Source organism: Ursus arctos, unplaced genomic scaffold (genome assembly GCF_023065955.2).
Source record: "Ursus arctos isolate Adak ecotype North America unplaced genomic scaffold, UrsArc2.0 scaffold_36, whole genome shotgun sequence".
In the NCBI taxonomy this organism is placed as follows: Eukaryota; Metazoa; Chordata; class Mammalia; order Carnivora; family Ursidae; genus Ursus; species Ursus arctos.
Genome location: NW_026623050.1, coordinates 10389894 through 10461982, shown reverse-complemented (window position 1 = coordinate 10461982; position 72089 = coordinate 10389894).

The window sequence follows — 72089 nt, the reverse complement described above, 5'->3', positions numbered from 1 at the left end:
GATTGCTGGAGGAGAAGTTGGGGCGGGGGTAACTGGATGAGTGGCATTAAGGAGGCCACACGATACAATGAGCACTGGGTGTTACACACGACTGATAATTTATTGTAGACTACATCTGAAACTAATGGTGTACTGTAAGTTGGCTAATTGAATTTAAATTAAAGAATAAAAGACCTCGAATAAACAATCCTAAACATTTGTATGGAACCACTAAAGATACTGAAGAGCCAGTGCAATGTGGAAAAGAAAAACAAAGCTGGAGGACTCACAATTTCAGATTTCAGGTTATACTACAAAGCTGCAGTCATCCTAACAAGAGAGTACGGCACAAAAATAGACACAGCGACCAAAGGAACAGGATACAAGTTCAGACAGAAACCCACAATTATGTGGTCCATGAATCTTCCACAAAGCAAGCAACGATATCAAAAGGGAAAAGGACAGTCTCTACAACAAATGGTGTTGGGAAAACTAGACAGCTATGCACAAAAGAATGAAATTAGACTGCTTTCTTACACAATACAGACAAACACAAAACAGTTTCAAGACCTCAATATGAGACCTGAATCCACAAAAATCCTACAGGAGGGAAGACAGTAACTTCTTGACATGGACCATACCAACGTTTTTCTAGACTGTCTCCTGAGGCAAAGGAAATGAAAGCAAAAATAAACTATTGGGAATAGAGCGAAATAAAAAGTTTCCACACGGCAGAAGAACAATGAAAACGTAAAAATAGTAAGACAACCTACTCAAAGGGAGAAGATATTGCAAAGATCATATACAATAAAGGGATAGTGTCCAAAACATATAAAACTGATACTACTCGACCCCCCAAAAACAAATAATCCAGTTAAAAAATAGGCAGAAGACATGGACAGACATTACTCCAAAGAAGAAATACAAATGGCCAACAGTCCCGTGAAAAGATGTTCACCATCACCCATCATCAAGAAAATGTAAATCCAAAGGACAATGAGGTATTACCTCACACCTGTCAGAATGGCTAACATCAAAAGCACAAGAAAGAGCAGGCGTTGGGAGGATGTGGATAAAGGGGAATCCTCGCGAACTGTGGGTGGGAATGCAAACTGTGGTGGCCACCGTGGAAAAGAGTATGAAGATTCCTCAAAAAATTAAATATAGAACTACCCTACGATCCAACAATCACACTACTGGTATTTGCCCAAAGAATAGGAGAACAGCAACTTAAAAGGATACGTGCACCCCTATGTTTCTTGCACCATTATTTACAATATCACAATATGGAAGCAACACAAGTGTCTGTAGAAAAATTTACAAATGAGATGATAGATGTGTGTGTACTAACACACACACACACACACACACACACACACACTGGAGTATTACTCAGCTTGAAAACGAATGAAACCTTGCCATTTGCAGCCACATGGATGGAGCTAGAGAGTATTATCCTAACTGAAATCAGTCAGTCAGAGAAAGACAAATCCCATATGATGTCACTCTCATGGGGAATTTAAGAAACAAACACAAATAAATAAATAAAAGAGAAAAAGGAGACACACCAAAATACAAACTCTTAACAATAGAGAACAAACGGATGGTTACCAGAGAGGAGGTGGATAGAGGGATGAGTGAAATAGATGAAGCGGATTAAGAGGACACTTTTCTTGATGACCACTGAGTAATATGTAGAATTACTGAATCACTCTCTTGTACACCTGAAACGAATGTAACACTGTATGTTAGCTCTACTGGAATTAAAATAAATTTTTTAAAAAGATTTTTCTTTCAGGAACCTCTTTGAAAAAGCTTTTCCTCTGCAATGTGCATAAGCCCTACTTGGGAGGATTCACTCTACAATAATTATTCACTCTATGCCTCGAATTCAGATTTCACTGAGTTCTTACTGTGGATCCCAGCCCACGGGAGCCATGGTCCTTTTCTGTCCAGGCTCAGCACCTATGCATTCAAGATTGGAAGTAGAGACACATGTCACTTCACAGTCCAGAAAGCTATTATTGTTTCTGTTTCAGTGTGAGAGAGTCACAGACTTTGGGACAGGTTTCAGAGCAGGTTTATTATGGATCCTGGATCTCTACTTCAATGTTCATTACCTGGATCCATTTGGCTAATAGGTTCCCTGTGGATGGGCTTGCTTCCAAGCACATACATGGAAGATGCAAAGGTGAGTGGGCTTGGTGCGGGACAGGAAGAAGACCAAAATCAGACAAGGGTCCGACCCCTCCCCTGATCCAGGAACTGCTACAGGAGAGGGTATGGGAGGTAGAATCCATGCGAAACTCCAAGGTCACCAGCTGAACACAGGAGGCATAGGTCAAGGGATCTGGAGATGCAGGGGTTGAAGGCTGCTCTGAGCTACCTCTGGGAGGAAGGGAGGGAAGGAATGGGGAGACACTGCCTGCCCCTGGCCTATGCCAGCTGCCCACCGCTCCGACACGCATCAGTCTACACAGCTGACACACAGCCTGGGCTCAGGATGGGCTGGCTCGGGTCCCTCAATCCTCAGTGGGACAGCTGGCCCCAGGGCTCAGAGACAGGCTGAGGGAGATGAGAGGGAAAGCTGCCCCACCCAGGTCATCCCCTCCTTGAGCAGACAGCCCTTCAGAACTGCTAAAAAAAAAAAAAAAAACAAAAACAAAAACAAAAAAAAACCCACTAACGGCGTTGAAAGACATGCCATGGATGAACTAAGGCATAGAGATATGTAAAATAACATTCACTTTTAAGTTCAGAGCTGTCATCTCAGGAAGTGGGGAGAGCTTCCCTGAAGAAGACTGAGGGGAGGGCAGGCCATGCTGAAAAGGGAGACATGGCTCTCCTGATTGGGGACCTGCAGCCCCCTTCCAGGGCAGGACATCATCCTCGCATCACACGAGATCCATGCAAGTGTTCCATCAGGGCCAGATGTTTGTCTCGAGAAGGCTACCCTGGCATCGGACTGCACAGGGCACCAGGGACGAGGGCCAGATGGAGGACGGACAATACCCCGGAGGCCATGGGGCAAGAGCAGAGGCACACGACCTTGAAGATGATGATGAAAAGCAGGAGGTGGCAGCATGGAGCCGGCCCGAAAGTGCCATGGGAGCAGTGCCCACAGCTACACTGACTGGGGGCCTCCTGTGCCAGGTGTGGCTGACTTCAGTGGGCTCCAGACTAGTCCTGACCACAGGTCTAGGAAGTGTGCACCACCCCCGGCCTCCTCTCCCCTTGCAGCTGCTAGGAATCACGGTCACAGACGCTGGTCAGCTTTCGTGGAAACCAAGCAGTGGCTCCCCCGCACGCTGCACCTCTGGTGGTGGTCCAGTGCGACCCTCGTGCCTGGCCAGACACTGATTTCTACCTGTCTCCACACAAACCCACAGACAGGAGGGTGTCCCTGAATTCCACAGCACCTGATGAAACAGATCCACGGAACCCAACACCCAGTGGGTCACTCGGGACCTCACCTATGGTCATGGAGCTCACCATACCCTATTTCCGTCACTTCCCACAGAAAGCCTGGTTCTGATCCCCCACAATACCATACATCCTGGTTGCTGACCTGGGGTCATGCCATGAACCCACATGGCACCTTTCTTTTAGAGAAGCCTATGCCTACACCTCCTAGAAAATATTTCTAATGAAGTACAGCATCAACAAAACAAAAAGGCCACCTATGGAATCGAAGAAGATATCTGCAAATGATATTACAGATAAAGGGCTGGTATCCAAGATCTATAAAGAACTCCTCAAACTCGACACCCAAAAACTGGGCAGAAGACACAAAGAGATACTTGTCCAGAGAAGACATACAAATGGCCAACAGGCACATAAAAAAATGCTCCACATCACTTGCCATCAGGCAAATACAAATCAAAACTACAATGAGATACCACCTTACACCAGTTAGAATGGTTAAAATTAACAAGGCAGGGGGCACCTGGGTGGCACAGCGGTTAAGCGTCTGCCTTCGGCTCAGGGCGTGATCCCGGCATTATGGGATGGAGCCCCACATCAGGCTCCTCCGCTATGAGCCTGCTTCTTCCTCTCCCACTCCCCCTGCTTGGGTTCCCTCTCTCGCTGGCTGTCTCTATCTCTGTGGAATAAATAAATAAAATCTTGAAAAAAAATTAACAAGACAGGAAATTAAAAAAAGAGAGGATGTGGAGAAAGGGGAGCCCTCTTACACTACTCGTGAGAATTCAAGCTGGTACAGCCACTTTTGAAAACAGTATGGAGGTTCCTCAAGACGTTGAACACAGAGCTATCCTACGACCCACCAATTGCACTACTGGGTATTTACCCCATAGACACAGAGTGATGAAAAGAAGGGGCACCTGTATCCCAATGTTCATAGCAGCAATGTCCCTAATAGCCAAACTGTGGAAGGAGCCAAGATGTCCTTCAGCAGATGAATGGACAAAGAAGATGTGGTTCATCTATACAATGGAATATTACTCAGTCATCAGAAAGGATGAATACCCACCATTTGCACCAACGTGGATGGACCAGGAGGGGATTATGCTAAGTGAAATTAAGTCAAGCAGAGAAAGACAATTATCATATGGTTTCACTCCTATGTGGAATGGAAGGAATAGCATGGAGGACATTAGGAGAAGGAAGGGAAAAGTGAAGGTGGGGAATGAGAGGGGGAGATGAACCATGAGAGACTATTGACACTGGGAAACAAACTGAAGGTTGCAGAAAGGGAGGGGTAGGGGAATGGGTTATCCTGGTGATGGGTATTAAGGAGGGCACGTGTCATAATGAGCACTAGGTGTTATATGCAAACAATGAATCATGGAACACTACATCAAAAACAAATGAAGTACTCTAGGGTGACTAACATAATTTAAAAAAAAGAGAAAGATATGAAATCCATACAGGAAAACTGTCACTATTTGCAAATGACATGAAATCCCAAAAGATTCCACAAAAAAAGAAACCTGTTAGAATAAACAAATTCAAGAAAGCTGCAGGATATGAAGTCAATATACAGAGACCTGTTGTCTTTATTTTTTTTTTCAGATTGTATTTATTTATTTGACAGGAAGAGAAGAAGCACGAGCCGGGGGAGTGTCAGAAAGACGGAGAAGCAGACCCTCGCTAAGCGGGGAGCCCAACACGGGGCTCGATCCCAGAACTCTGGGATCATGACCTGAGCTGAAGGCAGACGCTTCACCTATGGAGCCACCCAGATGACCCAACTTCTTGCATTTCTGTATACTGATGACACACTTTCGCAAAGAGAAATTAAAAAAGCAATGCCATTTACAATTGCATCAAGAAAAAAGATCTAGGAATAAAAGTAACCAAGAATGAGAAAGACCTAGTACACTCAACACATGGCAGAAAAGAAATGAAAAACATGTGTGTCGAGGGGGGCAGAATGTATGGGTCAAAGATTTGGAAGGCAACACAAACAAATGGAAGCATCCGCCATGCTCCTTAACTGGAAGAGTTAATTATGTGAACATGTCCATCGTACCCAAAGCAATCGACAGAGGTGATGAAATCCCTATCTGAATTCCAGTGGCATTATTCGAGGAAATAGAAAACAGTCCTCAAACTTGTATGGAATCACAAAAGACCCCAAATACCCAAAGCAACCTGGAGAAAGAAAGGTGCAGTCAACACACTCCTGGATTTCAAGCTAGATTACAAAGCTGTTGTCATCAAAACAGGATGGTACTGGCATAAACACAGACACCAGGTCAGTGGAACAGACCAGAAAGCTCAGAAACTTACCCACACGTAGATGATCCTAACTTACGACACAGCAGCAGAAGATATGCCATGAGGGAAGGACTGTCTCTTCAGTGAGCAGTAACAGGCAAACTGGACACTAAATGCAGAAGAATATAACTGGGTCACTTTCTTACACCACACACAAAATTTTTAACGGATGAATGATTTGAACATAAGACCTGAATCCGTAAACCTCCAAGAAGACACGGGTACTAAGTCTCTCGACATTGCTTTTGGCAAAGAGTCTTCAGATCGGACACCAAATGCAAAGGCAACAAAAGCAAAAATAAATAAGTGGAACAACATCAAACTGAAATCTTCCACACGGCAAAAGAAACCATCAAAAACTTAAAAGAGGCCTTCTCTTTCTGGGACCTGTAAGGAAGCTGGAAATGTTCTTTGACCCCTTCCTGATTGGTGCTCTGCATATCTGACCCAGATGACCTCACTGGAAACTCTCACTGATAACATCATTACTATTCCCATTTAATGGAAGAATACCAGCATTCAATCCCAGGAATCTGGAGTCAGCATCCTGCTTTCTCAGCAAACCTCCCGTGGCATTGGGAACACCTGGGTCACATGCCTACCTCCACTAATCAATGGGATGATGATTAGTTTTGGTCACACGGATGTGCCAGATCCCAGAGCAGACGAGTCTGGGCATACCTTGAAAATTGGAAAAGAAAAGACACCGAATAACAAAGGACCATTAAGTTGGAAGGAAATGAACCTCCAAGAAGGCTTCTAGGATTTATTAAAAATCTGAACCTATATTGTCATCCACTCTGAGGAATTGCAGAACAAAAGTGGCAGTTCTAATTTATACCTAGAAAGACCGAACACACAAAAGGGAACAGCTCATCCAAACTCAGGTTTTAGAAGTTCTAACTGAGAGGTCAAAGATGGCGGAGGAGTAGAAGACACCTTTTTCAGCCGGTCCCCTGAGTCGAGCTGGATAGGTACCAGACCAGCCTAAACAACCACGGAACCAGCCTGAGACGCAGGAAGATGCATCTGGATCTCTACAAATGAACATCTCCGGCGCTGAGTATTGAGGTACGAAGCGGGGAGCCATGAAACCGTGCACGGATATCGGAAGATAAACGGAAGGGGGAGGGAGCCGCCGCGTTCGGGCGCCGGGCGGACGGCACCCGCAAAACAGCAGACTGAGACCGTGAGCCAGGTGCGCGCGCCACCAGGCATCTCACGGAACACCGGAATCCCCATGCGCTCGCTGGAACCAGACTGAGACCAGGAGCTTCCGGAGCGCGCGCGGAGCGGCTGGCGGCTTGCGGCGTAAGAAACACAAAGGACAGAGACACGCCGGCCCTGGAAGTGACGGCTGGGACGACGGGTGTGGGGCGCACATCCCGGGACACTGCAGGGTTGAGCAGCACCAACAGTAAGAGAGTTAAAGTGGCCAGTACATTAGTAGAGAACGGGCCGCAATCCCTCTGATCTGTGACAGAGGCTGAAATTTGGCCGCTGCTGCTCTGACTCTCAGAAGAGGCACAGCAAACCGCCAGGGAAAGCCGCCAGAGAACAAAAGCCTGGAAATACCGGCTCACAGCGTGCCCATCCCCATCCCCCCTCGCAGAGGACACAGAGACTCTACCCAAACAGGGTTGCCTGAGTCTCGGCATGTCAGGCCCCTCCCCCAGAACACAGAAGGCAGGCTGAAAAATCAAGAAGCCCACAACCCGGGCGCCTGGGTGGCGCAATCATTCAGCACCTGTCTTTGGCTTAGGGCGTGATCCCAGCGTTGCGGAAAGGAGTCCCTCATCGGGCTCCTCCGCTGGGAGCCTGCTTCTTCCTCTCCCACTCCCCTGCTTCTGTTCCCTCTCTTGCTGGTTGGCTGCCACATAAATAAATAAATAAAATCTTTAAAGAAGAAGCCCACATCCCTAAGATCCCTATAAAACAAGGGGCACGGCCTGGGACCCAGTCAATAATTTGGGCTCTGGAAAACCCCGCGACCTCCCCTCATCAGAATGACAAGAAGGAGAAGCCCCCCCCAGCAAAGAAAAGACAGTGAGTCTGTGGCCTCTGCCACAGAAATAATGGATATGGATGTAACCAAAGTATCAGAAATGGAATACAGAGTAACGATGGTCAAAATGATGATAGAATTGAAAAAACTATTAACGAAAAGGTTACTGAGAATATAGAATCCCTAAGGACAGAAATGATAGCAAATCTGGCAGAAATTAAAAATTCCATGAGCCAAATGCAGGCAAAACTAGAGGCTCTGACGGCCAGGGTCACAGAAGCAGAGGAACGGGTTAGTGAATTGGAGGATGGGTTAATAGAGGAAAAAAAAAAAAATAGAAGCTGCTCTTAAAAAAATCTAAGCCCACGAATGTAGGTTATGGGAGATTACTGACTCAATGAAACGATCCAATGTTAGAATCATCGGCATCCCCGAGAGGGTGGAGAAAAACAGAGGTCTAGAAGAGATATTTGAACAAATTGTAGCTGAAAACTTCCCTAATCTAGCGAGGGAAACAAACATTCGTGTCCAAGAGGCAGAGAGGACCCATCCCAAGCTCAACCACGACAAACCTACGCCACGTCACGTCATAGTGCATTTCGCAAATATTAGATCCAAGGATACAGTATTGAAAGCGGCCAGGGCAAAGAAATTTCTCACATACCAAGGCAAAGGCATCAGAATTATGTCAGACCTGTCTACACAGACCTGGAATGAGAGAAAGGGTTGGGGGAGCATTTTTAAAGCTCTTTCAGAGAAAAACATGCAGCCAAGGATCCTTTATCCAGCAAGGCTGTCATTCAGAATTGATGGAGAAATAAAGACATTTCAGAATTGACAGTCACTAACCAATTTCGTAACCACGAAACCAGCCCTACAGGAGATATTATGGGGGGTTCTATAAAAGTAAAAAGGCCCCAAGAGTGATACAGAACAGAAAGTCACAGCCAATACAAACAAAGACTTTACTGACAACATGGCATCATTAAAAGCATATCTCTCAGTACTCAGTCTTAATGTTAATGGCTTAAATTCTCCCATAAACGCCACAGGGTTGCAGATTGGATAAAAAGAAATGACCCATCCATTTGCTGTCTACAAGAGACTCATTTCGAACCCAAAGATGCATTCAGACTGAGAGTAAGGGGATGGAGTACCATCTTTCACGCAAATGGACCTCGAAAGAAAGCTGGGGTAGCAATTCTCATATCAGATAAACTGGATTTTAAACTACAGACTATAGTTAGAGACGGAGAAGGGCACTATATTATTCTTAAAGGAAGTATTCAACAAGTGGATATGACTATTATAAATATATATGCCCCCAACAGGGGAGCAGCAAGATACAGAAGCAACTCTTAACCAGAATAAAGTGACATATAAATAAAAATACATTAATAGTAGGGGACCTCAACACTCCACTCTCAGAAATAGACAGAACACCCTGGCAAAAACTAAGCAAAGAATCAAAGGCTTTGAATGCCATACTCGACGAGTTGGACCTCATAGATATATAGAGAACACTACACCCCAGAACCAAAGAATACTCATTCTATTCTAATGCCCATGGAACATTCTCAAGAATAGACCATGTTCTGGGACACAAAACAGGCCTCAACTGATACCAAAAGATTGAAATTATCCCCTGCATATTCTCAGACCACAACGCTCTGAAATTGGAACTCAACCACAAGGAAAAATTTGGAAGAAACTCAAACACTTGGAGACTAAGAACCATCCTGCTCAGGAATGACTCGATAAACCAGGAAATCAAAAATCAAACAATTTATGGAGACCAATGAGAATGAAAATACAACAGTCCAAAACCTATGGGATACTGCAAAGGCAGTCCTAATGGGGAAATACATAGCCATCCAAGCCTCACTCAAAAGAAGAGAAAAATCTAAAATGCAGTTTTTATATTCTCACCTCAAGAAGCTGGAACAGCAACAGAGGGACAGGCCTAATCCACGCACGAGGAAGCAGTTGACCAAAATTAGAGCTGAAATCAATCAAGCAGAAACCAGAAGTACAGTAGAGCAGATCAACAGGACTAGAAGCTGGTTCTTGGAGAGAATCAATAAAATTGACAGACCACTGGCAAGACTTATCCAAAACAAAAGAGAAAGGACCCAGATTATTAAAATTATGAATGAAAAAGGAGAGGTCACGATGAACACCATTGAAATTGGAAGGATTATTAGAAATTTTTATCAACAGCTATATGCCAATAAACTAAGCAATCTGGAAGAGATGGAATCCTTCCTGGAAACCTATAAACTACCAAGATTGAAACAGGAAGAAATTGATTTCTTAAACAGGCCAATTAATGATGAAGAAATTGAGTCAGTGATAAACAACCTTCCAAATAACAAAACTCCAGGCCCGGACGGTTTTCCTGGGGAATTCTACCAAACTTTCAAAGAAGAAATAATACCTATTCTCCTAAAGCTATTTCAAAAAATAGAAACAGAAGGAGAGCTACCAAACTCATTCTATGAGGCCAATATTACCTTGATCCGCAAACCAGGCAAAGACCCCCTCAAAAAGGAGAATTACAGACCGATTTCCCTAATGAATATGGACGCCAAAATCCTCAACAAGATACTTGCTAATAGAATCCAACAGTTCATTCAAAGGATTATCCATCACGATCAAGTGGGATTCATACCTGGGATGCAAGCGTTGTTCAATATTCGCAAATCCATCGGCGTGATACATCATATCAACAAGAAAAGACTCAGGAACCATATGATCCTCTCAATCGATGCCGAAAAAGCATTTGACAAAATACAGCATCCTTTCCTGATTAAAACCCTTCAGAGTGTAGGAATAGAGGTACATTTCTCAATCTCATAAAAGCCATCTATGAAAAGCCTACTGCAAATATTATTCTCAATGGGGAAAAGCTGAAAGCCTTCCCCTTAAGATCAGGAACTCTACAAGGATGGCCACTCTCGCCACTATTATTCAACATAGTGCTAGAAGTCCTTGCAACAGCAATCAGACGACAAAAAGGGCTCAAAGGTATTCAAATCGTCAAAGAAGAAGTCAAAATGTCTCTCTTCACAGATGACATATTACTCTATGTGGAAAACCCCAAAGAAGATGCTCCCAAACCATTAAAAGTTATAGAGTAATTCAGAAACGTGGCGGGATACAAAATCAATGCTCAGAAATCAGTTGCATTTCTGTACACGAATAGCGAGACCAAAGAAAGAGAAATTAGGGAATCCATCCCATTTACAATAGCACCAAAAACCATACGTTACCTTGGAATTAACCAGAGACGTAAAGGACCTATATTCTAGAAACTATAAATCACTCTTGAAAGACATTGAGGAAGACATAAAAAGATGGAAAGATATTCCATGCTCATGGATTGGAAGAATTAACATAGTTAAAATGTCCATGCTGCCCAGAGCAATCTACTCTTTCAATGCTATCCCGATCAAAATACCAATGACATTTTTCAAAGAGCTGGAACAAATAGCCCTTAAATTTGTATGGAACCAGAAAAGGCCCCGAATCGCCAAGGAACTGTTGAAAAGGAAAAACAAAGCGGGGGGCATCACAATGCCGGATTTCGAGCTGTACTACAAAGCTGTGATCACAAAGATAGCATGGTACTGGCACAAAAACAGACACATAGACCAATGGAACAGAATAGAGAGCCCAGAAATGGACCCTCGGCTCTTTGGGCAACTAATATTTGATAAAGCAGGAAAAAACATCCGGTGGGAAAAAGACAGTCTCTTCAATAAATGGTGCTGGGAAAATTGGACAGCTACATGCAAAAGAATGAAACTTGACCACTCTCTCACACCATACACAAAAATAAACTCCAAATGGATGAAAGACCTCGATGTGAGACAGGAATCCATCAAAATTCTAGAGAAGAACATAGGCAGCAACCTCTACGACATAGGCCAAAGCAACCTTTTTCATGATACATCCCCAAAGGCAAGAGAAACAAAGGATAAAATGAATTTATGGGACTTCATCAAGATTAAAAGTTTCTGCACAGCCAAGGAAACAGTCAGAAAAACTAAGAGGCAGCCCATGGAATGGGAGAAGATATTTGCAAATGACACTACAGATAAAGGACTGGTATCCAAGATCTACAAAGAACTTCTCAAACTCAATACACGAGAAACAAATAAATCAAAAAATGGGCAGAAGACACTTTTTCAATGAAGACATACAAATGGCTAACAGACACATGAAAAAATGTTCAAAATCATTAGCCATCAAGGAAATTCAAATCAAAACCACACTGAGATACCACCTTACGCCAGTTAGAATGGCAAAAATAGAAAAGGCAAGAAACAACAATTGTTGGAGAGGATGTGGAGAAAGGGGATCCCTCCTACATTGTTGGTGGGAATGCAAGTTGGTACAGCCACTCTGGAAAACAGTGTGGAGGTCCCTTAAAATGTTAAAAATTGAGCTTCCCTATGATCCAGCCATTGCACTACTGGGTGTTTACCCCAAAGATACAGACGTGGTGAAGAGAAGGGCCATATGCACCCCAATGTTCATAGCAGCAATGTCCACAATAGCTAAATCGTGGAAGGAGCCGAGATGCCCTTCAACAGATGACTGGATTAAGAAGTTGTGGTCCATATATACAATGGAATATTACTCAGCTATCAGAAAGAACGAGTTCTCAACATTTGCTACAACATGGATGGCACTGGAGGAGATAATGCTAAGTGAAATAAGTCAAGCAGAGAAAGACAACTATCATATGATTTCTCTCATCTATGGAACATAAAAACTAGGAAGATCGGTAGGAGAAGAAAGGGATAAAGAAAGGGGGGGTAACCAGAAGGGGGAATGAAACATGAGAGACTATGGACTACGAGAAAGAAACTGTGGGCCTCAGAGGGGAGGGGGGTGAGGGAATGTGATAGACTGGTGATGGGTAGTAAGGAGGGCACGTATTGCATGGTGCACTGGGTGTTATACGCAACTAATGAATCATCGAGCCTTACATCGGAAACCGGGGATGTACTGTATGGTGACTAACATAATATAATAAAAAATCATTAAAAAAAATTCTCTGATAGCTTTTCAACATTTTTCAACAGTCATTTTAAAATTTTGAACAAATCTGCCTCTTGTTATTACTCTTGGAAGAGATGATCCTATAGGACTTTTCTTCCTTTGATATGAAGAATATTTCATAATATTATAAACTATTATCAAATCTAAAAATTAAATTTTTTATAAGTACATGTATACTTGTGTTTAAGATGGAAATAGGAAAGTATAGCCATCATTAGTTATGTAAATAACTCCTGTCTATACATATAGATGTATGGATATAAAGATATCTTTGGAAATAGGAAAGTATAGCCATCATTAGTTATGTAAATAACTCCTGTCTATACATATAGATGTATGGATATAAAGATGTCTTACAATTTTTAAAATAAGGTATCATGGACTTGCTTTGTTATTTTTATGATTGTTGAATACATGCCTCACTGTATCCTCACAAGTCAGTTATTTATATGCGCACACTGAAACTGACTCACCCAAGATCACACAGCTAGATTACTTACTAAACTGGGTTGCAATAAAGCAACATTTAGGCCATGTGATAGATCATTTTTTTGTATGTAAATTTACTCCTTAGGCATGATCTTTTGTTTTGTGATTAAATTTCCAAAGGGCATTTTTGACATTCACATTACCTTATTTCAAGTGGAAATTAATTTCCCCTTGACAAGTGTTGTGAGTTTCAAAATATCCCTGTGCACATGTTTGCTGAGAAGGTTATTTATATTACAAATGTTTGCGTTAAAGATATCTAAGCTTTTATTATGCACACGTATCTTTATATACATAGTACTCATTATAAGTTTATGAGATTAGTGTTCTGTAGTGATTTTTGGAAACTAGTCTACCGCTTTATGATTATGCTGTGTGTTTCACATCCTATTTAAATGTTATTTTGGCCTTTAATTTTTAACCTTGTAAGTTTCATTACCGTGTTATACAATTTCATCTGAATAACCACGCCAAAAAAAAAAAAAAAATTAGAGCTCTTCAGCTCTAAATTCATGTGACTGAAAGTAGCTCTCCTCGTCTTTGTTATTATGATCAGCACATTGAAACTCGAGGCAAAGTTGTTGATGGGCAGAGATCCTGAGGGCGGGAACTGCAGGCAGTTCCGTGGCTGGAGGAAAGCATCTGAATGCAGGCCCTGGCACTTCTGCAGAGCAAGTTTTTTCATTCCAAATCTGTGGAATAGACCAAAAACCCGAAGCATCTGGCAGGATATGTGGCAGCTGGAAAATCCCCTAACCACATATTTTAAAGCCCATAAGATGTTGTGGTTTAACACGTATATGTCGTTATTCTAACATTCACTAAAATAAAATGCAATTACACATTACTGAATACTATTGATTTTCTCTTATATCAGGATAATTTCGGCTGTCTTAATTCCCTCAGATAATATCTTAGAACTCACTTGTGTGCTAAATGGTAACCCAGAGATTAATTTACATTTTTCTTTTTAGTGAAGATATAAATGAATTAAAACTTTAGAAAAAATAACCCAAGGCCCTCAAGAACTGATTATCCCCCTTGCTTTAACCTGAATTCTCCTTTTATTAAGAAAGATTCACGGGGGCGCCTGGGTAGCGCAGTCGTTAAAGCGTCTGCCTTTGGCTCAGGGCGTGATCCCGGCGTTCCGGGATCGAGTCCCACATCGGGCTCCTCGGCTGGGAGCCTGCTTCTTCCTCTCCCACTCCCCTTGCTGTGTTCCCTCTCTCACTGGCTGTCTCTCTGTCACATAAATAAAATAAAATCTTTAAAAAAAAAAAAGAAAGATTCACTATTCAAGGAATATTTTATCTTCATTCATAAAATGGAGTCTTTCATTTCTGGGGACTCATGACAAATGAACAAATGAAGGGACAGATGAAGACTCATTAAGGGACTTGTTTGAATTTAAATGGGGAAAAGATTTCCAATAGGTAAATTAAATATGCAGATATATGTGCATATATGTATATGCATATACATATACTTGCCTGTGGTTTTCTTCAGTAAGTTAATTTATCGCCTTTTTTTTTTTTTTACTTTACTGAATAGGAAATGGGTGTTTATATGAATGGGGCTTAATCTTTGCAGCAGTTCCACGATGTCTCCATTGCTTTTCACTTAAGAAAACATATCCAGCCTTTGCCCGCCTAAATCAGGATATTTCCATCAGAAGAAGGAGGAGGAGGGGAAGAAGAAGGAGGAGAACCACCTCGCCAGGTCCAGTGTGATGCCTTGTTTTACATTAAGTGTTATAGAAATCTTTACAAATGTGTGCAGCTGTTTCCCTTCAGTCAATGATAGTATTTATTCAGAGACCTCCTGCAATTTCATGGCCGATGACTCCTGTTGCCATAAACCATTCAGAGGGAAAGGAAAACGCAATGAGTAATCACTGTGCACTGAAAATGTCATTGTAAAAGTAAGGTGGCAGAGACAAGGCCTCTTGAGTTGAACTCTGAAGACCCAAACCAACTCTAATCAATCTGTTAGATTTTGTTACTCAAACTTGGGAGCATTTTTATGCCACTTGAGCCATTTAATATTATTTTAAATTGAATGCCTTTACTTTAACATGAAATACTAATTAACCATTGTTAACTCCATAAGTTATTTTTTTTATCCCCTTTCCCTTCCATTGGCTATATAACAGTGATTATAGTCAGTTCTGTAAAATGCCTTGTTTTCTTCATTTTTATTAGAAAAACTAAATTAATAAACTTGAAACTTTTCATTAAAAGAAGTTCTTAAAAATTTAGTATCTTAATGTTCAAAATAAGTAACTAAAGGGTAGCATAAGAAAATTTTTAAAAAAGGGATAATCCTTGATATATAATGTGTGTGCATACATACACAAAGATGATAGATAGATAGATGATAGATAGTCATAACATTATTAAAGCAACATTTTCTACCCTGGGATATATTTTCAAAAGAAAATAGAAACATATGCACCTAATTTTATTTATATGGTAATTTTTCACTTTTTTATATTAGGTGAAAAGGTAATAGGGTTTTTTTTTTGTAGAGTTTTTTCAAAAGAAATAGTTAAGGGGCACCTGGGTGGCTCAGTTGGTTAAGCATCTGCTTTAAGCTCAGGTCATGATCCTGGAGTCCCAGGATCAGGGAGTCTGCTTCACCCTCTCCCACTCCCGCTGCTCATGTTCTCTCTTTCTCTCTCTCTCACTCTCTCTCAAATAAATAAAATCTTTAAAAAAATAAAAATAAAGTAAAAAAAATAGTTAAAACCCATGTTAAGAAATCCCCTTTCTTTTAATATGAAAGTGACTTTTTATTTTATTCTATTTTAATTCAATATAGTTAACATACAGTGTTATATTAGTTTCAGGTGTACAATATAGTCATTCAACAATTCCATACATTACTCAGTGCTCATTGTGATAAATGTACTCTTAATCCTTGTCACCTATTTCACCCATCCCCCCACCCAACTCCCTTCTGATAACCATGTTTGTTCCCTGTAGTTAAGAGTCTGTTTTTGGTTAGTTACTTTTTTCCTTTGTTTTGTTTCTTAAATTCCACATATGGGTGAAATCATATGGTATTTGTCTTTCTCTGTCTGACTTATTGCACTTAGCATTATACTCTCTAGATCCATTCATATTGCAAATGGCAAGATTTCATTCTTTTCTATGGCTGAGTAATATTCCATTGTATATATATCCCACTTCTTTATCTATTCATCTAGTGTTGGACACTTTACGATATTTGGCTATTGTAAATAATGCTGCAATAAACATAGGGGTACATATATCTAGCTGAATTGGTGGTTTTGTATTACTGCATCATATGGTAGTTCTATTTTTAATTTTTTGAGTAACCTCCCATGTCTTCTGCCCATTTTTAATTGGATTATTTGTTTTTTTGGTGTTGAGTTGTATCAGTTCTTTATATATTTTGGATACTAGCCCTTTGTTGATTATGTCATTTGTAAATATCTTCTCCCAGTCATTAGATTGTCTTTTAGTTTTGTTGGTCATTTCCTTTGCATTTCATTTTGATGTAGTTCCAATAGTTTATTTTTGCTTTTATTTCCCTTGCCTTAGGAGAAATATCTAGAAAATGTTGCTATGGCCAGTGTTAGAGAAATCACTGCTTGTGCTTTCTTCTAGAATTTTTATGTTTCAGGTTTCACATTTAGGTCTTTAACCCATTTTGAGTTTATTTTTGTGTACCAAGTAAAAAAGTGGTCCAGTTTCATTCTTTTGCATAGAGATTTCCCAACATCATTTGATGAAGAGACTCTCTTTTACCCTTTGCATATTCTTGCCTCCTTTGTCAAAGATTAATTGACCATATAATTACAGGTTTATTTCTGGGCTCTCTATTCTGTTCCATTGATCTATGTGTTTATTTTTATGCTGATACCATACTGTTTTGACTACTACAATTTTGTAGTATAACTTGAAATCTGGGATTGTGATATTTCCTCTTTGTTTTTCTTTTTCATGATTGCTTTGGCTATTCAGGGTCTTTTGTGGTTCCATACAAATTTTAGGTTGGTTTGTTCTACTTCTGTAAAAAATGCTGTTGGTATTTTTATAGGGTTTGCATTTAATGTGTAGATTTCTTTGGGTAGTATGGACATTTAAACAATATTTGTCCTTCCAATTCATGAACATGGAATATCTTTCCATTTGTGTTGTCTTTGATATCTTTTATCAATGTTTTCTAGTTTTCAGAGTATAGACTTTCATCACTTTGGTTAAGTTTATTCCTAGATATATTTTTTAAAGATTCACTTATTTATTTGCCAGAGAGAGAGCACAAACAAGGGGGAGGAGCAGAGGTAGAGGGAGAAGCAGGCTCCTCACTGAGCAAGAAGCCCAATGTGGGCCTCCATCCCAGGACCCTGGGATCATGACCTGAGCCAAAGACAGACGCTTAACTGACTGAGCCACCCAGGGGTCCCTAGTTCTAGATATTTTATTATTTTTGATGCAATTGTAAATGGGATTATTTTCTCAATCTCTCTTTCTGCTGCTTTATTGTTTATAGAAATGTAATGGATTTTTGTATATTGATTTTTATATCCTGTGATCTTACTGAATTCCTTTATTAGTCCAATAGGTTTTTGGTAGTCTTTTGGGTTTTCTGTATGTGGTATCATAAGACATTCCTTTCTTCTGAGAGGAACTGAAATAATCATCATACTTGCATTTTCTATAGCTAAATCATTCCTTAGTTCTATTTTTTCTCACACAAAGCATTGGGTTATTTTCCTTAGAGAAGATAGGTTTTTTGTTTTGTCTTAGTTTCATTATTAAGCAATTGAGAGAATCACTTGTATTCTCTGTATCTCAGTCATCAGATGGATCTTCTCAGAAGATGATTATTCCCCAAAGGTGGTGCATGGTTACAGAGATGTTAAGGAGTGAAGGGACCATACCTTCTATTTTTTTGTAACTCCCAGAATTTCCAGTTCAGATTCCTGTATCTAAAGAGAGTGCAATTTCAAAGCATCCCAATGATATTGTGCTAACTAGCTTTTTGTGCTGTTTTAACTTCAACTAGTGCTTATTAGGTCTGTAGGAAGCTCTATTTTTAAAAACGACCTTTTGCCATTCCAGTATGAACTTCCCCAGATGGAGTTCTTCATCCCCTCTCAAAAATAATCATACTTACTTCTCTATTGTTGTTGATAGTTCCATTTGTCTCTCCTTCTCTGCAACATCATTTCATTTATTTATCGATAACCTAATATTTCAGGTCCAGTTTGCAGTTTTGAAAACACAAAGATGAATGGGCCATATTCTCTGGCTTTAAAGAATTCATGGAATAGTCAGAACCAAAACACATGGTCAAAATCCAATACTGTAAGGATGATGGCATGTGTAGATCAAGGGGTATGATGGGAACAAGGATGCAGAATACAAACTAAGATTTGAATAATCAGGAATTGCTAAGTAAAATAACCAGTTGTGTTTTAAAGAATGAAGAGTAATTATTCAAGTAAGGCAGAAGGAGGAGATAGGGCATTCTAAACTAAGGATAAAGCTTTTCTTTCTCTTTTTTTTAATGAACATGAAGTACAGAGCTTGTATCGAGTATAAAAAATTGCACATATAACTAGTGTATCAAATCCATCCTCCTTGGAATGAAAGTATACATGACCCTGATCCTCCTCTTATTATTCTTTATATTCATTTGATGAGGCTGATCATTTCTCTTTTCTCCAGCTGAAACTCAGATGGAGTTTCCCTCATGATTTTTCCAGTCAGTTCCTTCAGTCAATTATTAAAATGCCCAGTCCCATAAAATAGTCAAGATTCCTAGTTGATTTAAAGTTAAAATTTCCCTTTCCCATCTTTTTCTTCCAGTTGAAGAAGGGGATGTGGAAGTATCTTCTCTTTTGCACATAATATAGGAAGATTGGAGTTAATTCAAAAGATATGTAGAGTCATTGAAAATACCTGATCATAACCGTAGTATAGTTATATTTCAGTTTGTAACTATGCTTTGTTTAGAGAATGGATTTAAAGAAATAAGACCAGAGGCAGAAGAGAACAAAGGAGATTTTCCCCCCAATTACCCATGATAGATCTAGTAGTGATGCAGAAGAAAGAAAAGGGAAACTAAGAAAGTAAAATCTGTGTTCACTGGGTGATTGTTTAGATGTGAGTGGAGAAGAAAAATGTGAGTTCAAAGGTAAATCTCAGTTTCCATATTGGATGGGATGGGTGGAATCTGTTGTTTCTGTGGAGGTATACAGAAGGTGGAGTTTTAGACAAGATGTTAAGCTCAGTTTTAAATGTGTTGACTTCAAGGTGCATATGAGACAAAGTGAAGATGGCCATTGGACCCTTGTATCTATTACAGAAGTCTCAAGTAGAGAATGATTATGGTTGAAAACTTTACTATAGATAGTTATAAATGTAGATATAAGTACATGGAGTATACATATACATAAGATCTATGTATCTATACTTTTTTCTAGAATTTCCATTTGGTTCTTCAACGAACATTTCAGTTTATCTGCTAAGATTTATGTGTTTAATCATTATGTGTGTATTTAATTTACATACTGAGCCTAGTTATTATAAATGCTTTTAAAATCTTGTCTGCTAATTACATATGGATCATCTCAGAAACCCCAGTGATTGCTTGTTATTGCTGAAATAGTTTGAGAAATTACTCATATGATAGAATTTATCATTTAAAGTCTATAATTTAGTGGTTTTTAGTATATTTATAGAGTTGTTCATTGATTGCCTTTTATTCTGATTATTAGTTACATTTTAAGGTTTCTTTGTATAGCTAATAATATGGGATTATATCCAACATTGTGAATGATGCCTTACAGAGACACTGGATTCTGATATATTCTATATCTGTATGTATAGACATACACACACACACACACACACACACACACACACACATGGCTAAAGTGATAGTTAAATCCACAGAATGGGAAAAACAAGTAGTCAAGGGAAGAAGACACACGTGGGCAATGCCAATGTGTCTAATGAGTGGTCTACACAAAGAAGACAGAATTACAAATATCATATACGTTTGCTAAAACTTATTGTAAGTGCATTCATCCTTCCAGAAATTAAAAGAAAATGCAATATAAATAAATTAAAAACAAAAAACAAAAAAACTTCCTTTTAAAAAAATGTCCATGACTGCCTGATAAATCTGGATTACTCCTTTTTTTGGTGGGGGGGGCAGTGAAGGGAGTGTTGGTAACTATGTTGTGATCAACATCTTTTCATTCTCTGCTCCCTGCTTAGCCATTTGGGATGCAGGGTTTCTGCCAGAGTTATAATGCAGGTGTTCTCTAGCACATTATCATTCCATGATTATGTATACAGACCTTAGATTTACCTCTGTTTCTTGAACTCTCTGTCATTAGGAATATAAGTTTATCACTTTGACCTTTATCTGTGATGGAGTTTTGTTGAAATCCCCACCATAAATCATACTGGTGTTAACTATTTGTTTTAAAGTCTTTAGGGCCATTATTTTATAAATGGAAATTGAAAGCATCTTTATCTCAATTAAATGAGGTACACATTTTTGTATATGAGAAGAGATATTTAAAGTCACCTAACAGAAATCTTTGAGTAAGATTGGGATAAGTCAACTACTTTTCTGGTTGAGTAAGTATTGTCAGCTTTATTGTTACTACTAAGAATTTTATCAGCTTAGAACTTGAATTTTGATTTTAACCATGTTTTCAGAAGAAATTTATATCTTTTCTCCTATAATTTTTTAATGAATTATTGTAAAATGAAGTATTTACTGATTGAGCTATAATAATGGCATCTACTATTTATATAGCACTTACGATAATTTTGTTCAAGTATTTAAGGAATAAAATACCAAATTTAACAATAAATACAGAAATATTGAAGTTCACTTGTTTCCATATCAGGTATAGAAGATCTGGGATGGATGGATAGATAGATAGATTATAGATAGATAGGCAGATAGGCAGATAGGCATAAATGAAACAATGAGATAACCAGTCTATTTCTCAAACTGGTAAGTAGTATTTCCAGACCACAGTGTTATAACTGACTGAAAACTGGTACTAAGGAGAAGACTAAGACCTTATTATTGTATTTTTTCCAACGGTATTGAGATATAATTGATATATAACATTGTATAAGGTTAAGATGTACAAGGTGATTATTTGAACACATATTTTGTGAAATGACTACTATAATAAAGTTAGTTAACACCTCCATTATCTCACATAATTACCATTTTGTTTTTGTGGTGAGAACACTTAAGATCTACTCTCTTAGCAACTTTGAAGTGTATAACACAGTATTGCTAACTGTAATCATCATTAGATGCCCAGAATTTATTAATCTTATAACTAGAAGTCTGTACTCCTTGACCAACTCTTCCCATTTCCCATCCTGTGGCAACCACCATTCTATTCTCTGATTCTGAATTTGGCTTTTTCAGATTACACATATGAGTATTTGTTTTTCCCTGTCTGATTTATTTTACTTAGCATAATGTCCTCAAAGTCCATATAGGTTGTCATACATGGCCAGATTTCTTTCCTTTTTATGTTTGCATAATATTCCACATTGATCTATTTATATGGAATATATATATATTCCATATATATGTATATATATATATATTCCATATATATGTATATTTGCTATGTTTGCATAATATTCCACATTGATCAATTTATATGGAATATATATATATTCCATATATATGTATATTTGCTATTTTTCTATCCATTCATCTATTTATATGGAATATATATGGAATATATAAATATATATATGTATATTTGCTATTTTTCTATCCATTCATCTCTCATTGCTCTAGGCTGTTTCTATATCTTGGTTATTGTAAATCAGGATGCTATGAACACAGGAGTGCAAATATCTCTTTAAGATAGAGGTTTCATGGGGCGCCTGGGTGGCACAGCGGTTAAGCGCCTGCCTTCGGCTCAGGGCGTGATCCCGGCGTTATGGGATCGAGCCCCACATCAGGCTCCTCTGCTATGAGCCTGCTTCTTCCTCTCCCACTCCCCCTGCTTGTGTTCCCTCTCTCGCTGGCTGTCTCTATCTCTGTCAAATAAATAAATAAAATCTTAAAAAAAAAAAAAAAAAGATAGAGATTTCATTTCCTTTGGCTGCATGCCAGAAGTGGAATTGCTGGATCATATGGTAGTTCTATTTCTAGTTTTTTGAGGAAACTCTAAACTGTTTCCCATAGTGTTTGAACCGATTTACATTCCTGCCAACAGTGTATGGGGGGGCTTCCCTTTCCTCCACATCCTCACCAACACTTGTTACCTCTTTTCTTTTTGATGACAGCCATTCTAACAGATGTGAAGTAATATCTCATTGTGGTTTTGATTTGCATTTCCCTGATGATTAGTGATTTTTTTCCACGTAACTCTTGGCCATTTCCTCAATTATATGTTAACCCAATAGAAAGACAAAGCTAATGTATGAAATGAAAGACAATTTCTGTTAAACTCTGTGGAAACAACTATAAGAACAACAGAAGACTAGACTTCATTTTTACTGAAAATCTAATTGCTGAGAGCTTTCACATGCATTCTCTTATTTAATCTTCACAAGAATGCTCTGTGGCGACATTATTAAGGCCATTTTGTAGGTGAGAAACTAAGAAACCTGTGCTAATTCACAAACATGACTCAAATGCAGATTTATCTCATTCAAAAGCCTGTGATCTTTCCATTATTCCAGGGAAGTAGTGGTGAAGGACGCAGACTATAGTTTCTTTGCTCTGTTTTTCACATGAAAGTAGATTCTGCATGCTAATTCTGTTTTGTATCAGTGGAGCTCCTTTAGGTGGCATTATTTTACATTTGTAAAGGTTAAAGTAATCCGGTTTTTCCGGGGGGAAGGGGGGAAGGAAACTTTTCTCTTTCCAAGGATGGGTGATAACACTCTCAATTTAACCCAGAAGTAGTAGACCAGGAAGGTTTTACATAACACAACTTCCCAGCTTTGCCAACCATGGATATCTTTAGGAAAGTTAAGTCAAGATTTAGACCTCAAATATATAATCCCACTATGAAGTTTCAGACTTCTAATATGAGGTTTCAGAATTTCTAATACATGTTCAAGCAAATGCAGATATCTCTATTTTTTCCTTGCAGAAAACAAAATTGTGATGGTCATAAAAACAGACTGCGTTATGCACTTTTTATACCACTCATAGAATCTAATAATATGCTAAGAGAGTAAAAGTTATGGTAGTTGCTAAATAAGTCTGGAGGCAAGAGCCTCACCACTATCTAACCAAATAAGTATTTTACATTAAAGATCTTCAAGCCAGGCAGGAACTGTAGACAATCATGAAATGCTATTGGTGAGAAACGTAGGCCTGTCTCATATGTCTAAACTTGGAGTTATCTTTCTCACCCAAATATATGTAGTTATTTTCCATATTTTTCTTTTCAAACTATTGTTACCATCAAAACATACTGAATATATACAGAGCTTGGTAGCCTCGCCAGAAGTGCTGCAAACGATGAAGAGTTCAAGGTTTCAAGAGGTGGTTTTTACCATTGAAAGGTGTTAATAATTTTTAGAGCAAACTAGGCCTGAAGACATCTCAGATCACACTACGTGGTAACTTCAGTATCCCCTAAAAATAGTGACGGAGCCAATCTCAGGGGACATTCAAGATTTGCCTCATTTGTAAATACTATCTGGACTATGTGTTTAGAGTGAATAAGAGATTGATGTTTACAGACTTCTGTTAGATGCCTCTCCAACTAGATTATACTGCTTATTATCATCACCCTTAAGATGTTTTTAAGTCAACTTTTAGAGAAAAACTGATCCATTTGTTCAACACATATATATTTTTTAAATTTTTATTGAAATTCCAGTTAACATACGGTGTAATATTAGTTTCAGGTGTACAATTTAGTGAGTCAACACTTACATACAACACCTGGTGCTTATCCCCAGTGCATGTCTTAATCCCCATCACCTGTGTAATGCATTCCTGCACCCTCAACACATATTTTTGAGCACTATGAAATAAACCTTAATCTCAGTGCAAGAGATACCACAGAGAACAAGATACACAAAGTTCACAGTCTCATAGGGTTTATGTTCTCATGTAATACCCATGTCTGCATCGTGTCTTCACTGAAAGTCAGTATTTATTTTTATTGACTGATATTATAAATATCTTTAACAAAATATATCAAGTGAATTATAATGAAAGAAAATTAACTTTTGTCACCTCATTGGTATATGATATTGATCAATGAATAAGTGAATTAATTATTTTCATCAAATATGACTGTTATTAACATAGTTCTACTTTCATTTTAGGTTTGGAGTACGAGTCAAAATTTACATCCATGCTGGATTTTACTAAAACTATAACCTCATTTGTGGCAATTAGTTTCATGTAACATCCAGGTTCTACTAAAGGACATTCTGGAAGGTATTCTGACAAAGAGTGGAGCATTACTTGTTTTCATCTGACCGCTAATAATCAAATTCCAGCCAGTCTACAAACTTTGGTCAAAAGTAAGTGTCACTTAATTGTCTAATAAATTATTTTCTATGGTGTTTCTTCCCCTTATAGTTGTTGTTTTTTCCTCACTATGAACTTTTCCCGCTTTTCAGTTTTTCCTTATCTTAGTAGTCAAGTTAGTGTTATAGGAAGGGTGTATTTCTTAACTGCAACCCAAAAGACTAAAAATAAGACTGACAGTGGAATTCTTAATAGAAATTTTTTTTAAAAAATGGCAATTATCATTTTAAACAAAATAATTTAAAATATATAATTCTATGCCCACTGAGAATATCCTTCAAAGTAAAGGTGAAATAAAGACATGTCCACAAAATTATAGTGAAAAGAATTCACTAGTAGTAGATAGATACTAAAAGGAAGTCTTCAAGAAGAAGGAAAATACTCCTAGAAATAAATACAGAAAAGAGTAAAAGTGCTAAAAAAAACTAAAGAATGGAAAAACATGTTATTTCAGCAGTATCCAAAAGAAGTCTTATGTAGTTATGCCAATGTCAAATAGGGAATATTTTAAGGCAAGAAGTATCACTAGAAATAAAGAGAGAGCAAAAAAATAAATAGAAAAAAACATTTCATAATGAAAAAGGTCAATCTGCCAAGAAGATTTAATAATTCTAAAATTGTGTGCATCCAACAATATAAGTTCCAAATATATACAGAACAAAGTGGCAAAAGTAAAAGGTGGAGTGCAAAAATCCACAATGAAGAAGATTTTAACACACATTTCTCATAACTAAGTCCAAGCAGGAAAAAAATTCAATAAGCACATAGAAGATCTATAGAAGTTATTAAGATATTTACCTAATTGATATATATGAAGTGCTGCAGAACAAAATAGATGAATGCACAGATTCTCTTGACATTCACATGAACATTTATCAAAGAGTATTGTAAAAAAATTTTATATAGACTGGAGTAAAAAGAAAATCTCAACAAATGTTAAAGTACTAGATAATTCAGAAAGTCCTTTGATCACAATGTAGTTAAACTGGAATTCAGTCATAAAAGATGACTAGAATATGCCTTATATTTGAAAATAAAGCTATATATTACTAAATAATCCACAGATCAAGCGTTATACAGTAAAGCTATATATTACTAAATAATCCACAGACAATATTTTGAACTGAATTACAATTTTTTAAAAATCTAATATTGCCTGCAGAGGCAGGCAAAATTGTTTAGACAGAAGGTATTACATTAAATGTATATATACAAAAAAAGAAAGGCTAAAAATGATTATTCTAAAGGAGTTAGATAATATCAATTCTAAGAAAATGGAAGAAAAACATAAAGAGCAGAAATTAAAATTTAAAATCTATGGAACACTAAATAGTCAATAAAAGTATTAAACAGCCAAAAGTTGATTTCTCTATAAATTATAGACTAATAGATTTGATACACTCCTAATAAGATCTACTAAGAGGGGCATCTGTGTAGCTCGGTCAGTTAAGCGTCCTACTCTTAATCTGGGCTCAGGTCATGACCTGAAGCTTGTGAGATCAAGCTCTGTGACAGGTCTGTGCTCAGCATGGAGTCCGCTTGAGATTCTCGGTCTCCCTCTTCCTATGCCCCTCCCCTCCCCTTAAAACTATAATCTGTGTGACTATACAGATAAAGGAAGAAATGTTTTCTCTAAACAAAACTTCGTTCAAGCTAAAAGACATCACAGACCAGCTACAAAAAAAACAAAAAACAAAAAAAAAACCCCAAAACCAAAAAAACCCAAAAATAGTTTAAATTATGTTCTGTTTCAAGAAAACAAAGTAAGAGATTCATCTAGCATTCAGCAGTTAGAGATTAGGAATATAATAATAAAATTATTTATGGAAATCTGTATCAAAAACTGATTTTCAACCTTTCCAATTTCATGGCGGTCTCATAAATAGCTACTGTATTTTCATCCTTGCAGATGCGAGAATGCTCAATGCCTATCAAAAAGGAATGATGAGGCAGAACAGACAGATGAATTAGGGAAGTCTTTTGAAAAAACAAATCAATACGAAAGACTTTCTTTAATAATAGAGTGTAAATCCAACCAGGAAGGCAGTTGTGCCAGAGCCGCCTTGGAATTCCCCCAGGAAAGACAAGGCAAGAAGGAGTCAACACTTTAGGCTCAGCTGGTTTGAATTACTCTGGTGCGTCTGGGGCCACAGAGGTGGTCTCTAGTTGCCTGAAACCCATTCAGGGCAGAGAAAGCACCGGACTCCGCATCTTCAGCTCTGCACTTGCACCTGCATTGGGGAGCAGCTGTGGCTCCGCCTCCTTCCGGTCGGAGCATAAATAGCCGGTTGCTGAAGCTGCGTCACATGGCGTGCTCGTGTCATTCGTCCCACTTCCTGTCCTGCTGTGGATGTTTCGTAGCACGTCACAGAGACAAGGGTGAGTGCATTGTAATAAGGGATTTGAGGAGAGGGGGACCACGTTCGTTCATGAGCTTTTGTGAACGTATATTGCTATAATGATGCTATTTTATTACTGGGTACTGCTGTGTCTCTTCCGGTGCCTCCTGTAGGCATTGAGCTTTGTCAGAGAGGCTTAGGCATAGGAAAGGGCATCATGTCCATGGGGTTCGGTACTCTCCACGGTTTCCGGCACCGCTGCGGTCCTGGCACGTGTGCTCCCCAGCAAGGGGACACGACCGTACGGGCGTGGGAGGGAGAGCTGGGTAAGACGTAGTTGGGGCATGGACAGTGCACTGCTTGGTGTGTACGTGAAAACGTGCTTGTGGGAAAGTTGTCATTATCTTCAGACCTCTAGCTCCGGGAAGGGCAGTCTCTTCCCGGGTCTGAAGGCTCCCAAGAGAGGTCAGAACATCATAATATACAGAAAATAACCAAGAACAATTAATACACATACCGAGTGTTGACAAGGGTGTGGAGGAACTGGAATTCTCATACATTTGGGAAGACAGTTTGGTAGTTGCTTTACAATGTAAACATTTACCTGCTTTGTGACCCAGTGATTCCACAGTTAGGGGTCTCTCTACCCAAGGGAAGTGAAAGTGTAACTCCATACAGATATTTGTACCCTCGTATGAGGTATATAGCTGGTGTATTTCGGATAGCCAGGATTTTGTAAACCATCTGAATGTATGTCAGCAGGTGAGTGAATGAACTGATGGTGGTGAAGTCATGGAATACTGTTTGTTAACACAAAGGAGCAACAAGTGAATGTGCACGTGAATGAACAACACCATGAATGAGTCTCAGAATAATTACGCTGAAAGAATCCAGTGCATGCCATATGTCTATATTTCATATAATTCTAGAATTCTTATAAATTTATGTAAAATATATGTAAAATTGTAGAAAATGCAATCTAGGATGACAGAAAAATGTTCAGTGGTTTCATGGGGATGGGGTGAGTGTTAGGGAAATGTCAATGGCAAGGGGATCATGTAACTCTTTGAAGTGATGCATTTGTTTGCTATTTTTGTTGTCAGTTTCCTGATTGCAAATTTTATTAGTTTCCTAGGGCAACTGTAATAAATTACCACAAACTGGTTGGCTTAAAGTAACAGAATTTTATGACGTCAGTTCTGGAGACTAGGAGTCCAAACTCAATGTGTTCCAGGGTCATGTTTCCTCTGAGGTGTCTACGGGAGGATCCTTCCTTGCTTCTTCCAGTCTGTAATAGTCCTGGGTGTTTCTGGCTTTGGGGCAACATCCCTGCAGTCTCTGCCTCCATCTTCATATGGCCATCTTCCCTGCATCTGTGTCTTTTTCCAAAGTTCCCACTTCTTAAAGGAAGGGGAAAATGAAGGGGGGGGCATCAGAGGGGAGACGAGCCATGAGAGACTATGAATTCCGGGAAACAATCTGAGGGTTTCAGAAGGGAGGGGGGTGGGGGATGGGTTAGCCCGGTGATGGGTATTAAGGAGGGCAGGTATTGCATGGAGCACCAGGTGTTATACACAATGAATCATGGAACAGTACATCAAAAACTAATGGTGTACTGTATGGTGACTAACATAAAAAAAAAACATAAAACACTAGTCCTATTGGAATTCCAATACGACCTCATATTAACTAATTACATCTGCAGTTACCCTATTTCCAAATAAGGTCACATCCTGAAGAAACAAATATTTCAACATCTTTTTAGAATTTGACCAATATATGTTTATTTACATACTCAGAACTTATCAAATTGTATCCTTCAACATGTGTGGTTAATTGTATGTCAATTAAACCTCAATAATCTGTTCAAAGTTGCTGAAAAGAGAGTCCTATAAGCAATACACTACAGTAGGCCAAATTCTAGATCAGAATTTTTACAAAAAAAAAAAAAAAAAAACAGCATAATAAGAATAGGCTGTGTATCATATGAAGGAAATTGAAAGAAACATTCAAGACACCGGAGTCATCCCATTAGAAGTTCCCTCAGGAGAGAAGAGAATGCTGTCAGGAAGATGAAGCATCATGATTTTATCCACAGGGTGTCCATTACATGGGTGAAGTGTGGCAGGCTTACTGCTTAGAAGACATTCAGTTAAAAAGGGTCATAGGCAACACCAAGTTTTGAAAGTACAAAATAATAGCTATGTTTTCAAAGTTTAAAGCGTCCTTTAAATTTACAGAAATGTGTTTCAAATACCCACCCAGAGGAAGGAAATAGTAGCATTGGCATATTTAAGTATCTTTACAAATTAACATATTCAAATGTTAATTAAAATTCAAATAAATAGATTTAATAAGAAAATGTATATTTTAAAATAGATTTAAGCACGGTGCCATTGAAATAATTTTCATATAAATTTCTGAATACATTTTAGAAATTGGCAGAGTGAAATTTAAAATAGCTTTTATTTGATTCAAAAATTGTATTTCTTTTAGTGGGGTACATTCGAAGACTAAAATATATTGTTGAATATGACTTAATTAGACAGTACCTGCAGTGATTTAGTACAATTTTTTTCTTACACTGGACATAGAAAAATAAGAAAAATCAAATATAATTATGTTTTCTGGTATACAAACCTATTCAAAACTGCATCTAGATTCATTTTCTAGAAACACTTGAAATAGGGGAAAGATTTCTTCTGAAAATTGCTGAATTTTTAAAATCATTATTAGCATTTCTGCCCATTAATAATTACCAAACCCCTTTTTTCCCTTCAAGACCTCCTCTGTTCTAATTTTATGATGTTACTCCTAAAATCTTTGTGTATCTACTAACCTAGTTCTTGGGCTGGTAGTGAATTTATTTTCTAATTACAGGTGGCCTGGTTTAGGTCAGACAGTGATGGGTCTCCACCTATATTTTGAGTCAGGAATGAAGTCTTATCATCCTGGTGTGCTAGCATGGAGTCCAGTGAGCTATCCAAAGATACACTTTTTTTCCTAAATGAATTGAAGCCAAGGGGATGAGTGTCTAGCTCTCATTTGGTTGGAGGTCTAGTGTGGAACCATGCTGAGCTGATCACTGAATGAGTCTTTGTGGAACATCCTTCCATGTGCCACTTTCACTGGGCAAAAATCCCCTGGGGGTTACATGAGAATAAATGGAAAAAAGTATTTTACCTTTATTAGTCTTATGAGACTAAATTTTCGATTCAGCATTATTTTCTTTTCCTAGTTCTTCTAAACTTTAGTGATCATGAAAGTCAATTTGTTCCACTTCTCATTCATTTACCAATGGAAAACAATCCTTAGGGGCCCTTTTAAGATTACATTAAATGTAGTTATCTGGTTTCAAGTGAGTAAGACCCTAATTACTTTTGAAAGAAGGTGCCTGAATGATATACCTTCAACCTACATCCAATTTGTTTTACTCAGACAACCATCAAGGAAAACATTCAGTGACAGAAATACAATGTGTAGTCTAATTTGGTATGGAATGAATATTTTCTGCAAGGCTAATTACAACCTCCTGGAAAAAAAGACTAATCTCTTGTCACTGACACAGTAGGTCAATAACTATATTTACATTCCCCATTGGCACCTGCTTTGTTTTCTGGTAATCAACTCACCAGTAGATAGGACATACTTACCATGCAAAATGTGGTTTTAAATGTACTATTACATTTTATTTTTTTATTAAAACATTTTTAATTTAAATTCAATTAATTAACATGTAATGTATTATTTGTTTCAGGGATACAGTCTGTGATTCATCAGTCTTACATAATACCCAGTGCTCATTACAACACATACCCTCCCCAGTGTCCATCACCCATGTACTATTACCTTTTATTTATATCTATTTTTCAAAGCAAGCACATAAGCTAAACTATTTATTTTCATTCATTAATTAAATTTAGGTAGAGAGAACTCATGAATTCATCTAAACAAAACATAAATTACAACTAGCGCTAAGACTAAGCAAGTTTTATTGCAGCAAATACTGCTATAAAATCTGCAGTTTAGTGTGAAACTGTGATTAATGCCCATGTTTGCCAGGTAATACCTAGGGAAGTTGTTTGGTGGGGTTGTTTGTTTGTTTTTATTGACATTGGATTTCTAGTCCTTGTCTATGAGAAATTGAAAGATTTTTATATTTCTTTTATTTTTGCTTGTTTTTTTTTTTTTTTAAGATTTTATTTATTTATGTGACAGAGAGACAGCCAGCGAGAGAGGGAACACAGCAGGGGGAGTGGGAGAGGAAGAAGCAGGCTCACAGCGGAAGAGCCTGATGTGGGACTCGATCCCGGATCGCCAGGGTCACGCCCTGAGCCGAAGGCAGACGCTTTAACGACTGCGCCACCCAGGCGCCCCTATTTTTGCTTGTTTATATTCTTTTTACCTTTTCTGGTTTAGTCTCACAGACTGATTTGGTCTTACAGCCAGCAATCATGTGTGAATGTACGTCTGCATGATAGCAAAGGAGTGACTTTTCCTTCCTTTGAGTATTAACCTTAATGTGTCTTATTTTAGTTTTCGTTTTCCCTTGGGCAATGTTCTGAGTGCATACTTGACGTCTACAAATTCTCTTGCAAAACTACATGTGGCTCCTTTCAAATTGAGTCTTCCCCTCCCCACCCTCCCAAAGATAATTTCAAAAATTTGATCAGAAGTCATAAACTGGCAGCCTGTAAGCCAAATTCATTCAGCAGATGTATTTCTATTGCAATGACTGTTGTGAGTTGTATTGTTTTGTTTTTACCTCTGTAGTATTTTTTAATTGAATAACTTTTAAAAATCGGGAAATTTCATGTAACCTGGCTTTTGAAAATTGTGGGATTTGCCAACATGGAGTTCACTTTCTACAGGGAAGAAATCTTCTGGAGTCGAGTCCTTTTAGCCATGGCAAGTACACATCAGTTTACCATAGATTTCAACAATTATGATTTTTCTTATCTTGGCTCGTTTCATTCATGTATTACTTGCTTGGTCCAAGTAGCCATTTGAGAGTGTAATATGTGATTAATATGCATTCAAAGAGCATATATATTGGAGTACCATGCTTGTGCTTATGGCTACAGTTTGGCTTAGTTTCCACTAAATGACGTAGCTGCTTGACAGACAAAAGCAGTGCTCTGAGAAAGCGTCCTTTATATGGTCATAGTTTACTAAAATTCAAAGTGTTTTACCTATATAAAAATAGCTGTTTATTAAATATAAAGGCAAATATGGATAAAACATATATACATTTCCATTACAAGACAAAATGACGTTAAAGCAAAATGTGAGGGGCGCCTAACCCCGCAGTTGGTTAAGCATCTGACTGGCTCCGGGCACAATCTCTGAGTCCTGGGATCGAGCCCCCACATCAGGCTGCATGCTCGGTGGGGAGTCTGCTTCTCCCCCTCTCCCGTTGCCCCTCCTGCTCACTCTCTCTCTGTCTCTCAAATAGTCTTTTAAAAATAAAAGAAAGCAAGATGTGAAAATAAAAAGATATAAGTCTAGTTTTAACTTGCCCACTATGAGTGAAGTTTGTTTTTTCTTACTGGTTTATGAAGACAGATTTACTTTCAAGTACACCTTGGCTATATACAGCCCTGGGGCAAGTCTTGTCTCTCTCTCCTATGCAGTAGTTCTTCTGATGTTAGCCAAGTGCCAGAACCCACCCACAGAGAGCACAGCAGTACCGGTTTTACCTCTGAATCTCAGAACTGAGACCAAGTCCTCACTGAATCTGTAGGGACTGAGCTGTGTCTCATTCTTCTCCTGTCGTCTGACTCAGAAGCTGCCCTTCAAGGTGGTAGCTGAGCCCACTAAGGTTGGCATGTCATACCAAGTCCGCCATCTTCTTGCTGTCTCTCTCTCCAGCTTCTCTTTGTGCCGTATCCCAGTGCTCCGCTCTCTTTACCCTGAATGCTCACATGAAATCTAAACCCTTCCAACCCTACATCTTCCATTGTTACATTTCTAAGTAGCAAAGCATCAAAACACAGCTGTTTCTCGAGAAGTTTTTAATGATACTCTCCTGTATGCTTTAAACAGGATTAAACAGTGTTAAACAATTTTTTAAAATTCGGTGTAATTTTTTTTTTTTAAGCATTTCCTACTTCATCTTTCCCATAGTGCTAAGGGATGTAGGGACACAGCTGCAATCTTCATTTGCTCCAGCTCTACCTTTGTTGTTATTGTTGGGTTTCCCCAGATGCCTCCTCCTGTCTACAGTGGCTCTCCCTACTACTTTTCATAATGAGTTTGGTTTTAGTATGCTCTGTAGGTGTCACCGATGTCCTAAGTGGCCTTGAGAAGAACTCCATGAAAGGAGAGGATGTCTGAAGTGGAGGAGAAAGGGACGCCATTGAAGTTAATCACACGTGATGGCGATTCAACCTTCCTGTAATTAGTATTAGTTGCTAGAATGAAGCTGAGAGTAGAGAGGAAGACCGTGATCCTTTCGTAAAATCACAATATAGGTAAAAATACAACTTTATTTCTATCAGGACAAGGTGTACGTAGAAACATCACATAATCCCTGATACTTCGTGTAGCTGATGAAGTGAAATATGCCTGATTTCAAATCACCACTTCAGCACGTTTTCAATATGTGTTTTCATCTAGAACTTTTATTTCTTGACATCGAGATGTCAGGGAGTGGCCAAGCAGGATGATTAGCTCAGATCATTTAAGGAGTAGACCTTGGGCAACCTTGTTAACATTTTGAAGATAATTTTTTTTTAAATATAGCTTTATAATAATGTGGATTGAAATAATAGAAGCACTTCATTTTAAAAATCGAACATATCTGTACTTTAATGATTTTTCTTCAGTATTGCAAATTAAATTTTTATTTGTAGAATTTAGTAAAAGCAGAGTGGGGCATAGTACTTAAGCCTACAGTCTTATTCAAATTAAAATACCCAGATCTTTTAATTGATTATATCACTTAGGGTGTGATCTAATTAGTAACGTTGCTGTGCCTGGTTTTCTGACTTGAGAGATGGAAATGATAATAGTCATATATTAATACTAACTTAATGAAAAAAGAGGCCTTGCAGATGGGAAATACTCCTATCCATTTGACTAATGCCCTGATTTAGTTAATTCTAGGTCCTTCTTGCAATTAACAGATATTTACCAGCACGTAGGTGTTCTGGTGCCTGCTATGGAACGTGTACTGGGTAGACCTCCCATCTCTCCTCATGTGACTGCCTGGTAGGTGGCAGGGTAGAGGAGCCCCTTATTACTGGGCTGCAAAGAGGAGTTCATGGGGAATTTGGCGTTGACAAAGCAGTTACTAAGAATTTCTTATCTTCCAATCCCATGTCAGTTCCCACGGTTTATTGTCTCCGGTCAATATTATTTGCTGTGGATTAGGTACACGTGGCTTTTATTACTTTGCTAGTAATGTGGACATTTTCCTTCTTTACACATTGGCAAATGTACATCATGTTCTGTTTCCTGATGGCCTCAAATGTCTCCACTAATTCCTTAATGTAAAAGTCAGCAGTGGGAACAAGGCTGACCACAGTACTATGTCAGGAGGAATCCTAAAATTCCTAAGAAAGATGACATAAAGGTATTGTAGCTTATTCAAGAAGAGCATGGGGATTGGAATTGTATCCCAGTTTGAACACAGAAGCTTCCATTGGGTGACTAGCTGGGCTTCTTTAAACAAATCAATCAAACTTATCTATGACTGATTTTTCTTGTTCTTAGAATAAAGCAAATCTGGACAGATTAAGAGTGATGTTGGATAGGCGAGGAAAGTTAATATATGAAAAGCACCTAGCAAAACACCTGGCATACAGCACTCATCCAAGGAATGATAACAAACCTTATCATCAAAATCATCTTGGGGATAAAGATCAACATTACAATGACTTGCAATTTTATGCCTTTTAAGGCCTGGCTTTTCAGAGATCCTGTTGCCCTGTTTCAAGTCTTTTATTTACAATATTAAAACAAGTGGTGTTTTGGGTTTTCTCTGTACGAACCAGCTTTAAAAAGTGGTAACGAGATTGGTAGATCATAGGATGTGAAAGGGTGAGCCATCATTCTAAATGGTGTATCCACATTTCATCAAAAGAAATTGAGATGTAATGTTTTTCCTGCTTTAATCAATATAAATATCAAAGTCAATATTTGCATTCTTGAAATAGAAGCAGACAAAGGAACCTAACACTTCCCTGGTAAGGTGGCCATTAAGTTCCAGTTAGCCTGAAATAGGCCCAGATTATGTTTGTTTTCCTGGTATCCTTATTATCGGTGTCCCTTTTACTCTTAAAAGTTCAGTTTGGAAAATAGTATATAACTTACATGGTTGAAACATAAAATGGTAGACTTGTTAGGCTGTGGCAAATTTATGTAGCAAACTGAGAAAAGCACCTGACTGTCCAATTGTGATTTTTGAAATTCTGCTACCTACCTGTCTGACATGAGGACCTCCATTGTTCTCCTGGATCTAGTTGAAAAACTTTGTTATTCTGAGAACCTCCAACATAGGAGGAAGAACTGTAAACCTAAAAGGTGATGTCGTGATTGAGATCTAGTGGTTTTAGTGATTGACTAGGATTTAATGCTTTGATGGAGATCAGATTCCCATATGAAATAGTTTTTTGTAAACCACAGTAAAGTGCTCCATGCATATCCCACTTAAAACATATGAACTTGACTCAAAAAGAAATCAAGGTTATTTTATGAACTAATAATTGCTAAAATACTTCCCATTCTGATAGCTCTACTGCTGCATTTAATTGCCAAAGTACATGTTCTTGGGAACGCATGGACAGATTTTGATTTTTTTTAAATAAAAGATAATTATCCCAAAGTCACACAGAAAAGCATCTCTTTTATTTTAGACAGAGTCACAGTTTTAAAAAAATGAGTAGTTACATTCACATTCAATGTGTATTAACTTTTTAGAGACTCTTAATATGTTTGTATTTTCTTTCTATTCCTTCCAGGCAAACTCTTACCTTCACTACCTATCCACCTGTTCTCTAGCTAGTATTTTTATTTATTACTTACAGCTCACTTACTTGATCCCAAAGAAAGATCAGATTTAATTGGGAAATTGAGCAGAAGAAATGCACTGGCTTAGAAGCAAGCAGTGGATACTAGCCAACTTTAGGGAGTTAGGCGGCCTTTCGCTTACAAAAGTTGTGGCCAAGAGGCAGGTAAACTACTCCATAGTCATCGTCTAAGGAAGTACTGCCTAATAGGGTTCTTCTGTACTTGCAATTAACCATCTTGCTGTGGATCAAAGGTAGAGTCACTTTATGTCAAAGCTACAGTCTGCTATGGAATGTTAAAGTGAAGTTCCATCACACTTACAGTATTAAATCCTGCACAGGATATGTCTGGGAGTTGTAGGTGCCAATCACCCACCCACTCTACCCCACACTCCCACCCACAGGGCTGCTCTCCTGCTTTTCCCACCTGGGTTGAAAGACCTACCAAATCATACTCATGGATAAACAATGCCATATACAATTACTCCTCAAAACTTTCTATTTTTCTGAAATATTTGATTTTATTCCTTCTGTTGTTTAAAATCTTATCTCTGTATGTAATAATAAAAATAGAAGTAGAAGACAAGATTTTCCTTCATCTCCATTTATATGTCACTAACACTGGAAATTTGGTTCATTCAAAGCAATTCATTGTATAAAAAGGTATTTATTTGAAGTCTCTTATTTAGAGTCTTCCATATTGCTCCATGTGGGATAAATGTTCGAATTTTCCATTTTACTTTCCACGTTATTATAGGGACATCAATGAAATTGAAATCTTGGTTAAAATTACATCATTTAAGTAAATTATAGGGACAAATGAACTTTTGGGTAGAATTACACATTTTAAGTAAGTGAATACAATTTACAATTGGTACGGGCGGACTGTTTAGATAACTACATTGGAATTTTAAAATCTGATTATCTTATTCATGTACAAACCCAACTCCTCTCTTTTATGTTGAGAATTCTTGGTATGCTTTGACTTGCTCTGGAGATTCACATGAAGTCCTTGGACTTTAAATAATTACTTCACTTATACTAACTCACGTATACTAACTGCAAGTCTATGTTGTAGTCTCTCCTGAAAGAGTTCTCTAAACCTTACAAAACGTTCTTTCTCTGATTTAACTACACAGAATTGCCTTACCGAGAAATGTGAGTATAGTTTTCTTTTTTAAAAAGGGAAAATCTTTTCTCACAAAAGAACAAAGCCATGAATCTATAGAATATCCCTTCAAAATATTACTGTTATCCAACAGTATACTTGTATACTTTTTGGACTAAATGTATATATCAATATAAAAAGAGCATATAGGTTTATGTGTAGATACTCCCATTTAAGTCACTCAAAAAATGCAGTTTCATGTCATGAAGAACATACGTAAGGCGTTTTCAACATATATGATTAATTACAAGGCTTTGAGTCCACAGATAGAAATATCACCAGAAAACTGTAAAATCTCAGTAAAGATACAAAACCACAAATGCTTTTACACCATCTACTTCATGAGAAGTAGCTTCTAGTTTCAGCTAGAATAAATATAGGAAAAATATTTTGACAAATACAATTCTAATTCTGGTCAAAGGGATGTAAACTACATCTCCTACATCTTAATTATAGTTGGATCCTTTAGGGTAACTACTAGATGACTTGGAGGCTGTCAGTTTCTACTGGAAATGAGAACAAAGTATCTTTGTTTGTGTCAAAGATGTGGTTTTATCATTTAGAACCAGAAATAGCTTTAGAAACAATTAGGCCTGTTCTCCAATGCCTGTGCATTTGAATATTAACCATGCAAAAAGCAAAATGTTGACTATCTCAAATTCCAAAATTTAAATAGGAGATATTTTTTTCCAATAGGATAATTCCTTCATCTGCATGATACATTTTATATAAAACATACCACTAGTTAACTTATCAAGGCAAAGCTCAACTCAAATGCTATGGTGTTGGATTGGAGAAAGCTTTTTTAAAATGACAAAAAGCTCAAAAATATATAAATAGCTGTGTTTAATTACATTAAAGTAAAACTACATATAAACTTCTACAAACAAAAGATAAAACTGGAAAAAATTATAATTCCTTTAACAGTTAAGGAATTCATATTCTTAACATGTCCAGCATCCATGTGAATCAGTTGGGAAAAGACCAATGTCCAATGAAGGATTGGGAAGATGACATGCATGTGGGGAAAAATCTCATCCTCACTTATACAAATTGAAACTCAGCTATGTAACATACCTAACCTATTCCTATAGTTAAAAAAAAAAAATTACTGACACAGTGTGTCAATGGGGTGTCAGGAAAGCATGCATTCTCATGCGTTGCTGGTGGAAATATAGATTAATACAATACAACAGGCAGTTTGGAAATATTTCTCAAAATTGAAATGTATAATTCATTTTGCTTAATAATTCCCCTTCTAGGAATTTATCCAGTGACATACATGCTATCTAAATGACATCTGTGCAAGATTTATTTGGAAATAATTTAAATGTCCAACTGGTCAAATAAATTATAACACATTTCTATAGCCATTAAAATAAGGAAGATCCTGTGCTGATACGGAACGAAGAGTGTGTGCGTCCCCAGGTGTGTGTGTGTGCGTGCAAGCACACTTGTCCATGGAGCTAAGTGATAAAAGTTGAAACTAATTTGTAGGACAGAATCATTGTGTTAAAAATAAAGGGCAGGGAAGCAAAAAGAAATCATGCTTCAATATCTTCACTTGGGAGATATAATTGTTTGGCTGGGATACTTCTGGCAGCAAGAGACAGAAGGGAGATAGACTTTAAATTCTTGTGCTGTGTATCTTGAAATTTGTGCTGTGTGCGTATGTGTGTGGGTGCGTGTGTGTGTTAACTTTGATAGTATTTTGATTTTTAAAAATATTTACTCAATGTTGTCTTTAGGAATTTGAATTATTCTTACTCTTCTAAATTTAGTTTGTTGTGCACTAAAGAAAATCTGATGCATGCCCAACTAACAAATCTTATAAATCAAAGGGTGTCAAAATGTTCTTTATAGGCTCATAAAGCAGGGTTTTTTTCCCCTAAGACAATAACATGATGCCTAAAACACTTAGTGAAACACAAGACATAGGGTATATGACCCTGCTCTTCAACTTATTACATATATACCTATGGGAGGTCACTGAAGTTCCACTTCCTCATTGTTAAATAGCCAAAACTTGCTCTAACATACAATACTGTAAAAGTCCAAAGACATAACTTATGTAAAATTGTTTTGTAATCAAACAAGGAATACAAGTGTAAATTATAGGAAAAGTAAATTTTTTCAGAAGGAAACCAAAATAAAGCATGTATTTAGGATACATCATCAGCAAAATCGGTACATTTTCCTATTTCCTTACTTTTGCCTCTAGGCACAGATATCCTCATCCCAGCCTGTATCAGATGAAAGTTTAACTGTACCTGCTTCTCTTTCTGTATCTATCAAGAACTGTTAATAATTTAATTGTGCCTTTGTGTTTCCTTCAAATCTCTCCAGACTGCCTCCTTTTGTATTAAAAAAAGCATAGTATTAAGGAGGCCACGTATTGCATGGAGCACTGGGCGTTACACGCAAACAATGAATCATGGAACACTACATCAAAAACTAATGATGTATTGTATGGTGACTAACATATAATAAAAAAATTAAAAAAGAAATTAGGTGAGAGTAAGGAGATAAGGTATGTGTTTAACTAGAAACATCAGAGGTCTTTGCAAACATGCAAAAGTCTCCTGTTGAATTTCAGTTTTTAGCATTTAACTTCTTAATGTGTATTCTTAGAGAAGAACACTAATGAGTGAGGAGGAGGAAGAAAAGGAACAGGAGGAAATGTGCGTTTATTAGCTCCCCTGAATCCCAGATTAGGGGTATTAATGTACAAGGGGTATCAATGTATAAAATTTAAAAATAAATAAAGCATAGTAGGTTAATTTCTATACCCAAGTGAAATACATATCTACATGTTAATGATTGCGAGGTTAAATCCCTTAATAAGACATTTTATGGCTCTTTTCTGTAACTATGTCAGATTTCCAGGGGAGCTGTTTCAGGACAGGTTGGCCTTAAAGAATAAAGGAAGATGTGTGAGTACCTTAGTGGGCTGAAGAGGAACTCGACTCTTATGTAAAAGTAGTTAAGTCTGGAAATTGAAGCAACTGTAGGCATTTCATTTTTCTTAGATACAGAATGTTCTAGATGAATGTCAAATTTCTGAACGAAAATGACCTCGCCTGATGAAAGATTGAAACAATATCACCATTTAAGTGCAACATGATTTTTAATGTCTTTCATGAAAATCTCATTTTTCTGGAAATGGCACTAGAGCTGTGAGAAAGCTACATACAGTATTTAAAATAAAATATCTAAGTGATCTTGCAATGTATGAGGACAAGTTTTAACATAAATTACACTATTAAAAAAACCTTTAGAATGTATTATCAGGCCTTCACTACCCCACTACAACTTCTGCTATTTTCAAGCAATTTCTCAGAATAATAAAACTTTTTGAGAAGAAGCAAGTTCATCATTGAAATAACTACAATAGAACTTTCTTTGGGTAGACAGAACAAATAATAGACCTGAGAACCAATTAAATATGATTGTTCAGGCACATTAATATTGGGGAATACTTACAAGTTTTCAATTTTCCCTTTCCGTGATTGGTAGCATTTATCTATTGAGTGGAGTTTTGGTTTGGGCAGAATGATTCCTGGGGAGGAGACGGATAATAGTCAAACGCAGGAGGACTTATAGGGCATTGGGATCCATCCAAACCGGCTTCCAAGAATGGAAAAGCAGGAACACTGAGATAAATACTCCCCCCCCCCCTTTCAGGTACTGTTATGACGTAAGTTGGGTCCTAATTACGGCCACTGATTTCATTCAGTCTTACAGTGGAAACCTAACTACTTTTACAGTTACCACATCAGAAAGTTTAGAGAGCAGATGTATTTAATGCAACTTCATTTTAGCAATGGGGCGATAAAATTGTTTCCCTTGAAGGGAACTGGAAATTAGGAGAAGGGAGATTTAGTTATTATTTTTTTCATTGATAACATATGACGCTATATCAGAAATAGAGCCCGAACTGGAGGAAATCACTTGGTTGCTGTAATAGTAGCTGATCACTGCACTTCTGATTATCAGTTTCTGAATCACAGATAGCTTGCTTACTTTGTTACTGTTGTCTTGGTGTCTCCAGTCAGTGTCTAATCAATCTCTGACAATCCATTTTCTAGGTGATCCTTAGAACCACCAGCCATCTCAGCTTTATGAGTATTTCCCTTGTAAACATGGTTTGAAAGGAAAGAGTTGGCTTGGTGTTCAACAGAAACAAAAGTGTTATGTTTATTTTTGTCATAGAGCAAGTTCTTGCTATTCATGAAAGGTATGTCTTGAATTCATAAATACCGTTATTTTAGAGAGAGATGCTGAGTCAGTGGAATACTAGCATGAGTGACCAACATAATGAGTCCCTCCCACAGACCAGCCTTGTGGTTCGCATATCCGTAGGGTACTTACATACATTACCTCAAGAAACCCCTATAACAATCCTATATTGTAAATATTATTATCAATGTATTTTGTATCATAGACCTCGGTGTTGACTGTGAGAAGTACAAAAAGCATTTTAAATCCTAAAATCAAAATATATATAATAGATTCAGTAATCCTTTTTTATTAACTCTAAAAACGTTGTTCATCTTCTGAGTCATGAACTGTTTGAGAATCTGATGAACTAACATCATCAGATGATCAAGCATCCAGTGCCCATTACCTATAAATTATAAAGATCGATAAATATTCCCAAAGCTTTAAGATTGATATTTACATACATTTCATGGTTTCTAAGGTGACCCTAAGTCTTTGTTCTTCCACTAAATATTGGTGACATAAATGGCAGCAAATCACCCATAGTTTGTATCTGGATTTTTGAAATTATCACTCCCTATCTGTTTCTGCCCCATTTTTTTCTAAATGCACTATCCTCCTACAGACAGCCATGCCGAGCACTCAGTGTCTGCCTATTTGAAGATGTAACACACTTTTCTCTGGTGTACATGCTGGCAAATGGAATCTTGCATCACAAAGTATGTGCATATTTAATTTCCCTAATTAATTTTCCTTCCAAACAGGTTGTATACCAATTTGCGTTTTCATCCCCAGTTTAGGAATGCCCATTTCTTTATACTCTCACTTACACTTAAAATTATCCAACAATAAATAATATTTAGTTGATTTTTTAAAAAAATCCCATTGCTGTTTTATGGTACAATCCTGATTATTAATGGGACTGCACATGTTTTCATAAGGATTTTTTCATAATTTTGTGTCCCATTGTATAGGTTTTTCTGTGAATTTGCTATTTGTATCTTTATCCATTTAACCTTATTTACTGTTTTGTCATTTCCTTATTAATTTGCTTGTCTTTAATTTCCTTTATGGTATCTTTTGTCATGCAGAAGACTGTAAAGAATGTTGAAAAGGCAGTTAACTTGTAGCATGAGCATACAAGTTAAGCATAATTCTTGATAGAAATACAACATGAGAAATCCAAGAGCCTGTCAAAACATTTCTTTATCTTCAATATTGGTGATAGTCAAAGGTTTCAGAAGATAACTCCTAAAAGAATACATGCATATATTCCTCCTTCTAAGTTCTAATCTTTACAACTATCTTAGGTATAACATCAATCCTATGTGAATGAGAATAAAAAATAAAGAAATGTGGCTTGAAGAATGTTGAGTAATCTCTCATTTTAAAAATCTTACCTTCTGTCTTTCATTAAGTCTCTGATTCTAACATGTTTCACTAAATTGTCATTATTACATTATTTTCAATTTAAATAATCCTGACTGTGGTTGAATGGATTTTGATTGAAACACCAATTTCAAGGATCAGTGTTAAGGGGGATTTAAGTCTGGGGATGAGTATAATAGGGGGACAGAACGTACATGAGAGCCTGTGGTCACAGTTGGTAACCATAAGAAAGTCCAAGGCAATGCAGAGTGACTTTGGTGTGTCTATGATGGTGTCTAAGGCATAAGCAAGGATATTGTCAACAGTGGGAAGTTTGGATTAGAGGGTGGCGATGAACTTCATGTAAATTGACAAGTGGGCTGGATGAGAAGTGATGAGAGCTTGAACTCATATCAAAAGAGTAGATCGAGGGAGGAGACAATAGTTTTAGTACACACTTAATAGAGGAATCCTCCTTCTACTTCCCCAGTGAGCCTGGCAGGGAAATGGGTCTTGGATAAGATAAAAAGTCCGAACAGGTCAGGTGAAGGAAGTTTCCTCCAGGGTTCTTTGTAACTGGGATAGGGTAACTTTTAGAGATATGTTCCTGGCTCAGCAGTAGACTCCTTTCTTAGTCTCACTTTGTGTGTTGGGGTGTGTGTGTAGGGGAGGCAGCATGATTTGAAAGTGTCTGATTGAAGAAGGGGAAGAAACCATGCTCTAGAATCCAGAAGTACTAACTCGGGTGTTGAGAAATAACGGCCAGTGATCAAGCAGTTAGGCAGATGTTTCCCTATCTTCTTATTTGTTTAGACTGAGGGTCACGCTCACTGCTCATTGACTAAATCCTTCTCACGGAAATTTTTTGTTTGGTCTGCACAAGACTTAACTATTTTAAGTCAACATATAAGAAATTGTACATGAGGATTCCTGGCTTCTGTGTAAGAACTGGAAGCTCTGGAAACCTGGTCCTCGTTCCCATGTGGCGGCAGGCAGTGGAGCTGAAGAATCGTTTCTTGATGGAATTTTAGTGCTCACTTCTTCATTCTCACCACACAGCTTGCTTCTTACGCATGGCCTGTTCCACGGAGATTTGTGATGTTCTTTCTCTCCTCTCCTCTCCTCTCTCTCTTCTCTCCCTTTCCACTCTCTCCTGTCCTCTCTTTCCCCTCCCCTCCCCTTCTCATCTCTTCTTATCTCATCTGCCTGATTTCAGTAAGCAGTTTGGAGACTTCAGGATAAGATAAGGCTCAGCGTTAATCTTTGGGACATAGAGGGGTGTGTGTGTGTGTGTGTGTGTGTGTGTGTGTGTGTGTAAATATATATGCATGTACATCTGATTCAACCGTTACCAATAAATAAAAGATAAAGGTCTGTAACTTACCCTTATACTCAAAGAGAAGCCTTTCATGCCTTAGATGCTTCTGTGAAATTAGCAGTGTCAAACCCATCGCCTCACGGCTAATATTATTTGGAGGTACGCGAAGGACCAGAGATAACCACAAAATGACCCACTAGGAGCCTGCACCACAACTGCCACCAGAGGGTCCTTCTAGACTGATAATGCAGACCTAGTGTTACATCCTAAAGACAAGAGGGATTTGTGTCAGGGAAGGTCTAACCTCGCTAGTAAGGAGGAGATTGTGCTAATGGTGGCTGGAGATTCTAAGGCAGAAGTTAGAAGTAAGCACTCTCAAAGGCAGGGGACTTGAGGATAGGAATTTTCAGGATTTACTGAAAGACTATCTGGAAGGTGTTAACTCTTCACGTGTGTTACCCTTGAACTTTGGCAAACGTTCTGTACTGTGTACAGTTCTGTGTGTTTTAATAAATTAGTTTTGGTATTTTTATGTGCTTATTGTACAGGCATGGCAGCATTGTTGGCACACATATTTTAGTTAAGCCCCCTCAAGGATGTTTTCGTCCTTGTTTGTATTCCATGGTGTGCTATGGATGTGCTATAATTTAAGTAACCCATGTTTTCTCGCCTTTTCTTAAACAGTGTGGGAATGGAGAACAAAAACATCTTTTGTTGGTACTATGCCACTCCCGGAAAATGGACATTTTTGTAAGACAGCCTACTGTAAAAGGACATGCTTCTTATAGTGTGTGTGACAGTGATCCAGTGGCTCACACTATTCGAGCCCCTTCCTGGTTACTCTCAGAGCTACCTTATCTATGGCACAGAGATTGGAAAATGCTGCATCTGTGTATAATTTTCTTTTCCTAACATGACCCTTTCAAAAATTGTTATATCCTTGGGGCGCCTGGGTAGCGCAGTCGTTAAAGCGTCTGCCTTCGGCTCAGGGCGTGATCCTGGTGTACCGGGATCGAGTCCCACATCAGGCTCCTCTGCTATGAGCCTGCTTCTTCCTCTCCCACTCCCCCTGCTGTGTTCCCTCTCTCGCTGGCTGTCTCTCTCTGTCAAATAAATAAATAAAATCTTTAAAAAAAAAATTGTTATATCCTTGATAGTCTGCAAGGTTGTGTTGTGAGAGACAAAATACCCAGCTAGGAAAAGACACATGTTCCACTCTGACAGCCATATCTGTTTTTGTGTTACGTTGACTTACCTTCCTGGTGGAGAGTCCATTCTCATCTGATTCTCTGAGTACATTCTGTTATCCGTATTGATAGAACTACATAACTGGACCAACGTGGAAGCAAAGGAGAAAAGTGTTCTGGAACCACCCTGAGGTTCCAGGCTGTGAAGATGTGCACATTCGATGTGCCACTCCAGCTTTTCTCCTGAGTGGAGCAGATTTCAGGATTCACCCAGTTGTTTAGGCCACGAGCCAGGCAAGATCATGGCATCGCACAAGGGGAGCACTGATCTTAGTTACACATTGGACATGTTCCTACACTTTCTCCACATAGAATATTTTGGGACTGCTCTGGGCAAAGTTTAAGACATGAGAGTTGTTATTATAATTGTTCTTATTGTTGTTGTTATTATTTATTTATTTATTTATTTTATTCCTCTGCCCATTTCTGTGTTTATTTATGTCCTGGTATCACCTTTTTCATTCTCCCCTGACTTCTATGTTTCATGTTTCCTGTTGGCTACTAAAATTTACCAGGCCTCTCTTCTCTGAAAAATATCCCAGTGCTCCAAATTCATTTCTGCTTTCCACCAAAAATTACCTCTTTTTTTTTTTTTTTTTTTTGATCAATCACAGCAAAGAGGGAGACTTTCTGGAAGTTGGAATGGCTACCGTACCTTGCTTAAGCTTCCTGGAAATACTTGAGCTTAACCACATAAGCGAATGTCATTTTGGGTGAAATCTCAGGCAGAATGACAGAGCAAGGGGTGTTAGCCACTGGGGCGAGATACTTGCCAGCCTCGGGGAAGCCTTCCCACACTCTTTACTGGACCCCAGCTGAAGATCTGTTTCTGGCTCGGCCGACTCCTACTTCCATCAGTGTCTTGACCTAGCAGTGAAGAGAGAAAACCAATACTGCTGTTACACGTTACAAACTGAGCGAACTAATATGTTTTCAAGGGCACATTTTCCAATTTCCAAATTATGCTGGCACTTCATTTATCACTCTTAGTTCTCACTGAGTTCTTAGCATTCTGCTTTCAATTGGTGTCTTGACAAGAGAGTAGGAATTAAAGCACAACACTGTAAACATTGTCTCTGACAGCAACTCAGGGAAACATTCGGTAGCAGGAGGGTAAAAAATCTGTATCTTCTGATTATTTGCACATTTAGATTATACACGTTATTCAAGTTTTCACTTTGGATAAGTAATTGAGAATTATTTACATTTGATCCTTTTAATATTAAATATAATCTTTTGTGGCCTAAATGTCTCAAGATGTGTATGAAGTGTTAAAGCAATGATATAATAAGTTGAAATGATTTGTATATTCAAAACTAGAATTACTAGTGAAAATTACAGTGTAATTAGAAAAATGTGTTAATGTGTGAGGCCAAATTTTATCAACAGACCTAGAAAATAGTTCTAATAACAATGTAAATGAATTGTAGTGAAAACATTGACCTTGTCTGAAAAATAGGGAGCATGTGTGAAGCATATGTGTATGAGAAATGTGTAAGAAATATTAAGGAAGTTATTTTGACTACAAAACTTGAAAATATCTAACATTATGGATTCCTATATTTTTGTAGCATTTTCAGAGGAATAGATATAGTATTCATGTAAAATTGGTTCTTTCCGTAATCTTAAAAGCCTGCCAGTTAGTAAATACTACTTTTCCTATTAAGTTTGAATGAATTTTGTTACCCCTATCTTTCTGACTCCTTCAGAAATGTCACTCCCTACAGTGAATCATTACCGAACCCCTTGCACATGTTTTCCAAAACCACTTTCAAAACTACCATCTCCTTTTTATACATTTACACAAGAGATACATAGTAGGGTATGTTTTGTCATTTTACAGATAAGGACATTGATGCCCAAAGAGGTTATGTGTCTTGCCTGAAACCCGGAAATTGGTATCTGAACCTCATTTTCTCTTTTCTAATTGACTAAAATGTCTGTGTTCTATTGCTTTCTAGAATAACAGTCTCATCATATACATATAGTGTTACAGCGATGAGATCATAAGTTTACATATATCTGTGTATGTATATAAATGTGTATGTGTGTGTATCTACATATACGGCCTTCGTCGTGATGCTGAGACATACCACTGAAGGAGAGCGGTATCACATTTCAGTTTCGGAAGATCATAAATCCATAATATGATTCAAATGATGGTGTTTTTATGAGTAGGCACTAGTTAAAATAGTTTAGATTTGTATGCAATCACGTCTCTCTCCTTTTGCATTTTTCATGCATGCCTCTTAGATCTATATTTTCCTCAGACAATTCACTTTTCACATAACATGTCTGTTTCCACAATACACACTCTACATTTTCTTAGCCTCCGTTTACCTCTCTTTTCATGTTATCATTTCTTCAAATCAGTAAGATCAAATATCTAAGCCTTTGTTTTCATGTATCTTTCAGCACAAAAATGTAAATGTGTTCACAGGTATGGAATACTATGGGACTTTTCAGATAGTGTTTAGTCACATTTGGATGATTGAAGATAAATGTTTTAATAAAACTATCTGGGAACTTGAGATGATGTGTAGAGAATCTGTGCTTAAGAGATAAATACAGGGGCACCTGGGTGGCTCAGTCATTGAGCGCCTGCCTTCAGCTCAGGGCATGATCCTGGGGTCCTGGGATCAAGCCCCACATCAGGCTCCTCCTCTGGGAGCCTGCTTCTTCCTCTCCTACTCCCCCTGCTTGTGTTCCCTCTCTCGCTGGCTGTCTCTCTCTCTGTCAAATAAATAAAAATAAAAAACCTTTAAAAAAATAAATACAATATTCTTACAAATAATACAAGGAGATCTATAAATAAATGGCTCCTCAGACTAACAGAATATTTTAAAAGTAACATCTGTAAAGTCTATTACAAAACAATAGTCATAACAGAATAAGTTGAGAAGTAAGTTTATTTTATGTCTTTTTTTTCTTTCTTTTCCATCACTACCACAGGGTAAGACAGTATCATTTCTTAACTGAACTGGTCTAATTCCATTATTCCCTCTAAAACATTCGTTATACTTGAGCCAGGATGATCTTTCCAAACTGAAATGTGATTATATCACTCTCCTTCAGTGATCTCTCTCAACATCAAGATGAAGACCAAACTCCATTTTAAGTCTGATTTAATATGACTTTAAACCTCTGTTGTAACATATTCCTACTGTCATGTAGACATGTCTTCTCCTGACTGGCACACTCTCTCTATTCTAGGACCTCATGCCTAATTAGGTCCTATTTGAATATCGCTTGTTAACAACTTTCCTGAATGGGTGTAAGGTGTGCCAGTGGTATCCTGAATAAATCCCTATACTGATAGTTTATCTCACAAATTAGAATTACTTAGGTATTTTTGTTCCCACTTGGCTCTGGGCTCCTTGTTATTACACAGTGAAATTTGTTCATCAGTATATCTTATGATCTAAGAAATATAGGTTTAATAAACATGCCATTGATTAATGTTTATAGTTACATTTTATCTCACAATATTATGAACTGTGAATATCTTGGCAAATACAGTTGTTATTCAGCATTGTAAATATTGCATGTAGTGAGTGAACATGGTCACTTCTGTCTAGTTAAATTTGTATGTATTTATACATATTAAGTTGTAGACGCATACGGACTCTTGACTTTAAATCTATGCTATAGACTTTACATTTTTAGAGTTATTTTAGTTTTGATTATGACATAGAAGATACTAAAAACCAAAGGAAATATTACACGAATTAATGAAACAATACAGCGTAATAATATGAGGCAACATATTTTAAAATAGGCATTTATGACTTAATAATAGCATTCCCGATCAGCTTTCTGTCAGAGTTAAAGTGGAACTGGTATAATAATAGGCCTACTTTATAGAAAAGCATTGATAAAGAATTTTCGTGGTTAATGATAAACTTGAGCTGGCTTCCTACAAAACAAATTATTCAGCTATACAGTGACTTTCCCAAAGAGCACATTTGCATGATCTTCAAGTTCACTGCTGGAGAGACTCTAAATAATAATCAGGCCATAAAGCCAGAGAAAGGCATTTTAGATTGCCATATAATTTGCACTGAGAACTTTTGAGAATTCCAATGGAGGCTGAACATTAGTAATCCTTCTTGGATAATAATGGAAATAATTAGGAAGGCTTCAAACAGCCTGTCTCTGTAAAAGTTTAGTGTCCTAAATGTGAGAGAGCAAGAACATTGAAAGTTGTTTAATGGCTTTTTGAACAGATCTAATCAGGCAAGTTTTACCCTCTGACACAAATTGGGTGTTGGCTGATGAAAATTGAAGCTACTGTTGCAAGGAACATTCAGATTCTTGCATACTTTTTACCTGCTTGAACAAACCGTAGAGGAAAGTAATGATATACCTGCCTTAAATCACTTGGCCTTTCAAATTTGATATGCATTTAGAAGCAAACTGGAAATCTTTTCAAAGTGAGCAAAAAGAAAATATTTCAAATGTCCCTACATATTACTTTTATAACTCTTTCATAAGCCACTTACATAGTCAAGGCAGAATCTTAATTATACTAGAAAAATTAAGATAATTAAATAGAAGTGAACCTAAAATCTGTTTCTGAGATCTACTTTTATATCTTCCATTGAATTATTGTGTATCTTTGGGATACTTTCAACTAAACATGTTTACAGAATTTCCATGTTATTCTACTCCAAGATAGTATTGGGAAGTCACCTATTCCAAAATTTGCTTATTTTTTTTTCATACTATTGACAACTTTAGAAGTGTGCTCTTGGTTTGTGAAAAAGACAGAAATAATATCAATATTAACTCATACTTGACATAACTCATACCCAATCCAGAAATCTTACAGAGAGCATGAAATAACCTGGAAAGGGACCATTTCTGAGCATTGTGGTTGTTCTGGAACTTAAATAGTATTTTGAAAAGTGTTGCTAACATTAATTAATGCTTCATTTTACACATTTAGGAGTTCAGATCTATGAGAAGGATAAATTTTAAAGTCTTAAGAGAGCTATCCATTTCAACTAATCTATGCTAGATATTTGACTACTATACTTCAAGCTGTCTAATAAATTTGGATGATATGTTGTATGTTCAAATTTATTATGAACATTAAAAAGTTGTGGACACCACTCACACAAACTAACTCAAAATGTATCAAAGACTTAAATGTAAGATCTGAAACCATAAAACTGCTAGAAGAAAACAGGAAAAAAAGCTCCTGGACATGGATCTTGGCAATAATTTTTTTTGGATATGGTAGCAAAAGCATAAGCAACAAAATAAAAAGTAAGGAAGTGGGACTACATCAAATTAAAAAGCTTCCACACTGGGGTGCCTGGGTGGCTCAGTTGGTTAAGCGGCCAGCTCTTAGTTTCGGCTTGGGTCATGATCTCAGGGTCTTGGGATCTGCTCCATGCTCAGTGGGGAGTCTGCTTGAGGACTCTCTCTCTCCCTCCACCCCCTCCCACACTCGGGGTCATGCTCTCTCTTTCTCTAAAATAAATATTTAAAAATAAATAGAAATGAAAAGTTTCCATACAGCAAAAGAAATGATCAACAAAATGAAAAGGCGGTCTGCAGAATGGGGGAAAATATTTACAAATTATATCCAAAGTATATAAAGAACTCATACAATTCAATAATAACAAAAATCCTCCAATTAAAAAAGGGCCAAAGACCTACATAGACTTTTTTTTCCAAAGAAGACATTCAGATGGCCATAGACACATGCAAAGGTGCTCAACATCACTCCTTATGAGGGAAAAGCAAATCAAACCCACAGTGAACTATCTTCTCCTCATACTTGTTAGAATGGCCATCATCAGAAAGACGAGTAACAAAGGCTGGTGAAGATGTGGAAAGAAGGCAACCTCTGTGCACTGTTGGTGGGAATGTAAACTGGTGCAGGCGCTGGAACACAGTATGGATGTCCTCAGAAAATCAAAACTAGAACTACCATGTGATCCAGAAATCCCAGTTGTCGGTATACATCTGAAGGAAATGACATCACTGTAGAAGCGATATCTGCCTCATGTTCATTGCAGCATTGTTTGTAACAGCCAAGACATGGAAATAATGGAAGTGTCCATCAGAGGTGAATGGATGAGCAAAATCTGGAAAATGTACACACACACACACACGGAATATTCAGCCATAAAGAAGAAAATCCTGCCATTTGTGGCAACATAGGTGAATATTGAGAGCATTATGCCAAGTGAAATAAGTCAGAGAAAGACAAATACTGTATGATGTCATTTACTCGTGGAATCTAAAACAACAGCAAAAAAAAAAAAAAACCAACAAAAACCAAAAACAAAACAGAGAAAGATCAGATTTGCTGTTACCAGAGGTGGGGATGGGAGGGGGGGGGTTGGAATGAGGAGAATTGGAGGAAGTTAATGAAAAGAAACAAACTTCCAGCTATAAGATAAATAAATACTAGGAATGTAACATATACAACATGATGACTATAGCTAATACTGCTGTATGGTATATTTGAAAGCTGCTAAAAGACTAGATTCTAAAAGACCCCATCTCAAGGATAAAAACATTTTTTCTTTTTGTATCTATGTGAGCTGATGTTAACTAAGCTTTATGTGCTAATCATTTTGTAATATATGTGGGTCAAGTCATTATGTAATTTATACGGTTCTGTATGCCAATTATCTTGATAAAACTAAAAAAAAATCAAATTTGTGGAAATGGCTTTCTATGTGCTCTAAAAACTAAGATATTTTTGTAGAATCACCTCAGTAATTTTCAGCAAGACACTTACTGGAAATATTCAGGTTGAGAGTTATCTTTATGCTTTTTCTGATAAATAATAGTTTGTCTTTGAGCACATCTTTTCTTCCTTCTGAAAATTATAGGCAGAAAGATGAATAATTGATTTTTAATAGACTCTGTGTGCATGTACATGTGTGTAAATTTTAGTAACATCTGGTTTTAGTTTCTAGGAAAAAGCTAATACTGGTGAAATCAGTAAGTGATACAGTGGTGTTCCTATCTGACATGGGATGTCAATGGAAAGCTTATTGGATTAAGCAACTCTTCATGGAAATACATCATTGTAAATCTACTTAGGGAAAAGATAGTGAAATTCTTATCATATTTCCCATAAAAACCAGTTCTCAATTTACACTTGCCATGTTGCTAATGGGTCTTGGGAAATCTTAAAATTGAAATGAAATATTTACTTCATTTTTCCATTTGTTGTTATTTTAACAAATTCCAAGTTTTACGTGGTGCTTTATCTTCCTCTTAAATGTGACTTCTTCATGGCCTCTCTGTTAAATTTCATTGTTTAAGATTGCCTTTTAGCCCAATTTTAAGAGTTGTTGTTATTTTGTAAGCTATCCTTTGCCTTTCTGATGCTACTAAGAATCTTCGGAATATCAGAAAAATGTTGTCCTTCTTTAGCTTTTGAGTTATACTCACTTGAACAAAAAGCCATACAAAAGAATTTCAGAAGCATAGAAATACACCTTAAATTATTATGCTGTTTTCAAGTTATAATAAACTTCCTTAACAGATTTAAAATTTCACCATCAGGATGACTCTTTTGAGCAAGTAAGAGGTTTTATAGCCAGAATGCTATTATTCAAGTATTATCGATAATATATATAGGAACATCTTTATAAACTCTCAACCAAGATAGCCTAGTACAACTGTGGGCAAGTCTAAGAACTAGAAAACTTTTTGATATTTTGAACCTACTCTTAAATTTTTCATTTTCTTTCAGAACTCTGTCATTCTCTTCACTCTTCTTTCTGTATTCTAGTGTGTTTGATTTTGACTACTGTCCAATTTCCTTATTCCTCTGTCACTATCTTGAAACTTTGTTCAGTACACACTGACATCATTTTTCACTCATCAGTATTCTTCCTTCTGAAATTTGTCCTTCTCCCACCAATATCCAAACAGAACTCTCTAGAACCAAACCTAAACTTAACATCTTATATAAAAATTAACTCAAAATGGATCATAGATCTAAATGAGACATTAAAAAAACCCTATAAAACTTCTAGAAGAAAACACAGGAAAAATTTTTCCTTTGCTTAGGTTAGACAAGGAGCTCTTAGACATGACACCAAAAGTACAATCCATAAAAGAAATAAAATAATATAGACCATCAAACTTAAAAACTTTTGCTCTGTTGTGTGATCCCTATTAAGAGGATCAAGGTCTATTTAGAGTATCAAGTTTGTCATTGATACATATTATCAAATCACATATCTGAGAAACAATTTTTATCCAGAATATATAAAGAATTCTCTAATCTCAGCAATTTAAAAAAAATCAGAAAATAGGAAAATCATTTTAACAGATATTTCTCCCAAAAGGGTATAGAGATGGCAAATACACACGAGAGAAAAGATGTTCACCATCATTAGTCATTAGGGAAATGCAAACTAAAGCTACAGTGAGATACCATTGCATACCTATTAAAACGGCAAAAAAATTAAAAAATACAGTATCAAGTGTTGACAAGGATAGAGGGCAACTGGATTTCTCAAACATTGTTGATGAAAACGTAAAATGTCATAGCCATTCTGGAAAGCAGCTCAGCTGTTTCTTAAAGTTAACAGCCACGATACAGCCCAGCTCTCCTGGGTATTTATCCTAGCGAACTAAAGTATGTTCACGGTCACTTTATAGTAGCCAAAAGCTGGAAAGCACCCAAAATTCAACTGGTGAATAAAGTGTGATACAACAAATACAAAGAAACAAACTAATGATACAAAAAATGATTTAGAAGGATGTCAAGGAATTTATGCTGAGTGAAAAAGACAATCTGAAAAAATTGGATATGATATGATTCTGTTTCTATAACATTCTTGAAATGGCAAAATCATAGTTATTGATAAGTAGTCAGTTATGCCGGAGGTTAGGGTTGGGGAGGAGGACAGAACTGTTAATGGGTAACATAAGGGAGTGTCTTTGTGCTGATGGAGCCGTTCTGTACCCTAATGGTAATATGTACTGTGTGGTGATGCTTCAACAAATTTACACTTGGTATAAAATTTCAAAGAACTATACACATAAAAGAGAGCAAAAGAAGAGTGCATTTAAAATCTATATAAAGTCTATTTGCAAGTTAAGCGTATTGTGCCAATGTTGGGGCACCCGGGTGGCTCAGTTGGTTAAGTGTCTCGCTCTTGATTTAGGCTGAGGTCGTGGTCTCAGTGGCATAAGATCAAGCCCCGCATTGGGCTCCACTCTGGGGGTGGAGCCTGCTTGAGATTCTCTCTCTCTCCCTCTCTCTCTCTGCCCCTCCCCCAACTCGTGCATGTGCACTCTCTCTGAAAAGGAAAATTAAAAAAAAAAAAGAGTATTGTACCAATTTGAGATTCCTGCTTTTGACCATGTACTGTGGTTATGGAAGATATGATCATTGGGTGAAGCTGCTTTAAAATATACCAGAATTGGGGCGCCTGGGTGGCACAGCGGTTGGGCGTCTGCCTTCGGCTCAGGGCGTGATCCCGGAGTTCTGGGATCGAGCCCCACGTCGGGCTCTTCCGCTATGAGCCTGCTTCTTCCTCTCCCACTCCCCCTGCTTGTGTTCCCTCTCTCGCTGGCTGTCTCTCTCTCTGTCGAATAAATAAATAAAATCTTTAAAAAACAAAATAAAATAAAATAAAATATACCAGAATGATCATTACTATTTTGAAACTTCAGGAAGGCAACGTATTTCAAAATAAAAAGTTGCAATTAAAAGAAAGAAGAGGGAATTGGGTATTTGGGGACAATTAGAAGTCTGTCACACTCAATAAAAAGATTTAAGGTCTTGAACAGGATTACACTTTTTAAATTTCATTATTTTCCTAACACTATCATAGCTTAAGCAAAACCGCATTTAATAACATATGAATCTAGAAGAGAACCTGGTGATTTAAAATTAAATTGCCACCTAAACATCTTAGGATGTTAAACCATAGTTATATTCTTAAATTTCATTCTTAAAATTAGTAATGTCAATTAAAACCAATATATTAAATTACTTTTAGTTTATGACAAAAGTAACACTTCTTAAGAAAAATCAGTTAAAAACTTCAGTATGCTTTTATTAATTACTTGAATAATAAAGTTTCAGGGAGATCACTTAGGTTCTAATTTATCACATTAGTCCTTATCAACAAAGATTTTCAAAGAAAGAAAAAAATCTATATTTAATTTATATTTAACTTCAATTAAATTCCTCCATATAACCTGTGAAGTTAAATCTTTTTTTTTTTTATTTCCAGACAATTGGATGAATTTGGGCATTAAATCCTGACCTTTGGTCCTTAGATATACTTCATATGCTTCAAGTATGATTGATTGCTTGTTGAGTCCAATTATTTCTCCAGTGCCCGTGAGATTCTTAAAAACCCCTAACATTTGCAGGAAACGACCTTTATCCTACCCCATCATGCAACAGCTGTCAGAGATGTTTCTGCTTTCCATTCTCTGTCATACAGAGATAGGGTTTCTTCAGTAAAACCTCTGTTGTTGGGCCAGTAAAACTGCAGAGCTTCATTTTCTAAGACTCTTTTGACATTGAGGAAGATACCAGGTGACAATAACAAAGATAAATGTTAGTGATTACCACATGAGACTTATATATGGTCCATGTCCTGCAGCAATGGAGATAATTGGAAGCTATGGAAATACTACAAATCCTAAACTTTTGCCATGTTAAGAATAAATATTTGGGTTGAAACCAGGAAAAAATTTAGTTGTCAATTACTTGGCATTAGACTGAAAATTCCCCTTGCTCATAAACTCTTATGAATGCAATTAAGTGCCCCAAGAAGCTGGCACCTTGTCTGGGGGCTTGGTTGGAATTAAGTTGATAATCAGAATCATCAGAGGAGTCCTAAGAGAAAAGGGATTGACTGAACTGTTGTGGTTGTTTTTCCCTAGAATGTGAAATCTGCTTTTAGATCAAACTATTCAGTTTCAACTCAAGGTAGGAAATAATAGCCTAGGTGATTATGTGCTGTGCCATTTTTTTAAAATATTGATTCTTTCTTTAATACCACTGGTTTTTCTCAAGCACTTGGTGTTTCCTGGCCAGTTGGTCACATTTACTACCAGGTGATTAAAATCTACAGTATATGCAACTGGTAGAGGTTTCCTTGGCTACTGTAGAGGTTGGCTTCCTCACAGGACTTTCCCAGAATGAGGACCATGGTAGCCGCTCTCTGTAAATGAGCAGGGGTAATCATAGTGGTCTCACCTATAAGGTCACTGGCTGAAGAGCAGACAGTCAGGGTATTGCGAGTCCATGTAGTTCCCAATTTAAATAATGAATTTCCCTCTAAGGTTAAAAGGCTTTAGTGTATTTCCTCTTTAAAGAAAGTTGCTCTTCACATTTTCCTTTTTTCCTCCTCCTTGGTGAAAAAGCAGAGGGGGGAGCAGAGGAAACTGCAAAGAATAAAATAGGACAATAAGAATGTGCAAAGGTTAAAAGAAGAAAAAGTTAAATTATAACAATCTTAGTGTTGTCTCTGTTCATCTCTTATGCTTTGCATGATTTTATTTATGTTTGCATTGTTGGTCTGCATTTGGATTCACTCTTAGTTTTGGCTTATAGCTTTTCTGTTACACTCACAGGGTCTTGTGGTTGGCAAACCACCCACACTTAACGTACACCCAAACACACATGGTGCACATGTGAATCTGCACATGTACTCAGAGGAAGAGAGAGACAGGGGAGACAAGTGATGAAAACAAAAGCAAAAACAAAAAGCAGTGAAACAGAAAAAAGCATTTAGCTAAGTAGAAGTAAAGAAGAAAAATGAAGCCTATATGGAAGAAAGAGATAGAGATTATTATATGGAGGATTTATGGCTCTGATTCATCTTCCAAAGATTGAAGAAAAGGATTTGAACTCCGATTTCTGCCACTGAGGCCTATACTCTAATAGCTTTCGTATTCTAGCATTACATTTAATATTTTTATTTATTTAGTAATTTTTATGCATGAAGTCCTGTTAAGTTCTATAAGAAGGAAAAATGCAACGAAGACCCATCCCTGCCTTCCAAAAACTTAACTTGCTATTCCCTGAAGACCTAACTAAATAGAAAAATTTTAAGGATATTTAATTACCATTTACCAACATATATTGAGTGCCTTTTGTGCATTACACACTGTGCAAGGCAATAGAAATACAAATAATAATAGATGATAAATAGGTAGCAGAATATAATCTTTGTCCTCAAATAATGTACAATATGGCTAGAGAATAGATTAGATTATACAATGAGGAATGAGAACTCAGAAGAGTGAACCTAACCCAGTTGGGGTGGGACCTGGGGAGAATGGGGTATGGCTTTCTTTTAGAAGAGTTGATCCCAGCAAGGTTCGTAGGATGATAACAGCATTGCAGAGAGAAAGGGTGGAAATTACAAAAACGTAGAGAAAATACAGTACAGCAGAGGCACTGAAAGGTGTTTAATGTTGCTCAGGGTAGTTCCAAAAATGATTTGAGAAAAGCATGTTGGAAATGAAGTCAAGGGCCAATCTTAGACCCCCTTGCAAGACTTGCAAAGATTTAAGACTTAACCTCTACCTAATTAGAGAGCCTTTGAAGGCATTTAAAAAGTCTGATTGTAAAACCAGCACTGAGTGAAATATATTTGAAATGTCATTCAGAGAACAGTGAGAGTATCAAAAGGCGAAGACCAATTAGGAAGGCAGGAAGAAAAGTTGTAAACATCATCAGATATCCAGGAGCTAGGTGGAGGGTGAAAAATATCTAAGTGTCCACACTCCCTCAATATATATGATAGCCATGCTGTGCACTTCACGAAAGCAGCGCATGTGGGCTTTCTGGAGCTGTAAGTAAGTGTGCTTTGCCCTGCCCTCACACCCCGCCTGCTCCGTCTCTCTCTGTTAGCTCATGCGCAGCTGCTGCATCTCTCCCCAGACCTAGCTGCACATGGTTCCTGGCTTTGGCTTTGCCCCATACGCATTATCTTCTGAATGACGTGTATGTGCTCTCCAGCTAGTCCTGTCCTACTCAGTGCTCCAGAGTAGGTAGGACACCATATGGTTAATGACAGGTAGAAAAGACAAAATGATTTATTAGAAAGATATTTATGATGTAGGTAGGGGGGATGGTGAATGAGAGATGGTGCTTTTTACGTGGAGGAGTAAGAAAAGATTTATCAACCACAACTCTGCCTACAACAACAGAACAGGAGATGGTATCATTTATTGATTTAGAAAATATACAAGGAGCCAGCATCATAACCTAAGGACAAGGTATCCCGTTTGTATCTATTGAGATGGAAGTGCCTCTGGGATACCGGATTGCAATTCCCTAAAAAGCAGCTCAATCTCTGAGGTTATGGAAAGACAGTTGGGAGTAATGAACATGTTAGCAGTAGAAACCATGGCAACAGATGAAACCATTTAGATGAATTGCATAGAATAAGCAGAGGAGAAATTCTGGACATCAAACTTTGCAAATATGGGCAAAGGAAAGGGAGCATAAAGAAGGATCTGAGAGGTCAAACAAGATGAGAGTATTCAGAAGAGTGACAAACAGTATCAAATGTAATGAGTAGCATGTAAACTGCCACATGTTCTTTGGAATAGATGGACATTATATCAGTGACCTTGGAAAGGGGACTTCCTGTAAGTGACTGGAAGTTGGATTAAATGAAAAATGAGGAAGCGAGGCATTACAGGTTATTCTTCAGCTTGTTTGTAATTGGTAAGGTAAAAAGCTGAAAGACAAAATTTTTATAATTAAAAAATTATCTTCTTTCTTTATTGAGGAGGATAATCTAGCAATGAAGGAAAGATAGAAGATTTGGAAGAAAGAATATGATGAACGAGTCAAGTTTCTGAAGGAAGCAGGATGTAGTATCCAGATTGGAGGAGTTGGGATTGAGCCAAGAACGAAGGGAAGAATGGTAATCTCTCTCAGGCCAGAGGAACAGTTGGCAGTGATGTGTGGAAGAATGGAGATAGTCTTCAAGGACGAGGATTAACTATTTAGCAGTATAGGGTAAAAGAATGTTTTCTAAGTTTTAAAACTAAAATAAGTGACAGTGATAAGAGGCATGTCATTAAAACATTTACAAGCAACATTCACTGACTACTGTGTACTAGACATTGTGTCAGCCAGTTGGAAGTAGCAATTAAAAGGTCACCTATAAAATTGAGGAATTAATAATGAAGAATAACATTTTTAAATAAGAAACCTTTGGTGTGATGAGTATCCCAAAGGGGAAATCAAGGTTTCTAACAATTTTTAAATAATTCAGATATTATAACTTTCTCTCCTATTACTAAATGGAGAAAAGTAGGAGCTGTGTGTTTCTACCTGCATTAAAGCTCTGATCATCATGTTCTCAAGTAGAATGTATAGTTCAATGCAGAGACATCTGAAATCATAAAAAAATGTCTAAAATAACTGCCACCACAAAGCTGCTTTGATGAGAGAACAGATGGGTGACAGCACGGAGTTTCTATAAGCGGGTAGGAAAACAATCAGTGTTAGCAAACAACATCCGTGGTAACAAGTCTAGAATCCCCAAGAGGATATTTTCCTTTATTGGTGGGTAAACATTTAGCAGTTTTGATTACCAGAGCGTCTTCTAACCTGGTGGTGCCCACTCGCTAGAGTGTTTTCCAGAGAGCATTTCATATAGCTCATATTACCTGTAAAATATTTCATCTAGACAGCTTTATCAAAAAGTATTTAGTACTTTATGGGTTGTGCATTTAGGGTATGTGTCTCAAAGCACATACAATTCTTTCCAGATTCCTGAGAGAGGTAACAGGGGGGAAAAATGAATTTATGGGAATTGGTACAGTAGCCCTAAAAAAAACACAAAAAGATGTGCTGAGAAGTTAGAAGTAAGATTTGACTGCAAAAGAGAAATAGATAATTATTCCCGTATGTATTACGTATTCCTGTATATAATTAAATTTACATGAGTGGTCCTTCTATCAGTTTCTATTGCTACCATAACAAATCACCACAAACTTGGTGGCTCAAACCAACAAAAATTTATTATCTTAGAGTTCTAGAAGTTAGAAGTCAGCAAGGATCTCACTGGGTTAAAATCATCATGTTAGTCTGGCTGTATTCCTTTCTGGAGACTATAGGGTTGAGTATTTCCTTGCATTTTCCAGTTTCTAGAGGCCACCAACATTCCTTGGCTCCTGGCCCTCTTCTTCCATCTTAACAGCCACCAATGTTGTATCTTTCTGGCCATTCTCAAATGGCCACATTTCCCTCTGACTCTGTCTTCTGCCTCCTTATACATTTAAGAGCCCATGTGGTTACATTGGGCTCACCCAAATAATCCAAGATAATCTTCCTATCTCAAGGTCCATAACTGTAATTATCTCTGAAGGTTCCTTCTGCCATATAGAGTATCATATTCATACATCCCAGGGATTAAGATGTGGGCATCCTTGGGGCCATTATTCTGCCTACCACAGACCTATTGCTTAATAAAAAGTTGGTAACAGGAAAATGAAAAAAGACAAAAATAATTCAGATAATGCTGATTATTTTAAAGCAGATTTTAAAAAATATAGATATATTTCAGTGAGATGAAACTAAGTTTTATATTCCCTGTGACCCCAGCAGTACCTTTCTACTTGAATAACAAATGATAAGAACTAAAAAAATGTATAGAAAGACCGAGGAAATAGGCACACCAGACAAGAAAGAAAACACTTATACGATGATATGGGCTCACTTACAAACTCTGAGATCTAGGAAAAGTCATAATTTTAAATGTAAAATGGGAATATCAGTTACCACCATTGATATATGCATAGGTACTTTGTAAATATAATTTCTCATTCTGCCTACCTGAAAACATTATTGTAAAAATCATACGAGCAATCTGCATGTGAAGGTTCTTTGTAAATTATAAAACACCGTGGGATTTTTACAAGATTTTGAAGGCACTCCACATATTTTACCAGCGATTTAAAGAAACTTGTGATATATTTGCTATTTGTTATTCTTATTTGTTATTGTAGGACTTTGATTATTCCTTTTTTAAATATTACAACAACTGAGATTGACAGGATGTTTGTTGTCCCAATTCATATATTAACAGATTCCACATTCTAGTGCTCTAGAAATAGAATTCTTTCCTCTCACCTCTTGGGTGCCCACTCGTATTTCTATTTGTGAATTAAGGAATTCAACTCCAAGGGAAAGCCTGTGACATAATTTCATATCTCAGTTGAAACCTTAGCCTCTAACAAAGTGAAGAAAGAGGCTACCAATGTGAGGAGAGTGGTCAACTTGAAGGAAAAGAAGAAAACTTGGACACAATTAATTCCAGAGATTTATAAAGAACTGGGATGTAAACCAGTAATTCTGACAACTTGGAGTTAGATTTCAGTTTGTTTTGGTTTGGTTTTAGAGGAAATTATACACAGTGTGGAATTTTGCCAATGCAATGGTATCTGTCGTACAATGAAAAAATTCTTACACTTGACCAACGAGCATATAAAAAGATGCTCAACATCATTAATCATCAGAGAAATTCAAATCAAAACCACACTGAGATATCACCTCACACCCAATATAATGGCTACTATTAAAAAAAAAAAAAGGAAAAAACAAACCCCCCGGGAATTACAAGTGTCAGCACGGCTGCAGACAAATTAGAATCTCTGTGTACTGTTAATGGGAATGTAAAATAATGCATATGAAAACAACGTAGGTTCCTCAAGAAAATTAAAAAATAGAAACACAGTATGATCCAGCAATGCCACTTCTGGGTATTCATCCAAGAAATAAAACAAAAAGTGAAAACAGGATCTTGAAGAGAGATTTGCATGCCCACATTCATTGCAGCACTAGTCACAATAAACAAGAGGTGGAATCAACCTAAATGTCTATCAGCAGATAAATGGATTTTAAAAATGTAGTGTATACATAACACCAGAATATTGTTCAGCCTCAAAAAAGAAAGCCTGTTACATGCACAACATGGATGCACCTTGAAGGCATTGTGCTGAGTGAAACAGGCCGTTCACAACGACACAGTTACTGGACGATCCGCTGATCCAGGGTATCTGAAGTAGTCCAGTTCTAGAAACAGAAGGTAGAATGGTAGTTACCAGAGGCTAGGGGTCAGGGAGGAAAGGGGAAACTGTTGTTATTTAAGGAGTATAGAGCATTTTTGTTTGGTTTGTTTTTGGTTTTGTTTTTCGTTTGGTTTGGTTTGGTTTTACAAGATGAAAAAGTTCTGGCAATCTGCCTCACAACACTGTGAATAAACTTAACACTACTGAATCGCACATTTAAAAATGGTTAAGATGGTAAATATTAAAGGTCTCAAAAAATTGCAGATGTCCTCCTGAAGGATACAGACCTGATGAGCACATGGTTGAACCAGCAAAGGCCTGGGGTCAAGATGAAGAGATGCTACTGGCAATAACTTAAAATGTATGTGGAAAAAAAAAGAACGTATGGCCGTGAGCTCCTGGGGCAAATGCCTGTACATCACAGCAAAGGATTAAATGATACCAATGTAGTAACTCCAGAGTAAACACCCTCCCCCCCACCCCCCCACAAAGATGCTGGGTGTATACCAGGACCCACTAGCTTCCTGCCACGGACATAGAGTTTGCCTCATGGACACAGATACCCTCCTAGGGCAGAAAAGGGAAGTGAGGAAAAAAAGCAAACTATTAAATATTTTACCTAAGAAAGCAAAAACAACAAAAACGTGTTATTCCGCAGTAATCATTTAAAATCTAATAGGGAGTTGTATTTTTAAAATGTTCAATATTTAAAGTGAAGGGAGACAATTCAGACTGAAACTCTTATTAACTGGCAATTCTAAATCTAGCCACCTGCTGAAAGGTGGTCTCATAAGCAGAGCATGGCCATGCTAGAGAGTAACAACTGTGTTTTCTGCGGATACCTTAGTTGTAGTGTATGTTAACATGAGTATCCCTTTTCTCAGTTTTGACTGAGGCCTCAAGCTAGCAACGGTCAGTCATGCCCACGTTGCAAAACAGGATATGAGTTCACTGAAGCAGACCTTGTCATAATTTTCATGAACTTTAGAAGACTACCTGCCTCTATTCTTTTAAAAATGTTGGAGAGAATATTAGAAAGGACTTTTTTTTTTAAGAAGAGATGTTGGAATGCTCTTGTCTCACTACTGTGCTTTGAGGAATTTTTTGAGGGCCAAAGATGCATAGGATGGATACACTCTACGTCTATGTCAGGAGGTAGGTGGCTCCTTGGATTAGTCCAGAGTCCTGGATGTTCTCTTTGAGCTGCTTTAACAAGGTACTGGAGACTGGGTGGCTTATACAACAAACTAGAAGCTGGGAAATCTGAGATCAAGGTGTGAGCAGATTTGATGTCTGGGGAGGATATCCTTCCTGGTTTACAGACAGTGCCTTCTTGCTGAATCTTCATATGGTAGAGTGAGAGGGAAAGGAACTGAGGTCTTTTCATCTCTTAAGAGATGAAAATCTCTTATACCAATGCTATCATGGAGGTACCACTCCTAGACCCTCATCCAAACCTAGTTATCGCCCAAAGTCCCCATCTCCAAAAACCATCGTATTGTGGATTAAGACTTCAACATATGAATTTTGGGAGGTCATGAATATTTGTGCATAGTCAGTACCTACTCTGGAGGATGTCCACTGGTCACATTTAATCCTTGGCTGTAACTTGCTGACATCTGTCCCTAGAGCCCATAGTCATTGTTCTTTTTGTTTGTTTATTTTTGCTTTTGTTTTTTTGGGGGGGTTATTTTTAATTTTTTTAATTTTTTAATTTATTTTTTAATTTTTTTATTATGTTAATCACCATACAGTACATCCTTAGTTTTTGATGTACTGTTCCATGATTCATTGTTTGTGTATAACACCCGGTGCTCCATGCAATATGTGCCCTCCTTAATACCCATCACTGGCCTAGCCCAATGCCCCACCGCCCTCCCCTCTAAAGCCCTCAGTTTGTTTCCCAGAGTCCATAGTCTCTCGTGGTTCATTCCCCCTCTGTTTAACCCCCCTTCATTCTTCACTTCCTTCTCCTACCGATCTCCCTGCTATTCCTTATGTTCTACAAATGAGTGAAACCATATGATAATTGTCTTTCTCTGCTTGACTTATTGCACTTAGCATTATCTCCTCCAGTTCCGTCCATGTTGCTGCAAATGTTGGGTAATCGTTCTTTCTGATCATAGCCCTTGTTCTTTGATTTGCTTTTGAAGTCCTCACCAGTGGTCACCACTTCATCTTGACTCAAGATGTGGCAGAGGAGAGGGGCAGAGAGATAGTGTGCTGGTCTGAGTTTCATCTAAGATCCTGTCCAGGACTTTGTAGAAGTACTGGGTGCATCAAGAAAGGGGTAAATCTGCAGATTCCTAGGAGCTGAGGGGGGCAGACATAAGTGGTTGTCCACAGAGTGCAATCCTGTATTCCTAGCACCATGAACAGAAAGTCAGTAATGCCTTCATTTCCTGACTGTTTGAGGGCACATACTCTATAGGACACCAGAAAAAAAGATAATGGGTGCATTTATAACCATTCAGCAAATATTGGAATTGAGTATCAAAGCTTGCTTTGTTGCAAGGGGAAGTTTTGTGTCCCCTTCTGCCGTGCTTGCATTACGATAGCTAGCATTTCTTGCTCTCTCTGCCCACTGAGACAGAGCTAGAAGAAGAAGAAGGGAAAACTAGTGCATGAAGAAAGTGAAAACATTTACTGAAGCAGAGACTTTACCATGTCCCCCAAAGAAATAATTGGTAGATTGAAAATAGCTGACAGTGTCCATCCTGTGAGTTAGCATAGACTACTCTAATTAAATAGAGAAATATTTCAATGATTATTCCAAATATACATATTACATCTAATATGTCTATATGAATTTTAAGTAGTTGCTCCCCAGAAAGCACTAAGGACTGCTTTGTACAGCACTAGAAATGGTCTTGAATGCCAAAAAGTTCCGTCAAAACCCACAAAGCTATTTGATATACAGTTCTCCTGGAAAAAAAAAAAAATCCCACAAGGTATCGTATATTGACTTGCTTAAACACACTGCCCCCAGATGAAGCAAAATAGAGATTTAAGCCAGAGATAAAAAATTCATTCCTTCATATAGATTATATCCAAAAGGAAAACATTGGAAATTAAAGATGTTATAGCAATTGTAAGTTGAAATTTCTTTGCATCAAGTCAAAATATGGATATATTTGGAGAGAAGAGAGTATGAGAAATTGTCCTAAAGGTGACTGATAAGGAATTGTGAATTTTTAAATTGAGTTTGGACAAATGAGTTAGGCCAACTTTAAAATGACTATTCTCAAATTAAGCCCATATTTAAAGTATAAGACTTGGAAATTTAAGGTCCCTCAGAAAAAAATATTTAGCACATTGGCTCCATTTGACTATTTTATGAAGATTTTTTAATCTTAGAACTAGGGTTGTCTTTTTAAAATTAATTCCTTTAAATGTGTGTGAAATCATAATGCTAAAAACATACAGAGATAGCTCAGGGATTTTTCGTATTCCTCAGTGGGTCATGGTGCTGCATAAAAAGAGGAGTAATGTGGCACAGATTATTTTACAGTAAATGTTCACTCCCTGGCAGGATTTCTGGATTTCTGGGATGGCAATATAAAGAGGCTTCTTCCAGAATTGTGAATGTAAGGGAACCCTCTGTCACGGGCATGTGATCCAGAAAATTGTCTGAATACTTGCAACAACGATACCAAAGTCTCAGAAAATATTTAGTGAACTCTCAGTGTATCAGCTGTATTGGTCATTGTGACCTCTCAAGGCTGACCTGATTGATTTTTCTGAAATACAAGTAAACATCAGCATTGTCTCCTGTCTCCAAAAATGTGAATACAAATTCATGGTATGCACAAGAAACAAGTATTTAGAGGTCCCGAGTGTGTTTGTAGTGAGCATGAGCTCTGCAAAGTTAACATACAAAATGCAAGGCCAATAGCATATGGTGGTGCAAACCAAACTGAAAGATTACAGTCATTTAATGGGAAACATTCAATGCTTCTGGATGCACACTGATTATCAAATTCACCTGTTAGAAGAGTTTTATTATTTATTATCTAAAAACCAAGCTATGCATTACCGGTAGATCGTCCTGGAGACTGCAATCACTATGGAAGGATATTTGATAATATTTAAGTTTGCTGAATTGGGTGTGCATTGAAAGGTAACAGCACTGCATGAAAAATTCTAGCTTTTTGTTTTTTTTAAGCTTGAGTTCATGCATGATTGCATACCATCTGGAAACATTATGCAGAACTAGTACTGCAAATATAGCCTGGGGCCTGCGTATGGTCTTTTGACATGCTACCTTCTGTTATTCTGCTGAATTCATGACTCTGGAAGGCTTAACGGCCCTAGATGCACTTTTAAGGAATTAGTGATCATAATGAAAATCACAGCCCTTATTCTCTGCCGCATGGGTTGAAATAAGCATGCATGGCCAAATGTAACAGGGCTGGGAGGAAAAATAATGCTTTGCCCTCAGGAATTTGACCCTATTTGAATTTTACTCATGCTTTAGAGGTCTATGGACTTTCCTACTGTTGAAAGAGTACAAATTCTAAATGATGGCTTCAGATAGAAAAACAGAAAAGCAGGCATTGCTTGGGTCAGCATTTTGAATGGACACTTGTTCTCTTCTTTCATTATTGAGAAGCTCAGCATCTTCTAAGTTCACAGGCAGAAGCTGTCATAATAATACATGAAGTGACTATAACCAATTAACCAGCACACAGTATGTATGTTTCCTATCAGGGTTTCATGCTTTACTAGCTACCCGTTTTCCTCTCCAATTTAAAAATCTATTTATGATTATAAGTAATCCTAAATCATGTGATCATGTGATTATTTTTCTTCTAGAAATCTCTACAAATCTTAATGGACTAAATATATGGCCTAAATACACACACACACACACACACACACACACACAGAGTCTCCTGGAAGAATAAAATATTTATATCTTCTCTGATATCCCTTATGTAAGCAAAAGTAATTTAAAGAAACAGACAAGAAAATCTATTAAAAAATAATCTTGGAGATGTTATAAGAATATCTTCCAAATACAAGGGCATCTGGCCAAATTAAAGAAGTACAATGAGCAAAAACATTACCTTCCAGACCCTGAGAAGAATTTCTTTAAGAATTACAATGTCCTGAGAGCCTAAAGAAAAATCTCTAATTAGACGAGCGAGGTCTAGAGGGGGTATTTGAATGTCCTGGGAGAAGTGGAGAACATCCCTTTTGAAAACTCAGCTCCTCAAGGGTTTATTTCTGGGCCCTCTATTCTGTTCTATTAATCTATATGTCTTTTTTTGTATCAGTACCATACTGTTTTGATTACTACAACTTTGTAGTAGATCTTGAAATCTGGGATTGTGATGCCTCTAGGTTGTCATTCTTTTTCAAGATCTCTTTAGTTATTCTGGATCTTTTGTGGTTCCATACAAATTTTAGGATTATTTGTTCTAGTGAGAAATACTGTTGGTATTTTGATGGGGATTGCATTAAATATGTAGATTGCTTTGGGTAGTATGGACATTTTAACAATATTTATTCTTCCAGTCCATGAGAATGGAGTATCTTTCCATTTGTGTTGTCTGTGACTTTTTTCATCAAAATTGTATGATTTTCAGTCAGGTCTTTCACTTTGTTTACATTTATTCCTAGGTATTTTATTATTTTTGGTGCACGTGTAAATGGGATTTTTGTCTTAATTTCTCTTTCTGCTACTTCATTATCAGTATAGAAAAATGCCACAGATTTCTGTACTTTTTTTTTTTTTTGTATCCTGCAATCATTCTGAATCTGTTTATCAGTAGTAGTAGTAGTATTTTGGTAGCATCTTAGGTTTTCTATACATAATATCATGCCATCTACAAATAGTGAAAGTTTTACTTCTTCCTTACCAATCTGGAAGTTTTTTTTATTTCTTGTCTGATTGTTGTGGCTAAGACTTCCAATACTAGAATGAATAAAAATGGTGAGAGTGGACATTCTCATCTTTTCCTGAGCTAGGGGGAAAGCTCTCACCATTTTTCACCATTGAGTATGATATTAGCAGTGGGGTTTTCATGTATAGCCTTTATTATGTTGAAATATATTTCCACTAAACTTAGTTTGTTTGAGGATTTTTATCATGAAGGGGGCTTTTTTTTTCATTCAGTATTTCTCTATTCTGTTCAAGAATATTTCCAGCACTCAATTCTCTTTATATTTCATGTTCTTAAAAAATTTTGAGAAGGCATCATTAAACATCGTCATCTTTCACATTCATAATTTTTAATCTGAAGTCAAACTTTGATTAAACAAGGATATATTAATATTTAGATCACTTCTATTTAAAAGCAGATGTGACTTAATTTGGTTAATATGTAAGTAATAAAAGTGATAAATCTTACCATTTTTAGAAGACAATATTCTTTCACCTGAAAATATTTTACTAAAAAAATAACTTAACAGATTAATTTATATTTCTTATAATCTTCTGTGAATTTGGAGCCTATTATAAACCTGTTTCCTTATTTTCCAGGGTAGAAATGTCCAAAACAAACAAAAAATAGAGCTAGGCCAGTATTTGAATCTTAGTATAATAATGTTGAGTATCTATGAAATCATATAATTTCTTTTTTTTTTTTTAAAGATTTTACTTATTTATTCGACAGAGATAGAGACAGCCAGCGAGAGAGGGAACGCAAGCAGGGGGAGTGGGAGAGGAAGAAGCAGGCTCCCAGCGGAGGAGCCTGATGTGGGGCTCGATCCCATAACGCTGGGATCACGCCCTGAGCTGAAGGCAGACGCTTAACCACTGTGCCACCCAGGCGCCCCAAAATCATATAATTTCAATAGAAATTAATTCATGAAAAAGTACTGTTTCAAATTAAAATATGGGGTTTTATTATTCATATTACTATTATTACTTTGTAATAATGTTCCGTGCAGCACTGTGAGTTGGCAACAGAAGGGAATCACATGAACGTCCTGCATCTGTGAAGGGCTCAATGGCTGCAGTAAGTGATGGGCCTTCTGGAATGCTGTGCAGCACAAGGAGGCGCCTGCTCCGGACCCTGGAGGGGCCCCAGGGATGTGTTCCTTCACAACCAAAGGGCAGAGCAATAGGCATAGTACCATGAGCCCCATGCTCCTTTGGGGAAAAGTCTCCCAGCTCACCAGGATCTCGAGCAAGGGATAAGAGGTGGTTTAAGGTCGCTTTTCTGATATTCATACAGATATGTGGATAGGGACTGTGCATCGGGCCAAGGCCGTGGCAGGGCCCTGAGGGCAGGTTTGGAGAGGAGATGGGGATCCAGGTTCACATGGGAGCAGGAGTCTAGGAGGGAGCCCCGAGGAGCCCAGAGGCTGATTTCTGGGGTCTGGGTCCCTTTGTGCCACATCGGTGCCCTGGGTGCTGGGTCCCTCCGGCACCAGCACTCACCCTGAGCCAGCGCTGGACTTTGTTGGCAATAGGGGACTTCTTCCTGTCCTTCAAGGAGGTGGGGCAGGGGATCCCATCGTTCAGCTCCTGCCCTGTCTCCTGTGTGGAGCTCTGTAAAGACAGTGCCTGGCAACCAGGCGGGAGGCCTCAGAGGTCTGTCTGGCTGCCTTTGCTGGTCCTCAGACCCAGGGGACTCCCTTGCAGACACACCACACGCCAGGATGCACGCAGCTCCACCATGGAGAGAAAAGTGACACAGCTCGAGGGCCTTGGATTCACTCTGGCCCTGGTGAGAGGCAACTCAGGAATCCTCTTTCCACCCTAACCCACCGTGGCATCGGTGTGAACATGAAGGCATCCCCAGTGTATCCACTGCTCTGCAACCTCCTCCAGCCCAGGGTGGGACCTCCCCCACATACCCCTCTTTCCCTGAAACTGGGGGAATGGGGCTGCCCAGGGATGGTTCGGAGAGGTGGCCTGGCCTGGCCTAGGTCACTCGGTATTACCTTCCGGCCCCTCCTGGCAAAGGCCCTGCGGCGTCAGGGGCGCGGGTTGAGCCAGTGTCTGCAGCATGTGAAAAGTCCCTCACCCCGGGGTTTCTGGAAGCCAGAGTCCCGGAAAATGGGCACGCAGCAAGAGAACATCTTTCACTATCGAATGTCTCCGGCCAAGTGAGCCTGATACGGGACTGCACTATGATGTGGTTGCCTGGTGACCGGGGTTCCAAGTTCTGTTGGGGTCAGTTATCAGGGAAGTGACTTCACTTCCTGGGATCCCCTCCCTGAGTCCACACCTGGACTGGCACCTACACAAACAGTGCTCTGGGCTGCCGACTGCTCATCCCCTCTCTGCATGCCATGCCACATGCATACCCAGTGACACCAACACAGCCCTCTCCACAGGCCCCAGGGAAGGTCTGGGTGCAGCCAGGGCCCCAGCTTAGAAACACCCCGGGCTCTGATGCAACTCTCCATCTTCCCTGTTTTGGACCCCAGAGAAGCCGTTGTGCCTGTCCGGGATGGTCTGTGTCTTGCCTGTGCGATAGGGATTATTCCAGCATGTACTTCTTGCAGAAGTCCACAGGCATAGGTGGGATACCATCTAAGAAATTGGGGGAGTGGTGTCACATGTAGGGAATACCTGCCACCACATTTTCTTCCTTTCTCACCTTCTCTGAGTCTGTAGCTCCTCCGATGCCACCCACAGTCCCTATTGTGTTGTGTGTGTGTGTCTGTGCACATGTGTGTGCCCCAATACTCCTATTGTGCAGGCCCAGAAGATGACAGTCCCACCTAGGGGTGGATGGGAAATAGCTTTCCCAGGTCTTAGGCTTTCTAATTTCCAAGGCAAACCCTGCAGAAGGTATTGGAGCCTTGGCTTAGAGGGGCTGAGCCCACCCTTACCCCTAGACGCTGCCAGTTGTGTGTCACGAGCCATCCCTCCTTTCCTCTGGGTGTCATGCGGGCAGGGGTGCTGTCAGTGGGTTGCCCTGGCCTGGGCTCCTCCTCAGACAGGTACGTGCTGGGATGACTCCTGCCTGGGATGTCGATGATGCTTCTCACCCCCATACCACCTCCAGGTCTACAGCCAGTTCCAAAACACAACCTCTTCCCGAGCTCCCAGTGAGTAGCTAGGTTCAGCCATGGCCCCAACGTTGAGGACACTCGGAGAGCTGGGTTCAGGCCTGGTTCTGCCTTCTTACCAGTCTGTGATTCTGGGCAAGGCACGGACCCTGCTGGGGTCTTCCCCTCGTTGCAGAGGCTGCCTGTTACGTAACTGATTTTATTTCATTTGAAAGATTTTCTGTGTTGGTTTGAGAGACAGAGTGTGGGGGTGGGGAGGATAGAGGGAGGGGGAGACAGAATCTCAAGCCGACTCTGTGCTGAGTGTGATGCCCAATGCTGGTCTTGATCCCAAGACCCTGAGTTTGTGACCTGAGTCCAGATCACGAGTCGGAGGCTTAAGCAACTGAGCCACCCAGGCGCCCTGGCAAAAGAACACTTTCGATATATTTCCAGGCAATGCAGGGAAGTGACTAGTGCAAGAGGGAAGACAAACATGGGGGACTCTGCATTTCCTGAACTTACTGCCTAAAGAGATTTCATTTCTAGTCTACAGGTCAGGGATGAAGAATACAGGTGAAGCTCAGCCATTTTCATGA